At 49.2% G+C, this 71,551-nt stretch overlaps 1 long non-coding RNA gene across 1 annotated transcript; it reads right to left on the minus strand.

Annotated features, from left to right (window-relative positions):
* Nucleotides 1-36,462: 36,462 nt before the first annotated feature.
* On the minus strand, nt 36,463-54,475 carry LOC137445845 (uncharacterized). The gene is made up of 3 exons (XR_010988501.1): nt 54,443-54,475; nt 39,292-39,436; nt 36,463-37,197 (listed from the first exon to the last, which is right to left on the minus strand). It is a non-coding gene; the product is annotated as an uncharacterized lncRNA (long non-coding RNA).
* Nucleotides 54,476-71,551: the final 17,076 nt, after the last annotated feature.

The following is a 71,551-nucleotide window of genomic DNA, read 5'->3' on the forward strand; positions in this document are numbered from 1 at the left end:
GGTGTTTAAAAGCCGAGTAGGTGTGGTTTTTGGGGCCGTGACTTAGTAGTGGGCTTGGCAGAATAGGGTTCAGGGTGCTCAGGGCCTCATCAAACCTGACCTTGACCAACTCCAATGAGAGGACATGGGGGTTAATGACTGGACTCAATGATCTTGAAGGTCTTTTCCAACTTAAATGACTCTATGACAAGTGTGAAAACTGGACCTCCCTCCCCATCCCATCCCTGGTTTTGAGGTGGCACAACCAAAACTTGAGGGAAGGGAAGCCCCATGGAGAGCTTCGCCTCATGCACTGCTGTCAGCTGCCTTCTGCTGCTCTAGGCTTTGATGCACAGTTTGGGAGGCAGCTTAGCAAATCTCCACAGCAACCCCATGTGTACCATAAAATTGTGAATTATCTTGTTTAGGAGAGGTTCATTAGGAAGATTAATGAGGTATTATTGTTCTCTCATTCCATGTCCTGATGCAGAGGGGGCACAGGCATTTTCCCAGCTGTGTGCAGCAGCAATTGGTCCTCTCCAGGGTCCCCAGCATCCTGTGCTGTGATCAGTCACACTGCTCATCTCTGGAAGTGTGATTTGTCAGCTTAATTAGCCCTCAAGGAAGCACTTCTTTTAAAAGAAGACAACAGTTTTGTTTTTCCCTAGCAGGACATCATGTCGTTAGCAGTGGCAATTTGTTTAAAATAAAAGAGCTTTTAAGATGAGCTTTATCTGAACCCCTAACAGTCATTTAGGGCTTTCCCCCACCCCTGAAACCACCTGCTTATCTGTCCCCTGTGAGCTGCTAGCCCCATTAGGATAAGATTAATGCACTGATTCATAGCTTCATAAGATGGGTTGGGTTGGAAAGGACCTTAAAGATCATCCAGTTTCAACCCCCTGCCATGAGCAGGACACCTCCCACTAGCCCAGCTTGCTCAAGCCCTCATCCAGCCTGGTTTTGAACACCTCCAGGGAAGGAGCATCCACAACCTCACAGTATCACAGTATCACAGTATAACTTAGGTTGGAAGAGACCTCGAGGATCATCGAGTCCAACTTATCAACACAGACCCCATGACTAGTCCATGGCACCAAGTGCCACGTCCAATCCCCTCTTGAACACCTCCAGGGATGGTGACTCCACCACCTCCCTGGGCAACCTGTTCCAAAGACGAATGACTCGCTCGGTGAAGAACTTCCTCCTCACCTCCAGTCTAAACCTCTCCTGGCACAGCTTGAGACTGTGTCCCCTTGTTCTGGTGCTGGTTGCCTGGGAGAAGAGACCAACCCCTTCCCGGCCACAACCACCCCTCAGGTAGTTGTAGAGGGCAATGAGGTCTCCCCTGAGCCTCCTCTTCTCCAGGCTAAACAATCCCAGCTCCCTCAGCCTCTCTTCATAGGGCTTGTGCTCAAGGCCTCTCCCCAGCCTTGTTGCCCTTCTCTGGACATTTTCAAGTGTCTCAATGTCCTTCTTAAACTGAGGGGCCCAGAACTGGACACAGGACTCAAGGTGCAGCCTAACCAATGCAGAGTACAGGGGCACAATGACTTCCCTGCTCCTGCTGGCCACACTATTCCTAATGCAGGCCAGGATGCCATTGGCCCTCTTGACCTCTTGGCCACCTCCCTGGGCAACCCATTCCAGTGTCTCCCTACCCTCAGTGTCAAGAATTTTTTCCTAATCTCCAGTCTAAACATCCCCTCTTCCGTGCTTGTCACACATGGATCTGACTGCAGAAGCCAGTTCAGGCTAGGAACAGCATCTGAGGGGTTAGATGGATTTAAGATGTGGGAGCATCACAAAGCAGAGCTGTAGCCCTGCTCCCAGCCCAGGTATGAGAGTAGCAGTAGCAAAACCACCCCAGAGCAAGGGGCCTTGGGGCCATGAGGAGAACCTTCATCCACCCAGTTACAGGCCACCAGGACACAGCGCTGCAGCCTGCCTTTAACCAAGGGTCTGGCCCTTGGCATGCTTAGATTTGGGGTTTGCCTTTCTTTTGCTCAGTCACAGGCATGATGTCACCAACATGGCTCCTGCTCTGCCCACAGTGTGCAACTGCAGGGCCATGGGCTGCCAATTAATTGCCGTTTCAGGCACCCTTCGTTATCTCCACGCTATTAATTACTTTAACGACGCAGTCATTCAGATTGAAAATATGATACTAGTAAAGTTTAATTAGAAAAATCAATAACTCATTAACAGGTTATTGCTACTCATACCTGTATCCAGCTCCTGTGCTGGAGGAGCAGTTGTGCTGCAGCTCAGAATCCATAAATCTTCTTGCCAGGAGTGGTTTGTCGGTAGGACAATGGTGGAAGGAGAGTGATGGAGTCACCCCTTGGTTTCTTTAGACTCTAGAACACAAGCTGGATTGATTCTTTTCCTCCTGCAAGGCACTGCTGAGTGTCCCAGATCATATTTAGTCTTTCTTTTATTCAAAGAGCAAATAGCATCTAGGTGTTGGCGGAGTTGATGTGAACTCTGTCTTCACACAGTGCTTTGGAAGGGATAAGCCACCACGTTTTAATGAATGGCCACAGTTTTGGAGCATAGGCCAGGAGTATCATCAGCCAAGGAGCACAGCCTGGTTTGAGGGAGAGAGCAGCCTCTCTTACAGAACCCCAGCATGGTGGGGTTGGAAGGGACATCTGCAGATCATCCAGTCCAATCTCCCTGCTAAAGCAGGGCACCCACAGTGGCTTGCTCAGCATCACAGTGGCCAGGTGGGGCTGGAAGCTCTCCAGAGAAGGAGACTCTACAACCTTTCTGGGCAGCCTGCTCCAGGTCTGCAGCACGTTCACACCAAGCAAGTTTTTCCTTCTGTTCAGATGCAACCTCCTGGGTTCCAGTTTGTGCCCATTGCCCCTTGTCCTGTCCCTGGGCACCACCGACAAGAGTCTGGCACCAGCCTCTTGATCCCCACAGGTCCATTAGTTCTCGCTGAGCATTGAGCAGATCCCCTCAGGGGCTGCTCTTCTCCAGGCCAAACAGCTCTCGGCCTTTGCTCCTCACAGAGATGCTCCAGGCCCCTCAGCATCCCTGAAGCCTCCACTGGATTCTCCCTAGTAGTTCCCTGTCTCTCTTGAACTGGAGAGCCTACAACTTGACCTAGTACTGCAGCTGTGCCCTCACTGGGGCAGAGTAGAGGGGGAAGAGAAGTCCTGGAATAAATCAGGGTTGCAGATTTCTGCTAGAAAATTTTGTGGAAGAAACAGAGCAAAGAACATTTTCTGGGACTAGTTGGCAGAGACTGAAAATACCAAGAAATTCCACTTTTCTTCAAGTGGAAACAACTTGAGGGTGCCCAGCAGACTGCACAGGTTCAGCATCCTTGCTGTAACTCTTACTTCAAATCTGCCATTCCCCAACTTCATCAAAGAGAGATTTAATCTCCTGCATCATCACTTACTCCAGCTGATGGTACATGCAGAGAGCTGGAGCTCAGGGAAAGAGACAGTAGCACATAGAGTGCTTGTCATTAGAATAGAATAGAATAGAATAGAATAGAATAGAATAGAATAGAATAGAATAGAATAGAATAGAATAGAATAGAATAGAATAGACCAAGTTGGAAGAGACCTTCAAGATCATCACGTCCAACCCATCATCCAACACCACCTAATCAACTAAGCCATGCAACCAAGCACCCTATCAAGTCTCTTCCTAAACACCTCCAATGATGGTGACTCCACCACCTCCCTGGGCAGCCCATTCCAATGGGCAATCACTCTCTCTATGAAGAATTTCTTCCTAACATCCAGTCTAAACTTCCCCTGGGGCAGCTTGAGACTGTGTCCTCTTGTTCTGGTGTTGGTTGCCTGGGAGAAGAGACCAGTCCCTGCCTGGCTACAACCTCCCTTCAGGTAGTTGTAGAGAGCAAGAAGGTCTCCCCTGAGCCACCTCTTCTCCAGGCTAATCAACCACAACTCCTTATAACTGAGGAGGGGAGAGGATGAACCTGGAGAAATATCAGCTGCACAGATTCCAAAGTCCTGCTGTCCCACCTCCCAGCACCCTGAGCACAGACATCCATCTCCTCAGCCCCATGTAGCTGTTAATGCAAACATCTGCAAATGTTCTGGGACAGCCACAGCCCTTGACTTCAGGATTTCAAGCATCCCAGCCACTCTGTTTGCAATTCCTCATTCCTGAGCCCCACAGAATAATAAATCTCACCCTGGCTGCATTTTCTCCAGATACTCATAATATTCCCCCAATTAATGCCTGAATGCTGGCAGGTGAGCTGCTTCCCTTCCCCCCTGGGACTGGCACACTCCATTCCTGCCAGCAGCTGTGTGTAAGCAGGAGAGCAGAACACAAATTCGCTTTATTTCTGCTCCACGCATGGCTGAGTATTTTCAACTCATTTTTATGCAGAGGTTTTTTTTGTGTTAAATAAAGCTCTTCCCTCCCAGCCTGTGCCTTACACTGGGCTTTTTTTCAACATCATTTCAATTAGGCTGGAATGTCTCTGAGGCCGTGGTGAGTGATGCCAGCCTGCGCGGCGGACATCTGCTCTCGCAGGGAGGACCAGGCAGGGAGAGGAAGCATCCAGCTTCCTGCATCATGCCAGGTCATGCACAAGGGTGTTTCAAAGCATCAGGGCATCATTTGCACAAATGAGGATCCTTGGGAGTTTAGAGCCTGATCTAAGGGACAGCTAACTGATTATCAAAGCAGAACAGCCTTGCTGGAAAATTCCTGGTGGTGACGCTGACAGCGGCCACCCAGCTGGGTTTGGTTCAGAGGCCAGCAGAGCCTCAGGGAGGTTGTGCCTTCAGGGAGATGCTGTGCTGGTCTACTGAACACAGAGTTAGGTCATATTTGCACTGAATGCACGTGGATTTCTCTGTGTGAAACTCTTGGGCAGCCTTGGACCCTGCAGATTTCCACACTTGTGCTCAGTGTCACCTTTTAAGCTCCCATGCCAAGCTCTGGTCCTACTCACAGATTCATACAATGGGTTGGGTTGGGAGGGGACCTTAAAGATCATCCAGTTCCAACTCCCTCTCATGAGCAGGGACACTCTCCACTAAACTAGGTTGCTCAAGGTCCCTCCCAACCTGATCTTGAACACATCCAAGTAGGGGATATCCACAGCCTCCCTGGGCAACCTGTTCCAGTGTCTCACCACCCTCACTGTCAAGCATTTCTTTCTAATCTCCAGTCTAAATCTCCTCTCTTCCAGCTCAAAGCCATTGTCCCTTGTCCCAGCACTACAAACCCTTGTAAAAAGTCTCTCTCCAGCTTTCTTCTGGGCCCCTTTGAGGTGCTCCATATCAAAGTGCACACAGGTAACTTCCATTAACACAAAATCAGTAAAATATTTTGTGAGCTTGATCCAAGGTTGAGGAAAATGGGAGGATATCTTTCCATTCCCTCTGGTGGACATGACAGAGTTTTTTGGGCTGCAGAGGACCTCCAGAAGACTCAAGTCCAACCTTCTGCTCAAGGGTAAATGCTGATTTCTGGCCAGGTTGCTTAAGGCAGTTAGTTCTTGAATGCCACTGCTGCCTGGGCCAGTGTTCAGCTATTCTTGTAGCCAAAATCTGATGATCTAGAACCTCACCTCCCTCACTCCATGGCTGTCAGCTCACCTTCTCCCTCTGCATCCAAGCAGAAAGCTTGGTCCCATTAACTTTGACCTCTTCCCAGTTCCTGGAAGGCTGCTGTTGGATCCCCCTGAAGGGATCCTGGCTCAAACAAGCCCAGTTCCCTCAGCCTGTCCTGGCAGAAGCTCCAGTCTCTGGGAACATTGGCATGTGCACAGCTAATTACAGTCCTGATTTGCCTCCCTGCAAAGCAGCCACTGCTCAGCCAACTCCATCCCACAGCTTTGCAGCTCAGGGCAGTGCAGCATGGGAGCATGGGGTGGGGGGTGTCTTGCCTTTCAGCGAGACACCACCAGGGTCCCACAGTGGTGATGCACAAACTGAGGAGGTTTCAGAGAGGTGTTCCAAAATGACAGCTTCTGGGCTCCTTCACGCTCTGAATGGGACAGGGTCAGATGCTCAGTTGGTGTAAGCTGTCACAGCACCATTTAGTCTCCTACAGCATTTCATTTCTCCAGCTAAGGATTAGCCCAACAGCTTCTCATAGGAGGCCAGCCAGCATTTCAAATCACAGCCTTGTTATTTTGGCAGCTTATCTCCTTGAACAGAAACCAATTATTGCTGGAACGCAGTCACTTTCTCTTCAGCTTCATTCTAAAGCCTGAGCAACCCCTTCTTCTCCCACTGCTGCTCCTTGACTGCTTGGGGAACACCAGGGTGGAAGATCAGGAGGGATCACGTTGGCAAAGATAAAGCGGTGGGCATTAGCAGGCGGAAATCCCTACATAAATACCTAGGGGCACACAAGTCACCTGCTTACAGGCACTAAACAAGAAAATCCCCCATTCCACAACAGCATTGCTTCAAGTTTCCCTTCTCCTAAAAATCCCCCAGGGCCAGACTTCTGGAAGCTCAGAGCTTCAAAGAGGTGGCAAAGACGGAAAGGAAGGAGCAGTTCATGCTGGCAGAGTGATTCATCAGATCCCCCTGAACCACAGAGACAGCCACAGGTGAGGAATGGTCAAATAAACCAGGTTCCAAATGGTTCAATAGCCTGGTTCTCACTCATGCTCAAGGTACTCCTAAGTTTCTTCCCTGAACTCTTAGGCAAGAGCTGTGGGATCACAGCAGAGAAACAAAATCAAAGCCAAAGGAAAGTTTGAGAGGTTATAAATCTTGTCCTGCCCTCATCCTTCATTTTCATATTTGGAGAAAGGAAGAGGTCTAAAAGAATGTCTGCAAAAGCTTCAGCTAATGGCTTTGTCCACCTGGCAGCTTTGAATATATTAATGTCTTTTTTTTCTCTCTCTGTCTGTGAAGTCCAAGGACTCCTATCCAGAGTGAGAGAATGCCAGAATGGAAGCTCAGCCCAGCTCAGCTGGCTCAGCTGCACATCCTTTTCCTTTTCCTTCCCAAGAAATACAATGTTTTATCTGGGACTTTTTGTTTTCAACTCAGAGTTGAAGCAAAGGCACAGAATGTTGGGGTGTGTTTTTATGAACCCATCCAGCATGGGAAGTGAGTAAAAGCCACACTGTGCATAAACACCAGGAACTTAGAACTTTGGGAATGTTTCAGCAGCTCCTCTATGAAAGAAAGTCCAGAAAACTGGTTCCTCTTTGTCTTTTGTCCCTTGTTTTGGAATGGAATGGAATGGAATGGAATGGAATGGAATGGAATGGAATGGAATGGAATGGAATGGAATAAAATGGAATAAAAATGGAATAAAATGGAATAGAATAGAATAGAATTACATTAACCAGGTTGGAAAACACCTTTGAGAACATCGAGTCCAACCTATCATCCATCTTAGACGTCTTTTCCAACCTTAATGATTCTGTGATGGTGATGCTGGGAGATGAAAGATCTGTACAGGGTGGCTGTAGAATAGAATAGAATAGACCAGGTTGGAAGAGACCTTAGAGATCATTGCGTCCAACCCATCATCCAACACCATCTAATCAACTAAACCATGGCACCAAGCACCCCATCCAGTCTCCTTCTAAACACCTCCAGTGATGGCGACTCCACTACCTCCCTGGGCAGCACATTCTAATGGCAAATCTCTCTTTCTGTGAAGAACTTCCTCCTAACATCCAGCCTAAACTTCCCCTGGTGCAGCTTGAGACTGTGTCCTCTTGTTCTGGTACTGGCTGCCTGGGAGAAGAGACCAACCCCCACCTGGCTACAACCTCTCTTCAGGTAGTTGTAGAGAGCAAGAAGGTCTCCCCTGAGCCTCCTCCTCTCCAGGCTAAGCAACCCCAGCTCCCTCAGCCTCTCCTGATAGGCCTGCGCTCCAAGCCCCTCCCCAGCTTTGTTGCCCTTCTCTGGACACCTTCCAGCAACTCAACATCTTTCCTAAACTGAGGGGCCCAGAACTGGACACAGGACTCAAGGTGTAGCCTAACCAGTGCTGAGTACAGGGGCAGAATGACCTCCCTGCTCCTGCTGGCCACGCTGTTCCTGATCCAGGCCAGGATACCATTGACCTTCTTGGCCAATATTCTTGGCCTTGTTCCTCCTTCTTGCCTCTTCTCTCCCACTTCTGGGGTGAAATTGGTTCTGAGCACTTCAGGAAGACCAAGCTCTCTCTGCCCCTTTGGAGGCCAAATGAGCAGGTCACTGCTGAGACGCTGGGATGTGCCAGTCATGAGCCTGGGGAGATGTTCTTCCTGGAGAATTTGGGGTTACAGCAAGCTGCCTGAATAAAGGAGAAAGCCTGATATGATCTCTCCTGCTCAATTAAAAAAGAAATGACAGATTTGCTTCTCAAGCCCTTCTCTTCTCTACAAGCCTTGGTAGATATGACAGAAAAGAAAAATATCCCTGAAAAATACTAAACTTGTGCAGTTTGAAGTGGAAATGTCCTCATGAACTCTGGACCAGGCTGGTTTGATGCCCAAATGCTTTGATGTGTGTTCGCATCAGGGTAGTTCTGCAGTTTGAAATCAGTTCTACACAGCTCTCTTTTCTTCCACTTCCTCTATGTACAGTTGCACATCTCCCTGCTTTGAAGCAGGGGACAAGGACTGTCTGCTTTTGGAAGAAACCAGCAAGAGAAATGAAGGTTTAGGAATCAATTACCAACCCCTTTCTGTTAATAAGGGGAGGACAAGGACTGCCTGAGATGAAAAAATGCTGGAACAGGTTGCATAGAGATATGATTGAGGCCCCATTCCTGGAGATATCCAAGGTCAAATTTGTTGGGGCCCTGAGTAAAACCTGATCTGGCTGGAGGTGTCCCTGCTCGCTGCAGGGTTGTTGGCCAAAGTGACTTTTGAGGGTCCCTTCTGACCTGGTGCATTCTGTAATTCTGTGATCACAGAAGAAAGCAGCAAGAGAAATGGAGGTTCAGGTATCAATTACCAACCCCTTTCTTTGAATAAGGGGAGGACAAGGACTGCCTGAGATGAAAAAATGCTGGAACAGGTTGCACAGAGATATATGCACAGAGGCCCCATTCCTGGAGACACCCAAGGTCAAATTTGTTGGGGCCCTGAGTAAAACCTGATTTGGCTGGAGATGACAAGGTGACTTTAAAGGGTGCCTTCTGACCTGATGCATTCTGTAATTCTGTGATCACAGAAGAAAGCAGCGAGAGAAATGGAGGTTTAGACACCAATCACCAGCCCCCTCCTTTGAAGGAGAGGGCAGGGATGAGCTGATAGTGGAAGAAACCGGCAAGAGAAATGAAGGTTTCAGATACCAATTACCCAACACTGCATGAGGAACTTCCCAAGGGATAGGATAATTCAGCTGTGAGACAGGAGCACCTGCACAGAGCTAGGACAGCGAGCAGAACATAAGGCTGCTGGTTTTAAACTGCTTTACAAGGACCAATACATGGTGCCAGCAAGCGAAACACCCGAGAGGTCTGATGGATAATGCCCTGTGCTCATTCATCCTGCGGTGCTGCTGCACTGAGCCATGGAGATGAGAGCAAGGGCAGAGCCACCAGCTGAACAGGTTAGCTCACCATCCTGCTTTGTGCTGCAACATAATTCAACAGAAAGTTCACCCTCCCCCAAAAAAAAACCCCAAAGAAATAAATAACTCATCCTGTCAGCCCTGTTGCTCTGAACACCATTAGTTCAGTCACTTACCCAGCAGGGAAAGGCTCTCCTGCTTGCTCTCAAATAGCTTTGGGGGGTGGGGGTGGGGAAATAGGGGGAAAAAAAATACTCTGTGAATCACCTGAAAACTAATGCAGGTTTTTTTTTTCCACCAGAGGTAAAACAAGTCCCTGTCTACATGAAATACAACAAACTGCACAGCCAAGCCTTCCCTGTGCCATGCAAAGCCTCTGTAACTGCTCCACACCCTCCCCAGCTGAATGAATGCATGAATGATTCACGCCTTACCTCGGTGATTTGGAATGAAAACCCATCAATTGTGTGCTAAGTGTGAACTTGAGAGAAAACAACATCCCCTCAACCACAACCCATTCAAAGGAAACCGGAGAGAACATAGCCCAGCAAATGACTAAACACAGCTGACATCAAAAAGAGGGACCTGGGGGTGCTGATTGACAGCCGCCTAAACATAAGCCAGCAGTGTGCCCAGGTGGCCAAGAAGGCCAATGGCATCCTGGCCTGTATCAGGAACAGTGTGGCCAGCAGGAGCAGGGAGGTCATTGTGCCCCTGTGCTCAGCACTGGTTAGGCCACACCTTGAGTCCTGTGTCCAGTTTTGGGCCCCTCAATTTAGGAAAGATGTTGAGTTGCTGGAAGGTGTCCAGAGAAGGGCAACAAAGCTGGGGAGGGGTTTGGAGCACAAACCCTATGAGGAGAGAGGCTGAGGGAGTTGGGGTTGCTTAGCCTGGAGAAGAGGAGGCTCAGAGGAGACCTTCTTGCCCTCTACAACTACCTGAATTCTGTGATTCTGTAGCCAGGTGGGGGTTGGTTTCTTCTCCCAGGCAACCAGCACCAGAACAAGAGGACACAGTCTCAACCTGCACCAGGGGAAGTTTAGGCTGGATGTTAGGAAGAAGTTCTTCAAAGAAGAATGAGTGATTGGCCATTGGAATGTGCTGTCCAGGGAGGTGGTGGAGGCACCATCCCGGGAGGTGTTCAAGAGGGGATTGGACGTGGCACTTGGTGCCATGGTTTAGTCATGAGGTCTGTGGTGACAGGTTGGACTCGATGATCTTTGAGGTCTCTTCCAACCTTGGTGATACTGTGGCACTGTGAAAATAAAACAATATCTGCTTAAAAAAATCTATTTTACTTGTTGGGATGGAGTCCATAACTCTGAGTGGCCCATGGCACAACAAGATCAACATCAACGTTTATCTCAGCTAGATGTATGAAATCGAGGGAGGTTCCTGATGATGAAACACCCAATTCACTTCTTCTTTCCAATATTGCTTTAAAATTTCACAGGCAAAAAAGAGGGAGAATCATGAGCTGAAACAGCTGGTTTTTTTCAGCAGCCAGACATCTCCACACCCAAGGTGGTGGGATTTGATTTTCCCTGTGCAAGCACTTTCCTGGTGAGCACCAAGGGAGCTGTATATAGGGTGGGGGTGAGCAGAAAGATCAGGACAAAAGAATTTTCTACCCACGTGGAAATCCAAGATTTTTCCAGTATCTGAAGGGGGCCTACAAGAAGGCTGGGGAGGGACTTCTTAGGGTATCAGGTAGTGATAGGACTAGGGGGAATGGAATGAAGCTGGAGGTGGGGAGATTCAGACTGGACGTGAGGAGGAAGTTCTTCACCATGAGAGTGGTGAAGCCCTGGAATGGGTTGTCCAGGGAGGTGGTTGAGGCCCCGTCCCTGGAGGTGTTTAAGCCCAGGCTGGATGAGGCTCTGGCCAGCCTGATCTAGTGTGGGGTGTCCCTGCCCATGGCAGGGGGGTTGGAACTAGATGATCCTTGTGGTCCCTTCCAACCCTGACTGATTCTATGATTTTCCCCTGTGCTCAAAACCCACCAGTTCTAGCACACTCTGCATCAACTCTACAAAGGCATAAGCCAAGGCTCTGCTGCTGGGCTGAAGGGGTTAAAAAGCTGGCTGGAGGGACCCACCCCCAGCAGTGCTTGGCACCCACCCCAAGAGGGGTGAAGGGTGCAGGACCCCCATGCCCACGGTGGCTGCTGCTCTATGGGATGTTCCATTTCATTCTCATCAGGCACTGCAGGCTCCTGAGCCTCAGCTAATTATACAAGATTTATCTGTAGGGAAACACGAGGATTAGGCAGGCAGGAAAGCAGCTCAAATTTATTTGGAGGTTTTGTTTAATAAAAAGGTGTAAACCCCAGGATTTGTACAGAAACAAATCACTTCTGAAAGATGTATCTGAAGGTAGGCAGGGGGAGGAGAGCAGCATTCAGCTGTTTTTTTTCCCTTCTCCCAGTCTTTCATGCTTGCTGTCAAGGGGGGGGAAAATCATAATAGAAGGGATCTGACCTAGTGATGCAGCAAGGAGTTGGTGCTCATGGGAGATAGAAAACTGCTGCTCCTCCCTTGGCACCTGAGAGCCACATATGAGGGTGATGGTGGATGAGAAGCTGGAAATGAGTCAGCAATGGACACTTGCAGACCAGAAACCCAATGGCATCCTGGACAACGTCAAAAGCACCATGGCCAACAGATGGAGAGAGGTGATTCTGCCCCTCTGCTCTGCTGAGAGCTCAGCTGGAGTCCTCTGTCCAGATCTGGAGTTCTCAACTCAAGGAGAACAAACTGCTGGAACAGGTCCAGAGGATGCCATGAAGATGATCAGAGGGCTGGAGCACCTTCTCTGTGGGGACAGGCTGAGAGACTTGGGCTTGTTCAGCCTGGAAAAGAGAAGACTCCAGAGGCCTTAGAGCTGCATTTCAATAGCTGAAGGGAACCTGCAGGAAGGCTGGGGAGGGACAATTTAGAAGGTCCTCTGGTGGTGGGAGGAGGGGCAATGGTTTGAAACTGGGGCAGGGTAGGTTTAGGTTGGACATCTTCACAGTAAGGGTGGTGAAATACTGGAACAGGTTGCCCAGGGGATGTGGCTGAGGCCCAATCCCTGGAGGCATTCAAGATCAGACTCAATGTGGCTCTGGGCAGACTGCTCTAGTGGGAGGCATCCCTGCTGAGTGCAGGGGGAGGTTGGACAAGATGACCTTTGAGAGCCCCCTCCAACCCAATGCAATGTGTGAAAATCCTAAAGTGGATTCTTTTCCCTATCTGTGTTGTGCACCAGATCTTAGCTCCTGAGGAGCTCAGTCCCCACAGGGCAAGATCAAACCCCTGCTATCCAAACCTCAAAATGATAAATCCTCCCCCCCCCCAAAAAAAACCCTAAGGTAGGCAGTGTTCAATTGCAGTCAGTATCAAAGCTCTCCCCAGTGTCACCAGCAGTAGGGCCAGCCTGAGGCAGGATGGGGACACACACAGATGACACCATATGGACGGGGAAAGGTCAGCACAGCTCCCACTGCGTGAGCTGACAAACTAAACCCATTCACGCCGTGAGGGACCTGAAGCCTCCTGCTTTACACAGCGCTTGTGCAAAGGTTCCTTTGTATTTCCACCTGCTAGGAGCTGTGTGAGCAGCTCTTTCACTCCTGCTGGACAGGGTCACGTCTCCCCAGAGATGAGAACAGCGCAGGGCTGGCTTTACACCTCGGGTGAGAAACCCCTGCTATGAACATCGCCGAAACAAAGCTTTTCATCCTGACCTTTACTCTTACTCCTTTATTCTGGCAAAGAGAGCTTTCAGTCTTATTTCTTTAGAGAAAAAAACTTCTTCCCAACCCACATCAACTCTCCCCCCAGTTCCTTAGTTACATTAATTAGCTATCACACATTGATCCTAATCTGAGGTGCACACAGAAAGAACTCGGCAGCCTTTCACTGCTTGTGTTTAGAGCTCCTCTGTGTGAGTGCTGTCATAAATCAACCTCAAGACTCTGCAGGTTAAACCCCCTGCCCCAGAATTTAATTTATTACCAACTTTCTCATCAGATTTACATCTGATTACTGAGCAGATAACACCATTTGTGTCGCCCTTTCATCCCCAGGAGCACGCTGCTCCTCCCAAAGGATTTCAGCCACGGCAGCCTGCTCTTGTTCAGCATCCCGGGCAATCCCAGAATCATGGGATGGTGGGGGCTGGAAGAGACCTCTGCAGATCATACATTCCAACCCCCCTGCTAAAGCAGGGGCACACACAGCAGCTGGCTCAGGATCACAATGTCTAGGTGGGTTTGGAAGCTCTCCAGAGAAGAAGATTCCACAGCCTCCCTGGGTAGCCTGCTCCAGGGCTCCAGCACCCTCACACCAAAGAGGTTTCTCCTCCTGCTCAGACAGAACCTCCTGGGTTCCAGTTTGTGTCCAGTGCCCTTTGGCTTGTCACTGGGAACCACTGAGAAGAATCTGGCCCCATCCTCTTCCCCTCACCCTTTAGCTCTTGCTGAGCATTGAGCAGATCTCCTCTCAGGCTGCTCTTCTCCAGCTATTGATCAGCATGACAAGCAAAGTCTTCTTGAAAAGCTCTGCCACAGGATGACACAGAAGGGATAAAAGAGATGGATAATGGGACAAGTACAAACCAAAAAAAGTCCTTGGTTCCCTCTCCCTTCTTGACCACCATTTAACACTCCAGTGAACTGAAACTGGAAATGCCACCACTAGCAGTGCTGCTAACAGAAGAGTTTGGTACTGATTTTGTAGTCTGCTGTTCATAAGCAGTGGCTTTCCTGTATTATAAATTGCCTTACAAATCCATTTCTGGGAGGAAGGGCTTATTTTTCTTCTCCTTTAGACGGCAAGCTCTGAGGAGCAAGGACTGCCTGAGTCTTCCTTCTGTGTAGTGCTTGGTAGAGGGAGCAGAATCGAGAGAAATGGATTTGTAAAAGGTAAAAATAACTCTTGCACAGACAGCCTTAAAAACGACTGGAAAAAATAACCTTTTGTACAGACAACCCTAAAAAAGAGAGCTGACCAGATGTGTCCCTTTCCTCCTGGGACAAGCCCCCTCTGTGCTCCAGGTCCCAGGTGGAGAAGATGCCCTTGGGATGTGCTCTCGGTTGTGAAAACCAACATCAAAGTCGCGCGGAAATTTCAAGGCAACCCAAAAGATTCCAGGTGTCATCTCTCTGCAGTGCACTGCACAGCAACACAAAAGATCACTCAGCAGCAGCCATCCTGCAGGACACAAAACCTCAGGCAGCTTTTTGAGCTCTCAGGTCTCCTGCAGTTTTAGGAGTTTGTGTCTGAAAGCTTCTCCTGGAGGTGAGTTGGGGAAAGCGTTGTCAGCAGGGAATTTAATTCCCTAATTGAATCAACTTTCTTACAAAGCCAGATTTTACAGAACCCCAGCCTGGTGAGCACGGGAAGGGACCTCTGCAGATCATCCAGACCAACCTCCCTGCTAAAGCACAGCACCCACAGCAGCTTGCTCGGCAACACAATGGCCAGGTGGGGCTGGAAGCTCCCCAGAGAAGGAGACTTCACAACCTCTCTGGGCAGCCTGCTCCAGGGCTCCAGCACCCTCACACCAAAGTGGTTTCTCCTCCTGTTCAGATGGAACCTCCTGGCTTCCAGTTTGTGCCTGTTGTCTCTTGTCCTTGTCCTGGGCGTCACTGACTAGAATCTGGCCCCTTCCTTTTGCCCCCTATCTTTTAGCTCTTGCTGAGCACTGAGCAGATCCCCTCTGGGGCTGCTCTTCTCCAGGCTCAACAGCCTCAAGGCTCTCAGCCTTTCCTCCTCACAGAGCTGCTCCAGGCCCCTCAGCATCTCTGAAGCCTCCACTGGACTCTCTCCAGTACTTCTGTCTCTCTTGAACTGAGGAGCACACAACTGAATCCAGGATTGCAGCTGTGGCCTCAATGAGGTAAAGTAGAGGGAGAGGAGAACCTCCCTTAACCTGCTGGCCACACTGTTCTTGATGCAGTCCCAAGCAGCTCCAAGCCAGCCCTTCCTGCTTCTCACATGGCAATAAATACCCTTACCCAAGTACATGACCAAATCACTTTCTTTTGGGTGAATTTTAATCCCATTCCACAGGCTGAAGACATTGCAGAGGGAAAGGTTTCTTTCTTCTTGGGCTTCCCATTTTTTGCTGCCAAGAGGGACATATCAGTAGTAAAGAAGGTGAGAGGGAAGCAGAAGGAGCATCAAACGCTCCCTTAAGAGCTCTAATCAGAACACTGAGCACCAGCAGCAGGAGAACAAGTGCAGAGCAGAGCATTCCCCAACAGATGGTGGGAGGCAGAGATGGCACCAGGGCAGCTCTGTGCCAAGCTCTGTGTGGTACAGCCAAGGGACAAGGGTGAGATTCACCCCTTCACTGTCACCATGGGCCACAGATAGCTAAGAGGGACAGAATGAGCAGATGCCACAGAAAAATGTCTACATAGCATGCAGGGGGTGTTTAGGAGGTTCAACCTGAGCTGCTCAGCATGAACCGCACTTGAAAGATGTCCAAGCCACTGGAGATGCCATCAGCACCAGGGAGAGGAGAGGTAAGAGAGACATCTCTCATCATCTGACACTCCAGCGAGGCTCAGAGCACAGCTTATTGACTTGAGTGAACAGAGAGATGATGGTTTGGGGTCAGAAGATGTGTGGTTTAAATAATGAAATAAAGGCAGAGAGAACAGCGAGAGCTGGAGCTGGCTGAGGCACTGCAGACTTGAGCAGAGGCAGCTGCACACTTGGAATGCTCCAACTTCCAGCGCTGCGCTGGCATTTCTCAGCTGCTGGTAAAAATAGCACAGCTGCTGTGGGTGCCAGGGGTGTTAGAGCCTGGGAGGAAGCACCAGTGTCAGACAGGTATCAAAAATAAAAGCCCCTGCTGGGAGTGAGGACTGGAAAACCACCAGGAGAGGGACCAGGTGTCAACAGCGATAAGAGCCTGTGAAAAGCTCTGGGCAAGCAGGGCTGGAGCTGCACCTTCTGCACCAGCTTCCACAGAAGAGTGGCAGCAGCTGCTGGGGCATGTCCAGCCTCACAACATGGTACCACAGGCTCTGCAGAACGATGACAGAGTCCACAGCTTGCTCCAGACCACCCAAGGACTCTGCTAGGTTGTTCAACACAAGGTCTTGGCTTTGGGTTAAAAGACCAGAAACCCAATGCCGATTTCTGACAGCACAATGTAGTTGAGAGCAGCCTGAGAGGGGAATCTTCTCAGTGCTCAGCAAGAGATAGAGGGTGGGGAGCAAGAGCATGGGGCCAGATTCTCCTTGGTGGTGCCCAGTGACAGGACAAGTAGCTAGGGACACAAACTGGAACCCAGGAGCTACCACCTGACCAAAAGGAGAAACTTCTTTGGTGTGAGAGTGCTGGAGCCCTGGAACAGGCTGCCCAGAGAAGTTGTGGAGTCTCCTGCTCTGGAGAGATTTCAAACCCACCTGGACATTGTGACCCTGGGCAAGCTGCATGAGTGCCCCTGCTTGAGCAAGGGGTTGGACTGGTTTTCAAAGGTCCTTTCCAATCCCCACCATGCTGGGACACTGTGAACGTAAACATTTCCATCCCAAGTCTGCCAGCACCTCAGTCCTGAAACAAACACTGTTCACACCACCAGACAGCCAAGGGACACAGACCTGGGGGAAGACCTCAGACTATAGAGTTTTATACATTCGTGATGGAGAAGGTACAAAGCAAATCAATCCCTCCCTCAGCGTCTGTGTGACAGCAGCTGATGGTGCATGGGTCAAGCCTTTAATCAAAGAGCCTAGAAGCTACTGCAAATTCTTGAGCAGTGTGTACCATTGAGAGACAGCTCCAAACAGAGAAAATCATGCTGCTGAGCTGAAAAACAAGGCCTAAGTGTATGTTACTCTTGACTTGAGCATCAGCAGAAGGAAAGTAAACAAGGATAGGAAATGGTAGGAGAGGAGAGGAGAGGAGAGGAGAGGAGAGGAGAGGAGAGGAGAGGAGAGGAGAGGAGAGGAGAGGAGAGGAGAGGAGAGGAGAGGAGAGGAGAGGAGAGGAGAGGAGAGGAGAGGAGAGGAGAGGAGAGGAGAGGAGAGGAGAGGAGAGGAGAGGAGAGGAGAGGAGAGGAGAGGAGAGGAGAGGAGAGGAGAGGAGAGGAGAGGAGAGGAGAGGAGAGGAGAGGAGAGGAGAGGAGAGGAGAGGAGAGGAGAGGAGAGGAGAGGAGAGGAGAGGAGAGGAGAGGAGAGGAGAGGAGAGGAGAGGAGAAGGTCTTGAATCATGCAAAGGGTCCTGCTGAATTAGAGTCCTCACAGGAATGATGGTGCCTTCAGTCCACTTCCAGAGACCCTATCAATAGCATTGTTAACCTGCTGCTCGTGGCTTGATGCCCCACATCTCACAAAATCCTGTAGCACACCCTCAACCACAGCCCCTTCTGTCATGCCAGGAATTCGCCTCGTTACACCCATGCCACTTTTTCACTCCAGTGGGCTCTGAAAGCAAACCAGGCAGATACATCAGGACTCAAATCATTACCTGCCCTGAGAGGATAAGGCAAGGAGAGCAGAGCTACCTGAGCACAGACAACTGCTCCAGGGGGATTTTGGTGGCTTCTGGAGCGACAGGCAGGCCCAGAGCTCACGTGCCATTTTCTGTCACTGCAAATAGCCAAGGGACCACCTGAGGTAGGAGCTCAAAGTACCCAAAAATGAGTGTGTCAGATGAAGTGTGCTGAACCATTTTCCAGAAACACAGCAGAACCCTGGGAAGTTGTGAGCTCACCACCTGAGGCTGATGATGTCGCTACTAAATCTCATGTGTGAGAACATAGCAGCAAGTAAGGTCTGACACGAGGCATGGTGAAGGTCACAGGAAGAGACAAGGGGATGCCATCACCTCCCTGCTCAAGCATGCACTTGTGGCTGGATTGTTTTGGGAAGCAGCTTTGAGCTGAAGGGCAGAAGAAGGGCCACAAGGATGATCAGAGGGCTGGAGCACCTCTCCTATGAGGACAGACTGAAGGAGTTGGGGCTGTTCAGTCTGCAGAAGAGAAGGCTCCGAGGAGACCTAATTGTGGCCTTCCAGTATCTGAAGGGGGCCTACAGGAAGGCTGGGGAGGGACTGCTCAGGATCTCAGGTAGTGATAGGACTAGGGGGAATGGAATGAAGCTGGAGGTGGAGAGATTCAGGCTGGATGTGAGGAGGAAGTTCTTCCCCATGAGAGTGGTGAAGCCCTGGAATGGGTTGTCCAGGGAGGTGGTTGAGGCCCCGTCCCTGGAGGTGTTTAAGCCCAGGCTAGATGAGGCTCTGTCCAGCCTGATCTAGTGTGGGGTGTCCCTGCCCATGGCAGGGGGGTTGGAACTAGATGATCCTTGTGGTCCCTTCCAACCCTGACTGATGCTATGATACTATGATACTCTCAACTGCCTTAGGGAGATGCCTTCCCTGTTCTGAGGGCAGGTGCCTGAATCCCTGTTGTCTCCAGGCCTTTGGTAAGACAAGGCTTTCTACGAGGGGCTCCTTTGCCAGCCAGCCTGAGCCCCTCCTGCTCCTCCAAACACTTGTTACTTCTTTCCTACTACCACGAGCCTATTGTCACTGCAGCAGGATTCAATTAGCCTTCTCCCTCCCCACAGCCTAATTCTCTCCTCTGCTAATACTCCAGCCTGGAACAGCAGATGCCTTCCTATCAAAACTTTCAGAGCCGAGTGCTGACATTTGGAGATAAACAGCAAAGCACCAGGCAGGCAGCTAATTCTCATCTCCTCCTGCTCAGAATTTCGATTACCATTTGCTTTTAAGATGTCTATCCACAGCCCTAGCAGGGAGATGTGCCAGACACGCAGCCCAGCTAATAAAAAGCCCCCATCACACTTTGCATGTCAAACAACAGCGCAGAGAGGTTCAGAGACTCCACAGCACCTGCAAAATCCCATTAACTGCACCACTGCTTGAAGACCCAATTTGAAGCTGCAGGAGAAGCTTGTTCTCCAAACTGATGATAGCAAAATAGAATACAACCCTCCCTCTGGGGATGGAGTTTTGATTTATTTAAGCTCCCTGACCCCTGGGGCTAAAATGCAGTAAATTTGCTGGCAGGGGCAATGAGTAGGTGAGACCAGGGACCCCACATGCTCTGACAGTGCAGTACCTTCCCTTTGCCCCATGCTCCCTTCATGAGCAGTAAGTAATTAATCTAGAATAGAATAGAATAGAATAGAATAGAATAGAATAGAATAGAATAGAATAGACCAGATCAGGTTGGAAAAGATCTTTGAGATCATCAAGTCCAACCTATCATCCAACTCTAATCAACTAATCTAATCTAATCTAATCTAATCTAATCTAATCTAATCTAATCTAATCTAATCTAATCTAATCAACTAAACCATGGCACCAAGCACCCCATCCAGTCTCTTCCTAAACACCTCCAGTGATGGTGACTCCACCACCTCCCTGGGCAGCACATTCCAGTGGCCAATCTCTCTTTCCATGAAGAACTTCTTATCACAGAATGGTTTGGGTTGGAAGAGGCCTTAAAGATCATCCAGATCCAACAGCTGCCATGGGCAGGGACACCTTCCACTAGACCAGGTTGCTCAAGGCCTCATCCAGCCTAGCCTTGAACACCTCCAGGGAGGGGACAACCTCCCTGGGCAACCTGTTCCAGTATCTCACCACCTTCACTGTCAAGGATTTCTTCCTAATCTCCAGTCTAAATCTCCCCTCTTCCAGCTCAAAGGCATTGCCCCTTGTCCTGTCACTGCAAGCCCTTGCAAAAAGTCCTTCCCCAGCTCTCCTGTAGCCTTCTTCAGGTACTGGAAGGCTGCTCTAAGATCTTCCCAGAGCCTTTTCTTCTCCAGACTGAGCAACCCCAGCTCCCTCAGCCTGTCCTGGATTCTGTGTGGATCTTCCAACATTGTATACACCCAAGATGCTTCACTGCCCAAGCAGAGTCAGGTACCCTTAAAAAGATACATCCAGAGACAGCCAGGGGAGTGCATGATGGAAATGAGAATAAATTGGAATTTGGTGTCTAAAGAGCTGATCTAGACACTTTGACCCATCTGAACAGTGGAAGAAAGGCTTCATCTGTGCCTTATAGTTTACCCTCCCAGCTAAATCCATTCCAAACTGCTGTTTTCCTCTTGGCACTTGTACCCTTCATGCACTAGCAGCTGATTATCGTAGCCACTTACTCCCTGTTTATCCAATTGAAACATTTTGTTCTTTTAATCTTTCCTTCTAAGTTCTTCAAGCTCCTTAATCATCCTTGTTGTGGTCCCTGCAATACCCAGCATTTGGGTGCTCTTGATAACAGCCCTTGAGTGTTAATAGAGTCACACCAAGAACCAATCTGCCTGAGTTAAAAGCGATTTTGAGACACCAAGACCCTGCAATCCCTCTTCAAAAGACACCACTCAGGTTGCTGCACTCAGTTCTCCATATCTAAATGCTGGGATGGCAGGGGAAATCGTGATTTGATGATCTCAGAATTAAAAGCTGGATTATTCCCCCCACTTCTTGCCAGCATGACACACTACAGACCTGAGCCAAGCCACCTTTCTTCCACCACCTTCAGATTTCTTTGCCCTCCACCTGCCCCTTGGTTTCCTGACCCAGCTGCAGCCTTCCAGGTCTTAGCTTCTCCCGGTGCATGCAGCTCCTGACAGATAAACACCCCCCTTGGTGGAGTCCTTTTTTTCTGGAGACATTCAAAACCTGCCTGGATGTGTATGTCTGTGACTTTCTTTAGGTGAACCAACCCTGGCAGTGGGGTTGGACTTGATCTCCAGAGCTCCCTTCCAACCCCTACCATTCTGTGATTCAGTGAAAGGTCATCCCAGCAAGGAAATGGGTTTGCAGATTTCACTGGGTTGGAAGGGACCCTCAAAGTCATCTTGTCCAACACCCCTGATCTGCAGCCACCAGGGACACATCCAGCTAGGTTAGGCTGAGGGAACCAGGGGTGTTCAGTCCAGAGAAGAGGAAGCTAAGGGAAGACCTCAACCTCAGGAGGCTGGAGTGGGGTGGGGTTTGGCCTCTTCTCTCAAACAAATGATAGGACAAAAAGAAATGGCCTTAAGTAGTACCAGGGGAGGTTTAGATTGGAGATTAGAAGAAACTTCTCCACTGAAAGGATTCCCAAAGACTAAACCAGGCTGCCCAGGGAGGTGGTGGAATCTCCATCTATGGATATGTTTCCAAGAGGCAGAGATGTGGTGCTGAGGGACATGGTTTAGCAGCAGCCTTGGTAGAGTGAGACAATGTTGGACTCCATGATCTTAAAGGCCTTTTCCAACCAAAGCAATTCTATCCAGCTACAAATTTTTGTCCCAGCTTCATGATGCATTTTAAGCTGCTCTAGCTCAAACTATTTCAGTTGGAGGGAAATGAACCTGCATTTCCAAAATGGCATAATTACTGATTATTGATAGGTGACCACTGCTCATTAACTGCTTTGTGGAGCAATTGATGTTTTCATGTCAGACAAAGCAGCAGTTCATGCAGCAAATCAAGAGTTCAGGCTGAGCTAAAGGCAGACAAAAAGCAAATTAACACAACATAATTGGATTCTAGTCCAAATGACCTTTAAAAAAAAAAAGAGGAGAGAAAAATTGCTTCAGAAGTCAGCCCCAGTCCTAGCCCAGCACACCCTCATTCATTGGAGCTTGCCACAGTCCCTGCCCTTGTGTCAGGCCTCCACGACCTAGGTTGCTGAGATGAAGTCACTGTGCTGATGACCAAATTTGGGGGGCTTTAGTGCTCTTTGTACACTCCAAGTCTCAGCAATCCTGGCACCACACAGCCCAGCCTGGTGATGCTAGCACCATCCCAGCCCTAGGGAGCTCACTGGGTGGAAAAACATCTCCTGCTGCGCAGGACACCAGCACCTCCCCATCAGGCTTGGGCTTTCCCAAAGTTCAGTGTAGCTCCAGATCCAGGGAAGTTACAGGGGCTCCAAGCCCAGAAATGTTTAAGGCCAGGTTGGATAATGCCTTGAGCAACGTGGACTAGCAGGATGTGTCCCTGCCTACAGAAAGGAGGTTGGAACTAGATGATCTTTAAGGTCCCTTCCAATCCAAACCCTTCTGTGCATCTATGATTGCCTGCTTGCTGGGACCCCAGCAACTCCCCATCTCCTGGGGAGCACCAGCCACTCCCAGAGCAGACCCAAGCTCCCTGGGGCAGCACAGACTGCAGGAGGTCTGATCTCAGCTGACACCACTTATGGGTGACCCAGGAAGGGAGGCTTTCCGAGCCCACCACCTCTTTTTGCTCCTCAGGGGTTGCACAGCACCTGCTGCACTACATTTTGGAGGTCACAGAATCACAGAATCACCAAGGCTGGAAGAGACCTCAAAGATCAAACAAATCCAAGTGCCAGGTGCTGCATTTTGTCCTCAACAACCCCATGCTACAGGCTGGGGTCGGAGTGGCTGGAGAGCTGCCAAACAGAAAGGGACCTGGGTGTGCTGATTGACTACTGCCTAAACATGAGCCAGCAGTGTGCCCAGGTGGCTAAGAAGGCCAATGGCATCCTGGCCTGCATCAAGCATAGTGTGGCCAGCAGGAGCAGGGAAGTCATTGTGCCCCTGTACTCAGCACTGGTTAGGGCACATCTTGAGTCCTGTGTTCCGTTCTGGGCCCCTCAGTTTAAGAAGGACATCAAGACACTTGAATAAGTCCAGAGAAGGGCAAAGAGGCTGGGGAGAGGCCTCGAGCACAGCCCTGTGAGGAGAGGCTGAGTGAGCTGGGGTTGCTTAGCCTGGAGAGGAGGAGTCTCAGGGGAGACCTTCTTGCTCTCTACAACTACCTGAAGGGAGGTTGTAGCCAGGAGGGGGTTGGTCTCTTCTCCCAGGCAACCAGCATCAGAACAAGGGGACACAGTCTCAAGCTGTACCAGGGGAAGTTTAGGCTCGAGGTGAGGAGAAAGTTCTTCACAGAGAGAGTTGTTAGTCATTGGAATGTGCTGCCCAGGGAGGTGGTGGAGTCACCATCCCTGGAGGTGTTCAAGAGGGGATTGGACGTGGCACTTGGTGCCATGGTTTAGTCATGAGGTCTGTGGTGACAGGTTGGACTTGCTGATCTTTGAGGTCTCTTCCAACCTTGGTGATTCTGTGATCATTGAGTCCAACCTGTCACCCCAGACCTCATGACTAAAGCATGGCACCAAGTGCCACGTCCAATCCTCTCTTGAACAGCCCTCCCCAACCCAAGGAGGAACCAGCGCAGGTTTGTGTTATGGCTCCAAACACCCCTTTCACCTTGTGCTCAGCTGGAAGCCCACAAGGATTTATCTTATACATTTCTACATTTTATTTTGTTGCCATTTTACTAATAATAATATAAAAAAAGAAGTAGAACTAGCTGCTGCTCAGAAAGGACAGACAGGGGGGAAAAAATCTGGCTGCGAGATGGCTCCAGCTAGCATCAGTGACGGGGGCGAAGGAGAAGGGTAGAAAATGCATTTTCATGTACTACAGATATTGTTCTTCAGAGACAAATGATAGCAGCAAACACAAGCTCCCTGCCAAGATATAAATATCAAGCTGCTGATACAACCCCGGGAGCTGGTTCAGCGCTTTGGAAGCCAAGCCAGAGGAGGGTGCAGAATTACAGATGTTGCCTTCGATGTCACCCACTGCAAAGGTGCTGAGGGCCCCATTTATCTTCCAGGAATAGCAATGTCATGGCTGGGGAAAAAAAATGTTCCATCCTGACATTGAGCTGTTCAACTTGTACCAGCTTGTTTCTTCTCGAGGTAATATCAGACCCTACTCGGAAACAGATGAAATTACAGACATTTTTCAAGCCTAAAGAAGTAAAAGCAACAAACATTTGCTGCTAACACTGCTTTAGCTTTGCCTCAGCTGCTTTTCTTTCCTTTATTATTTTTCTTGTTAGGATTGACCTGCTGGAAAGCAGCTCTGCAGAGAAGGATCTGGGAGTGCTGGTGGACATCGAGTTCACCGCAAGATAGCAAAGTGCCCTCCGTGGCCAAGAAGGGCAATAGCCTCCTGGCATGCAGGAAGAGTGTGAGCAGCAAGTCAAGGGAGGTTCTCCTCTCCCTCTGCTATGCCCCAGTGAGGACAGTTCTGGAGTACTGGAGCCATTCTGGGCTCCCCAGTTCAAGAGAGACAGGGAACAGTGGAGGCTATGAAGATGCTGAGGGGCCTGGAGCATATCTGTGAGGATTGCTATTGAGCCTGGAGAAGAGCAGCCTGAAAGGTGATATGATCAATGCTCAGCAGGAGCTAAAGGACCTGCATGGGGCAAGAGGCTGGGGCCAGACTCTTGACAGTGGTGCCCAGAGACACAAGGGGCAGTGGACACAAACTGGAAGCCAGGAGGTTCCATCTGAACAGGAGGAGAAATATCTTTGGTGTGAGGGTACTGGAGCCCTGGAGCAGGCTGCCCAGAGAGGTTGTGGAGTCTCCTGCTCTGGAGAGCTTCCAAACCCACCTGGCCTCTGTGATCCTGGGCAAGCAACTGTAGGTGCTCCTGCTTTAGCAGGGGGTTGAACTGGAGGATCTCTGGAGGTCCCTTCCAACCCCCACCATGCTGGGATTCTCTGTGATCTTTTGATGTTGACAAAAATATTTGCTACCTATCCTCATAGCCCCCTGCCAGAGCAACCATTGCCCTGCAGACACACCTTTTCCCAGGTAGGATATATAAGAATTCCCAGTGGGACAGAATTTGGATGCAGTCCAGGATATTATGAATCATATCAACCAAACATGCCAGACACAAAGTGGAAAAAGAAATACTTAGTAGAGAAGCTACTCTCTGCCAGTGGGAGGTAAAAGGATAGTTGGCAGCTGAGATGCAGCCTTTACTGGAAGAGCAGAGTCTGTAGTGCTCCTCCAGGCTCAGATGTTTAAATGCTTTGATTTTCACAGCCATAAAAAAAAACCTCAGCAGGCAAAAGATGTGTAAGAGAATCCATTAGGCAGAGAAATCAGGGAGTGTTAGAGTGGTAGGAACCATGCAAAACAACTGGAGAGGAGGCAAGACCTTTTAGCTTAAACTGTGTGTGAGTCTGGAGGGGAACAACTCAAGCCACACAAAGAGCTTTGCCATGCAGCTTCTCAGGGCATGTAGGAAATGGAGCATCTGAATCACACAGCACCAGCCCAGCCTCTGCTCACCCTCAGCAGGGGCAGTCTGGGAGGGGACAGAGAGGGCTTGGTAGTGGTGGGTGTTAAAAAAAAAGAGCTTTAAGTACCTTCAGGACAGTCAGACACCAGTTTCCTGTGGGCTTCAGACACCTGATTCTGTCTGCACACTGTACACAGCCCCATGGACACAGGAGGCGAGCGAAGCACCAAGTCTCTCCCTTTGCTGTAAGAGTCAAGCTGAGGTCAGTCCTCTCCTCACCAAGACCTGAGCAGATCTGGGATGAGAACACACTTGCATGTGGATGGGAGGAAGTCTGTGCTGAGTACTGTCAGCAGAGACAAATCCTGTCTTGTGCTAGGTCAGGAAACCAGCAGCTGGGGTCTTCAGGAGTTGTCAACTCCTAAAACAAGCTGATGGCAAACCAGCTGCAAACTACCTGACTGTCACCTTCAGGATCTGGCTGGGTGAGCTTCACACTGAAGCAGCATTGCCACAGCTAACAATTTCATGTTCTAGCAGTGTCATCCTATCCATTATTTTATAGTGAAACCCAGCTCGTTTCAGAACATGGCCAAGTGCAGGGCATTGAGGCTGGAGCAAATGTGTGCACCAGAGGGAGTTTCATTCATCTGGAATGAAGCTGGAGTTTGATAGAATAGAATAGAATTAGCCAGGTTGGAAAAGACCTTAGAGATCATTGAGTCTAACCTATCACCCAACACCATGTAATCAACTAAACCATGGCACCAAACACCTCCTCCAGTCTCTTCTTAAACACCTCCAGTGATGGTGATTCCACCACCTCCCTGGGCAGCACATTCTAATGGCAAATCTTTTTGTGAAGAACTTCTTAACATCCAGCCTAAACCTCCCCTGGTGCAGCTTGAGACTGTGTCCTCTTGTTCTGGTGCTGGTTGCCTGGGACAAGAGACCAACCCCTACTTGGCTACAATCTCCCTTCAGGTAGTTGTAGAGGGCAATAAGGTCTCCTCTGAGCCTCCTCTTCTCCAGGCTAAACAACCCCAGCTCCAAGATACCAAACTCAAGTACAGCAATACCTGTCCTCCAGCCTGTGCCTGTGCAGACCATTTCCTTCACAAGATTCTCAGGACTTCCCACTCTGACCTGGTTTATCCCATCCCCAGGGCTGCTTCCAGCCACCACTGTGGCCGTGCAAGGAGCAGTTTAGGTGCCTGCAGTGACCACTTTCCTCCAGCACACATCAAAGCCCATCTCCTCCCAACCCACCCGTGGAAGTGATCAGCAGATCTTGCATGTACTTGTTCCCTTGTCAAGAGGCCACGCAGAGCTTCACAAAGCACCCTGGGCTTCAGGCCACTGAGGCTGGTCCTAGCTCCCTGCCACCTGACGAGCTGAGTTCAGCTCTGCTCAGAGTGGCATTATAATTTTTAATTTGCTCTGTTTATTTAATGAAACTCATTGAGACTAATCCTCATTTTCTAGCAAGTGTAAAAAGAAAAAAAAAAAAAAAAAAGCAGAAAAAAGCAAAAGCTCCATTTAATTAAAATTAATGACTTTCACGCCTCTAGAAGATTTCCAGGCTCAGAGGAGCAGATTTAACACTCTGTGCCAGATGTGAGGAGCAAAGCAATGCTTGCTTAGCAGGGGGATCTCTGGAAGACCAGCATTTGTGTGTGTCAATAAGTTCAAACTGCTGCTTGAAGGGGAAAATATAAGCTGGGGGTGGGGGGGAAATCATAGAATCACACACAGAATCACCAAGGTTGGAAGAGACCTCAAAGATCATCGAGTCCAACCTGTCACCACAGACCTCATGACTAAACCATGGTACCAAGTGCCACGTCCAATCCCCTCTTGAACACCTCCAGGGATGGGGACTCCACCACCTCCCTGAGCAGCACATTCCAATGGCTAACAACTCTCTCAGTGAAGAACTTTCTCCTCACCTCCAGCCTAAACTTCCCCTGGTACAGCTTGAGACTGTGTCCTCTTGTTCTGGTGCTGGTTGCCTGGGAGAAGAGACCAGCCCCCACTTGGCTACAACCTCCCTTCAGGTAGTTGTGTACTAAACCTGGATACTTTCTGCAGTCATAAAAATGTTTTCATAGTTTCATAGAATCATAGAATGATGGAGTTGGAAAGAACCTCTGGAGATCAGACAGACCAAAACCCCTTGCTCAAGCAGGGACACCCACAGCAGCTTGCCCAGGACCACAATGTCCAGGTGGGTTTGGAATCTCTTCAGAGAAAGAGACTCCATAACCTCTCTGGGCAGCCTACTCCAGGGCTCCTGCACCCTCACACCAAAGAAGTTTCTCCTCTTGTTCAGATGGTAACTTCTGGGTTCCAGTTTGTGTCCATTGCCCCTTCTCCTGTCCCTGTGTATCACTAACAAGAATCCAGCAGCTTCTTGACACCCACCCTTCAGACACTTATAGACAGCTTCTCAGGCTTCTCTTCTCCAGGCTCAACAGCCCCATGTCTCTCAGCCTTTCTTGGTAGATGTTCCAGTCCCTTCAGCATCCCAGTAGCTTCCATTGAATTCTACCCAGTAGAACTTTTTCCCTCCTGTAACCCAGAACTGGACACAATACTCCAGAAGGGGCAGCATAGAGGGGGACTTCTATTCCTTCCAGTAAATTCAGTGCAATAATATTCACAGAATCACAGATTGCATTGGGTTGGAAGGGACCTTCAAAAGTCATCTTGTCCAACCCACATGCACTCAGCAGGGACGCCTCCAACTAGAGCAGGATGCCCAGGGCCACATCAAGTCTGGTCTTGAATATCTCCAGGGATGAGGCCTCAACTACATCCCTGGGCAACTTGTTCCAGAGGTGATTCCTTGTGCCTCCAACACCTTCCCAAAGCTGCACAATGACACAGCAAAGCATGTCCCTCATCAGCAACACTGACATCAAGTTTGATCTAGAATGTCTCCAGGGACAGGGTCTCAACCACATCCCTGGGAAACCTGTTCCAGTGTCTCACCACCCCCACTGTGGAAAACTTCCTCCTGATGTCCAACCTAAATCTACCCTGCTCCAGTTTCAAATTGTTGCCCCTCTTCCTGTCACCACCACAGTCCCTCCCCAGCCTTCCTGTAGGTCCCCTTGAGGTACTGGGAGGCTGCTTTAAGGTCTCCCCAGAGCCTTCTCTTCTCCAGGCTGAAGAGACCAAAGTCTCTCATCCTGTCTCCATAGGGGAGGTTCTCCAGCCTTCTGATCATCTTCACAGCATCCTCTGGGCCAGCTCCAGCAGGTGCATGTCCTTCATGCACTGGGGATCAAATAGCTGGACACAACACTCCAGGTGAGGTCTTGTCAGAGCAGGTGACCTCCATCCTTCTAAGCACACCACCTTGTTGCAGCAGAAGCCCAGGCAGATGTATGTCTGTGTACACAAGTGACTGCTGCTGCTTGGCTGGGTGTCCTGATTTACAGCTGTGGATTTTACCAAATAACCCATTTCTGCTGGAGGCAGATGTCTGTGTTTTAAACCGACTGTGCGGCACAGGGAGATGATGAAACCCTTGATTTCAACTGCTCTGGCAAAGCAGAACGTGACAAATTGCTGTGTGGGAGTTGAATGTTCTTAATTTTCCAATTAGTGCTTTCAAAAAAATGGAGAAGAAAGAAAAAACAAAACAGAACAACAAAAGGAGCTTGCGACAAAAAGCTCAGCAAATTGAAGGACCTTCTTACCTCATCCTCAGAGCAAAAGCTGAACCCCCTTCCCTCCTGCTCCACAAGCTCTCTTCTTTCTGAGGACGAGCCCACAGAGTGGTGGTGAATGGTGCCACATCCAGCTGGTGGCCAGTCACTAGTGGTGTGCCCCAAGGATCAGTGCTGGGCCCTGTGCTCTTTAACATCTTTATTGATGATCTGGATGAGGGCATTGAGTCCATCATCAGTTAATTTGCTGATGACACCAAGCTGGGGGCAGGAGTTGATCTGCTGGAGGGTAGAGAGGCTCTGCAGAGGGACCTCGACAGGCTGGAGAGATGGGCAGGGGCCAACGGCATGAGATTGAACACATCCAAGTGCCGGGTTCTGCACATTGGCCACAACAACCCCATGCAGTGCTACAGGCTGGGGTCAGAGTGGCTGGAGAGCAGCCAGGCAGAGAGGGACCTGGGGGTGCTGGTTGATGGTAGGCTGAACACGAGCCTGCAGTGTGCCCAGGCATCCAAGAGGGCCAATGGCATCCTGGCCTGGATCAGGAACAGTGTGGCCAGCAGGAGCAGGGAGGTCATTCTCCTCCTGTACACTGCACTGGTTAGGCCACACCTTGAGTCCTGTGTCCACTTCTGGGCCCCTCAGTTTAGGAAAGATGTTGAGTTGCTGGAACGAGTCCAGAGAAGGGCAACAAAGCTGGGGAGGGGTTTGGAACACAGCCCTGTGAGGAGAGGCTGAGGGAGCTGGGGCTGCTTAACCTGGAGGAGAGGAGGCTCAGGGGAGACCTTATTGCTCTCTACAACTACCTGAAGAGAGGTTGTAGACAGGTTGGTCTCTTCTCCCAGGCAGCCAGTACCAGAACAAGAAGACACAGTCTCAAGCTGTGCCAGGGGAGATTTAGGACGTTAGGAAGAAGTTCTTCATAGAGCGATTGGCCATTGGGATGTGCTGCCCAGGGAGGTGGTGGAGTCACCATCACTGGAGGTGTTTAGGAAGAGACTGGATGGGGTGCTTGGTGCCATGGTTTAGTTGATTAGATGGTGTTGGATGATGGGTTGGACGCAATGATCTCTAAGGTCTCTTCCAACCTGGTCTATTCTATTCTATTCTACAGCCACCCTGTACAGATCTTTCATCTCCCAGCATCACCATCACAGAATCATTAAGGCTGGAAAAGATATCTAAGATGGAGTCCAACCTTCTACCCAACACCCCCATGACCACTAGACCACGGCCCACATCTACTCATCTCTTGAACACCTCCAGAGATGGCGACTCCACCACCTCCCTGGGCAGCCTCTTCCTGTCTTTGAGAACTCTTTCAGTGAAAAAGTTTCTCCTAGTTTCCAACCTAACCCTCCCCTGGTGCAACTTGAGGCCATTTCCCCTTGTTCTATTGCTTGTTACCAAGGAGAAGAGACAAAATCCTCCTCCTTCTTGCAACAGCACGTGACCTTCCAAAGTCTATTTACAGCCCTCTGTGATAGGACTCCAGTGAGCCATCCCCTGCTGCAGATAGTTGGCATCCACACTTCATCTGAGCTCCCATAGCGACCTCATAACTTGTCTCCATCACCAGGCTGGGCAGTGTGTGAAATTAATGTTAACCTCAAGCTGTGCAACACTTCCCACCAAACCTCCCTGCTGAGAGCAAGGAGCAGCCCCACGAAACTCAGTCTTGTTATCTGCTGACTCCTCAGCCCTTCCCAGCTGGAGAAGGATGCTCATAACCCAAGACCCAGATGGTCTTTCCCATGTTGAGCTGCTGCCCCAAAAAGCATCAAAACTATAAAGCACAAGGCAAGAAGCACAGGAGAAGTTTCCAAAGGGACAATCACAGCTCCCCTTGGAAAGAAGCAGCTGAAAAACAACCACCTCCCCTTGCTCAGTCCTTGGGCAAGCAAAAGGCAGAGGTCAGCAGGAGTTTATTGAGAGGATTTATGGGTGGCAGCAGACAAATGCAGCACAGAGCACCCAGAGCTGGCTGCAGCTCATCTCTGCTGCAGCTCAACAACCACAATGATGGATAATGAAATTAAGCAGCAATTAGAACTGGGCTAACCTCTAAAGGTTACAGGAGATCCTTAAAGCTATCCAGATACACTCGGTGGCACCTTCTGATTAATGAAGCATTGGGCTGAGGTCCCCTCTCACCAATTACTCAAGTAAATCCTCCCAGCCTGCCATTTGCATCCTCAACAAGCCCTACACATCCCTGTAGCTTGTGTGCAAGGATAAAAAAAAACCACCAATGGAGTCTTGCTTCCTTGAGGAGAAACAATCAAGTTTTAACTGTATTTTGTATGGAAATGTTGAACTGTTAGCACAGGATCACAGAGTGGGAGAGGCTGGAAGGGACCTCCAGAGATCACAGAATTATAGAACTGAAAGAGACCTCTAAGATCATCCAGTCCAGCCTTCAACCTAAGACCACCATGGCCGTTAAACCATGTCCCCAAGTGCCCACATCCATTTCTTGGACACCTCCCAGGAGATAATTTAGTCCATCCTCCCAGCTTAGCATGACTTAGAGGAGACTCAGGAGTGACCTTATTGCTCTCTACAACTACCTTAAGGGAGGTTGTAGACAGGCAGAGGTTGGTCTCTTCTCCCAGGCAGCCAGCACCAGAACAAGAGGACACATTCTCAGGCTGCACCAGGGGAGGTTCAGGCTGGAGATTAGGAGGAAGTTTTACACAGAGAGAGTGATTGCCCATTGGAATGGGCTGCCTGGGGAGGTGGTGGAGTCACCATCACTGGAGGTGTTCAGGAGGAGACTTGATGGGGTGCTTGGTGCCATGGGTTAGTTGATTAGGTGGTGTTGGATGATAGGTTGGACGCAATGATCTCTAAGGTCTCTTCCAACCTGGTCTATTCTATTCTATTCTATTCTATTCTATTCTATTCTATTCTATTCTATTCTATTCTATTCTATTCTATTCTATTCTATTCTATTCTATTCTATTTTCTATTCTATTCTATTCTATTCTATTCTATTCTTAAAACTTCATCCCCTACATTTCAAAAGTCTTCCCCTCCCCTCCCCCCCCCCCTCCCCCCCCCCCCCCCCTTCTTCTTAAGCCAGGAACTTCATAGGGACATTTTTCCCCTTCAAAACACCATTTACACATTTCTCAAACCCATTTTTCCCTCATCCAGTTCCTTGTAGCCAGCAACCTCAAGTGTTTCTTAGCAGGCTGGATCAATCAGAAGGACCTTGAGTACCTGGGACTGCACAGATCCCTCAGCCCCACATTCGAGAAAAGTTCCTGAGGCTCTCCACTGAAATCTATGCCAATTAGCCACCACCACTAATCACTTTTGGAGGCATTTAAGATAGCAGCCGTGAATCAGAGTCTCCTCATCTCGTTTCCAGAGCTTTATGAGCTACCAGAGGCTCTCAGGAACATCTGCAGGGAGCACTGAGAGACAACGGCCTCCCCAGAAAGCTCTCTAATGGATCTGGGAAGCAGGAGTCTCTCAAAAGCATGCTCCTAAATGGAGCTAAAAATAATTTTCTAGTATCTAAATGACTCTTTAAAATAGAAATATAAATGTTTAAAGGAAACAAACCTCCAACAGCAAGGCTTGCCTCTGTCCAATGGTATCAAAACCTCCTCCATCTCCACTACGAGCTGCAGAAAGCTCCTTTAGCCCTCCTAGACTCTTTATAAACCTTCCTGGCAGTGTCCTGCTCCCTCCTGCCCTCCTCAGGCCATACCTAATGCCAGGTGCCTTCAAGGACCATTCATAGAATCATCAAAAGATTTGGGTTGGAAGGGACCTTAAAGATCATCTAGTCCTTGTAATATTGCTCATCTGAACTCTGTGTGTGTGTGTGTTGATGCTGCTCATCTTTCCCTTTTCATGTGAAATCAAATGTTCTAGGAGGGCTGCAGCTCTGAGCAGGATTTGGCCCTCAGCTATCAGTTGCTTTTGAAAATGCTGATGAATGATTCAATACAAGAACCCCCCTAATTAGCTGAACTGTCTGATAGGCCTGCAGATGGGTCACGGCAATCCCAAGCACAAACCCAGGCTGGGTGAGGAGTGGCTCAAGGGCAGTCTGGAGGAGAAGGACTTGGTGGGGCCAGCTGATGATAAACTCACCATGAACCAGCAATGGTCACTGGCAGCCCAGAAGACAGCTGTGTGCTGGGCTGCATCAAAAGCAGTGAGAGCAGCAGGACAAGGAGGGGATTCTGCCCCTCTGCTCTGCTCTGCTGAGACCTCACCTGGAGCACTGCATCCAGCTCTGGGGTCATAGGCACAAGAGGACAGGGGCAGAATGGCCTCCCTGCTCCTGCTGGCCACACTGTTCCTGATTCAGGCCAGGATGCCATTGGCCCTCCTGGCTGCCTGGACACACTGCAGGCTCATGTTCAGCCTACCATCAACCAGTACCCCCCAGGTCCCTCTCTGCCTGGCTGCTCTCCAGCCCCTTTGACCCCAGCCTGTAGCACTGCATGGGGTTGCTGTGGCCAATGTGCAGAACCCAGCACTTGGATGTGTTCAATCTCATGCCCTTGGACTCTGCCCATCTCTCCAGCCTGTCGAGGTCCCTCTGCAGAGCCTCTCTACCCTCCAGCAGATCAACTCTTGCCCCCAGCTTGGTGTCGTCAGCAAATTTACTGATGATGGACTCAATGCCCTCATCCAGATCATCGATGGTCTTGAAGGTCTCTTCCAACCTGGTCTTGTCTATTCTTCTCCTATTCTCCTCTCCTCTCCTCTCCTCTCCTCTCCTCTCCTCTCCTCTCCTCTCCTCTCCTCTCCTCTCCTCTCCTCTCCTCTCCTCTCCTCTCCTCTCCTCTCCTCTCCTCTCCTCTCCTCTCCTCTCCTCTCCTCTCCTCTCCTCTCCTCTCCTCTCCTCTCCTCTCCTCTCTCCTCTCCTCTCCTCTCCTCTCCTCTCCTCTCCTCTCCTCTCCTCTCCTCTCCTCTCCTCTCCTCTCCTCTCCTCTCCTCTCCTCTCCTCTCCTCTCCTCTCCTCTCCTCTCCTCTCCTCTCCTCTCCTCGGAACGGCTGGAGTGGGTCCAGAGGAGGGCCACGAAGATGTTCAGAGAGCTGAAGCACCTGCCCTATGGGGGCAGGCTGAGAGAATGGGGTTGTTCAGCCTGGAAAAGAGAAGGCTCTGGGTAGATCTTAGAGTAGCTTTCCAGTACCTGAAGGAGAGCTGGGGAGGGACTTTTTACTAGGGTTTGCAGTGACAGGACAATGGGCAATGGCTTTGAGCTGGAAGAGGGGTGATTTGGACTGGAGATTAGGAAGAAATTCTTTCCAGTGAGGGTGGTGAGACACTGGAACAGGTTGCCCAGGGAGGTTGTGGATGCCCCCTCCCTGGGGGTGTTCAAGGCCAGATTGGATGAGGCCTTGAGAAACCTAGTTTAGTGGAAGGTGTACCCTATGGGAAGGGGGTTGGACCTGGATGATCTTTAAGTTCCCTTCCAACCCAAACCATTCCATGAATCTACAACTAAGATCTTTGTGAATGGGTTCCTTAAAGGCAGAAGCGAAAAAATCCCCGTAAAATTCAATTGAAATAATTTAGCCTAATCTGCTGTTAAACAATTAAGGCTTTGCTAAATCAGGGGTAGAATTTGCATCAAAATGAGGCTAACCCATGTGCAATATTGGGCCATTTCAGAATTAGCAGTAATTGAATTGAATGTGTTTAAATGGTTTGTTATCAGGGTGATTGTTGTGGATTTCTGCAGCGTGGGGAAGGCAATCAGAGCCAGCACCACACACACCCTGCACAAATCAATTACACCATAAAACTGAACTTAATGAACAGGAATTTCCATCTCTCTCTGTGTTATGTGAGGGGGCTTTATTTGCATGTTAATATCAACATGTGCAGCTAATTCCAGAAAGCAACCTGCATGCATAATTCTGCCCCATTTTGGCAGCCTGTGCTGCTCAAGGGTGGGGACTCCACGGTTGCTTGCCAGATGTGAAGGCAACACAGGTCCCACCTGCTGGATGCAGGTCCAGAAGAGGGCACAAAGATGATCAGAGGATTGGAGCACCTTTGCTATGGGGACAGGCTGGGAGAGTTTGGGCTATTCAGCTTGGAAAAGAGAGGGGTTTGGTGAGACCTTAGAGCTGCATTTCAATACCTGAAGGAGGAACAACAGGAAGGCTGAGGAGGGAATGTTTAGAAGGGGCTGTGGTGATAGGATGAGGGGCAATGGTTTGAAATTGAAGCAGGGGAGATTTAGATTTGACATTAGGAGGAAGTGCTGCACAATGAGAGTGGTAAAATACTGAAACAGATAGCCCAGTGATGTGGTTGAGGCCCCATCCCTGGAGACATTCAAGATCAGCCTTGATGTGGCCCTGGGCAGCCTGGACTAGTTGGAGGTGTCCCTGCTGGCTGCAAGGGGGTTGGACAAGAGGACCTTTGAGGGTCCCTTCCAGCCTGATGCATGTTGTGAATCACTGAAATATGCAATGAACTGAACTTTGAGATTCAGTTTCTAGCCAAAATTCACCAGCACTGGCTGCTGTGTCTACAGCAGACCACTTTGTTATTTACTGTTTGATTTCCATTAAATCACCACCTTTGGCACTTTCAAGGCTGAGTGCTCAGCAGTTGGGTAATTTTGTGGGGTTTTGCATGGAAAGCACACAGTCATTTCTTTACCCAAACAGTGCATTCCTTCCCTCCCAAACTCAGGCACACAAACTCAGTGTCCCTGCCCATGGCAGAGGGGGTTGGAACTAGATGACCTTCAAGGCCCTTTCCAACCCAAACCATTCTATGAATCTATGAATCTTCTCTCTCTGATGCCAGGTGCCTTTTTTCTCTTCCCCTCTGGCTGGTGAGCCAAACCACCTCATTCTGCTGTTGCTTTGGTACAGTTGTTGCTAATAAGAGCAGGAAAAGAAAGAGTAATTATACTGTATCTGAATTTTAATCAAGGTTTTTCTAGGAGCTTAATCCTCATAATAGGGACCAACTGGAGCTGTCCATGGTCTCTGTGATTCCAAATTCTTTCATGCTGCTTGAAGGACACTCCGTAAGTGGCTGTGTTTCCTGAAGAGCTCAAAACCACTTCAGACACTTACAGGCACAGAGGAGATGATTTGAAAACACAGCTCCAGTCTTAGTCACAGAAGACTTCAGTATTTAACCCATAAATCCCTTTTGCAGTGTCTTCATGAAGCAGACACGCCAAAGTTCCCCTGCTCCATGGCTCATGGAGCATTCACCATCTCAAGAAACAAGCAGTGAGGACATAATGTCTGGGAGATGTCCCTTGATTGAGACACCGTCATGGATTTAGCTCAGCTGTTGGCTGAGTTAAAACCAGGACAGACACCAAAGGAAAACCTGGCAGCAGAGCATCTTGTTTGATGTATCCTAAAGCAGTCTGAGGAGTAGCACCCTTGAGCTGAGACACTAAGCCTCTGATCAGTTCCCACCAAGGAGCTGCTGTGTAGGCTGTCCATCCATGCTGGTAGTAATGGAAGCAAAAGGGAGAGGGCTCGTCTGTTTCTGAACGGGGAAAGGAAGCTCTTTGCCAAAACTCATCTGAGGTTTTCAGCCAAACCAATGGAGAGGAAATGCAGAAGGACCAGATCTGTCTTCTCCTAGCTGACTCCATCCATCCCAGCATTCCCAGCTGTGTGTTGCTTGGTGACAGGAGGCCAGCTAGACAAAGGTGTCACATTCTTGATAGCTAGAAAATTTTAGTCACAACATTCTGGACATTCTTGCAAAGTAGTTTGCTGAACATAAAGAGTGAAACACCTCAGCTTTCCCCAGGCTCTGCAGCAAGGATCTCTTTCTGAGGGAAATTTTATCCCAGTTGTGTCCCAGCCTCTGTGACCACTGGGACACTCAACTCAGACCTAGCCCTTGGAGGAAAATAGGGGACAGGATGTACACAATCAGAGGATATTAGCAGTTGAGGAGGTATCTGTCCTGCAGGCCCCTTCCATGATGGTGGACTGGAATGACCTCTGTCCTGGTGGGTGGTGAAGAGTGCAGATAAACCTCTTGGACATTGGCTGTGAATGTAGAAACACAGAATCATTAAGGCTGAAAAAGGCCTTTAAGTTCATCAAATCCAAACATAACCCAGCTACCATGGTCACTATATCCTGAAGCTCCACACCTACACATTTCTTGAACACCTCCAGGGATGGGGACTCCACTACCTCCCTGGGCAGCCTGTTTCAGTGTTTCTTGCAGGAAAGAAATTGTTGCTAATGACTAGTCTAAACAATGGGAGATGAGATATAAAGACATGGAACTGGAGGATAGCCAGGCATGGAGGTGATATGACAAGCATCAATAGCAGGGAGGGAAGATCTTGCCAGGAGGGGGTTGGCCTCTTCTCTCAGGCAACCAGCACCAAAACAAGAGGACACAGTCCCAAACTGCACCGGGGAAGTTTAGGCTGGAGGTGAGAAGAAAGTTCTTCACAGAGAGAGTTGTTAGCCATTGGAATGGGCTGCCCAGGGAGGTGGTGGAGTCACCATCCCTGGAGGTGTTCAAGAGGGGACGTGGCACTTGGTGCTATGGTTTAGTAGTCATGAGGTGTTGAGTGACAAGTTGGACTTCATGATCTTTGAGGTCTTTTCCAACCTCATTGATTCTATGATTCTATGATATCCAGGCATGGAGGTGATATGACAAGCATCAACACCACGGAGGGAAGCTCTTCACTTGGATGGCACCCATCCTCTGCTCCGTCTTGTTCTCCCATTCTCAGCTGTGCTGGGGCTGATCCACCCCAGGCTTGCATTCAGATGAAGCAGCAGAGAGCTGCAGAGCTGGCGCCAGCCACCAGCAAGGATCAAAAGGCCCCAGGAAGCGGTTGGGTGTTACTCAACAGCCCATCAATGCAGCGGGGATGCAGAGTAGGCGCTGGGGAAACGTGCCTGCAATCGAACGTGAAAGGAGATTGGGGTCAGGCCGAAATGAAGGGCCAGACGTGTTTGATTCTCTCTGCTAGTTAAGAAAATTACACGTTACACAATGGGAGAACTCAGCACCAAACAATAAAAAAGAGGGAATAATTACAGTTATTTTGGAACAATGAGGAAGCCAGGAAAAGAAAGCTCTTTTTTTTTCCCCCCTCCTCTCCATTTTAAGCACCAAGTCCAGTTGTGTTCAGCCTGGGTTAACTTCAAACACTTATTTTCCATATCCAAGAAGCTTTCAGACTGGAAACAAAGCAAAAGAAAAACAGCAAAGGCACAACCATTTCCATTTCTGTGTGCAAAACACCCATCACAAGCAGCCAGAGCAGGATTTAACCACTCTCGTTGAGAAGAACTTCCTCCTGATGTCCAACATTGATTTAATCTGGGAGAGAGGAGATTTAGACTGGAGATTAGGAAGAAATTCTTGACAGTGAGGGTGGGGAGACAGTGGAACAGTTTGCCCAAGAAGGTTGTGGATGTGCCCCTCCCTGGAGGTGTTCAAGACCAGGTTAGATGAGGTCTTGAGCAGCCTGGTCTAGTGGAAGGTGTCTGTGGTGGTTCGAGGCTTAACTGGGACTTAAGAGCTCAGATGGGGGCAAGGCTGAGAATCCCTCCCCTGCTCCCCCAATAGGGAGGGAAAAAGAAAGGGAAGGAGTAAATCCACCAAGAAATAATTTGGAGTTGGCTTGGAAGTAGAGAGGTAAAGAATTTTCTTTAAACATATATATATATGTGTGTGTGTAACAATAACAGGTAGGGTTCACAAAGGGTAAGGAACAAGGATGGATGGGAGAAAAAATAAGAATACAAAACCAGTCTCTTTGAAGAGGTGTGGAGGCAGCAGGGAGAAGGATCAGGCCTGACCACGTGGCAGAGAAGCAGGGAGCCACCGGCAGTCCTTGTCCAAGCAAAGGCAGGGGCCAAGAGACCTAATGGCTGCAGTATCCTCCTTATTATAGCCTTGCTGGGCAGGGAGGGGGAGTGGAACAGAATGATTTAGTTTCCCAGGGGGAAAAGCCCCTGCAGTGAGGGCAATGCTCCCACAAGCCCTCCCCTGACTCCTTCCAGGATGGGAGTTAACCCATGACAGTGTCCCTGACTATAGCAGGGGGTTGGGATTGGTTGATCTTTAAAGGTCCCTTCTAACCCAAACTACTCTAGTTTCTGCCCTACCCTTGATGTCTTTGGTGTCTTCTCCAAGCCTGCTTCAGCAGCTCCTCCGTCAGCCTCTTCAAACGAGCGGTTTGCGAGCCGCTCTGCTCTCGTCGCACTTGTGCTGCAGAGCCCAGGCTCTTCTGAAATGGATCTTTCTCCTCTCCTAAAAATAAATGCAGGCAATATCAGCTGCTGTCCCGGGTAACAAGAATTAATAACTTGTTTCTTCAGAGTCAAGTGCATCCTGTAGACAGGAGGGGAAATAACCATAACCTGCCTCTGATTACAGCAGGAGATAATGGGGCCGTTCCGGGGCCCTCCTCATGTGTCACTGTCTCTTCTTGCCATTAGCTATTTACTCCCCACCCTTTGGATCATACCTCAGATTTCATTATCACAACCAATAACTCTCTTCTCTTCCAGCTCAGAGTATGCTGCTCTCTGCTCCCCCTTCCCCCACACCCTCCCCCCCCCAAAAAAAAAGCCCCAAAAAATCTGCTGGCATTGTATTTCTCATAATAAGTTTTAATTGAATTTCAGCTCTCTGCCTTTTATACTGCATCCTAGGCTTTATTGGGTTTAATTACAAATCCATAGCTATTTGTTATGTGGCTCTGGTTTGATATTTTGCACTGACAATTACATTTTTATTCAAAGGAGAGGGGGAAAAAAATGTATTAGAAAACAAAAAAATAGCAGCAAGAGAGGGGCTCGTTGTAAGAGCTGATTAATTGAATTCTGGCTTTCTGTGTGTTCATGATGAATGATTACATGCCAAAAAGGGACTGGAATATTAGATCAGAGTACACTTAGTCATTTTAATTGGTTTGCACAAAGTGCAAGCTGCTGGAACAACAGCTCAGCTGTGAAAACACGACGGCAGCGGGGGCACCGACGGCAGCGGGGACACCCACGGCACTGCCTCCCAAACCCTCTCCCTGATGCTTTAACTTCTGTCTGTGCAGAGGATGGAGAGATGGGGAAGCTTCAGTGCTCTCACTTAAAGAAAGCAAGGACAGAACATAGAATCAGAGAATCATAGAATGGTTTGTGTTGGAAGGGACCTCCAAAGAGGAAGTTTTACACAGAGAGAGTGATTGGCCATTGGAATGGGCTGCCCGGGGAGGTGGTGGAGTCACCATCACTGGAGGTGTTCAGGAGGAGACTTGATAGGGTGCTTGGTTGCATGGTTTAGTTGATTAGGCGGTGTTGGATGATAGGTTGGACACGATGATCTTGAAGGTCTCTTCCAACCTGGTCTATTCTACTCCTATTCTATTCTATTCTATTCTATTCTATTCTATTCTATTCTATTCTATTCTATTCTACTCTACTCTACTCTACTCTACTCTACTCTACTCTACTCTACTCTACTCTACTCTACTCTACTCTAGTCCAACCCTCCTGCAGTCAGCAGGGACATACTCCACTAGATCAGGTTGCTCAGAGCTTTGTTGAGCCTGACCTCAGTATCAAGCTGCGCCAGGGGAGGTTCAGACTCGAGGTGAGGAGGAAGTTCTTCACCGAGCGAGTCATTCGTCATTGGAACGGGTTGCCCAGGGAGGTGGTTGAGTCATCGACCCTGGAGGCGTTCAAGGGGAGATTGGACGTGGCACTTGGTGCCATGGTCTAGTCATGGGGTCTGTGTTGATAGGTTGGACTCGATGATCCCCGAGGTCCTTTCCAACCTAAGTTATACTGTGATACTGTGATCTCCAGGGCTGGGGCCTCAACTACTTCCTTGGTTAATCTGTTTTAGTGTTCCACCACCCTCATGGTACAGAACTTGTTCCTGACATCCAAACTAAATCTGTCCTTTTCTAATTTCAAACCATTGCCTCTCATCCAAGGTGTTCCCTGGGCAGCCTGTTCCAACGCCTGACCATAGAATCACTAGAAAGAGCTGGAGCCTGCTGCAGAAGAATCTCAATGTGCATTGAGAGTCAGAGCAGTCTGACAGCAACCCCATCCATGCAGCCACAGAGGCTTGGCATCACTCTGGGTTTTGGTAAAAATAACTGCTCTGAAGCGATGCTCTGGAAGTGCAGCTCAGCACCATCCCCCAGCACAGCCTAATGTGACAGGGCACTGAGAAACACAACCTGACAAACTGGTGGCCACGGCCAGTCTTGCTGCAGAAAGCAAATTTTGCTCTATGCTCTCCTCACCAAGCACCATGAAATGTGGTGTGCCAAGCGTTCGAAGGACGTGGTCACCCTGGGTGTGTTGTGTCACATCAGATCCATCTGACAGCAGGCGAGCACAGACCTCATACATGGGCACGCCAGAGAGGAGCTCTCAACCCAGACTGAGGGTGGGGGAAAAAAAACCCCAAAGTCCTACTTTCAGAGGGTGGAGTATGGCAGTGACAGAAACGTCAGTAATTTATCAACACACACTGAATCAATACAGAAAAAATAAGGCGTTGGGGGGGGAGGGAGATGAAAAAAAAAAGAGGAGAAAGGAGAAGAGGGAGGAAGAAGAGGGAGGAAGGCAAAGAGGGAGGAAGGCGAAGAGGGAGGAAGGCGAAGAGGGAGAAAGAAGAGAGAAAAAGGTGAAGAGGGAGAAAGGAGAGGAGGGAGGAAGGTAAAGAGGGAGGAAGGAGAGGAGGGAGAAAGGAGAAGAGGGAGAAAGGAGAGGAGGGAGAAAGGAGGAGAAGGGGAAGGAGAAGGGGAAGGGGAAGGGGAAGGGGAAGGGGAAGGGGAAGGGGAAGGGGAAGGGGAAGGGGAAGGGGAAGGGGAAGGGGAAGGGGAAGGGGAAGGGGAAGGGGAAGGAGAAGGAGAAGGAGAAGGAGAAGGAGAAGGAGAAGGAGAAGGAGAAGGAGAAGGAGAAGGAGAAGGAGGGGAAAGGGATAAAGAAAAAAGGAAAATAAATTCGAAGGAAAAAAGGGGGAAAGAAAAAGTACCCTCCTCAGCCAGCCAGTTTATTCAATCAGGCCTTCATCCCAATTCAGCAGTCCTCATTCTTTTGACCTGGGCTTATTGACCACAGCTATGCCTGCAGCCTTCTGGTTTACACAAGGCAGTGGACATGCAATGACATTTTAGGGGGAAACCCCCAGACTTCATTACTCTCAGCATTACAAAGCAATGGAGAAAGAGTAGAAGCCATCAAAATAAATCCAACCCTTTTTCTCTGGGAAGAGGAGCACCAAAACCTGGACAGAGAGATTCTACCACCTGGCAGTTTGAGAAGCCTGGCAAGTGTGGATTTTGAGAGGTGCTTTACAGCTTGCCAAACAACTCTGGAAGGAGAATTTGGTGTCACAAGCACTGACCTAGATTGCAGCAAACCCATGATGTGACAAGTAAACTGTACACTCCTATTAAGCTAAGCCCTTGGGACTGTTTGATTGCCCTGACACTCTGCTGGGACCGCAGCAGCGCGAAGCCTTCATGGAGAGTCCTCCTGATCCCCAGTGACAGGAGTGGGGGGAGCTGGGCTCCTGCTATTAAACAGCCAGCAACATTATGGATGGGCACCAAATGCCCACCTCCTTTGGCAATAATCCTGCTCTTCAAACTCAGACTTAGACAATCCCACACCCTGACAAACAGCACTGGGCAGCTGGGCACTTTTTGTTTGATTTTGTGGCATGTCTACAGCACCTTCCCAAGTGATTTGTTCACCTAAACCAAAACCTTCCCACAGCCTAAGGCGCCAGAGACTGCAAGCACAAGTGCTGCTGGGTCCTTCATAGCATCATCAAGGTTGGAAAAGCCCTTTCAGGTCATCAAGCCCAACTGTAACCCAACTACCATGACTACTAAAGTATATGCAGGTCCCACAAAGACCTTTCAGCCAAGGCTTCAGCTTTCAGCAGAGAACAGACTCCTGCATGCTTGGTGTGTGCTGGAAGCATGGAGGAAGCAGTGTGTTGGGTTTCAGTAGAATCATAGAGTTGTTTGGGTTGGAAAAAACCTCCAAGATCATTGACTCCAACCATCAACCCAATACCACCATGGGCACTAAACCATGTCCCCAGGTTTCTTCAGCACCTCCAGGGACAGTGATTCCACCACCTCCCTGGGCAGACTAAAGAAAACCGATTGTTCATGCTCAGAAGTAACTGAAGGAAACCTGGAGCCAACCCATGGGAGCTCAGGAGGGACTTCTGCATCTCAAGAGGACAGAATGAAGAGCACCTCTTCTGAGACAAGCTGCATTGTCCTGCTCTTGTTGGAGCAGGGTATTGGCAGTGGCAGGACAAACAAAAGATTACAACGTGAAAGAGGGACAAAAGGAAAACAAAGGCTGGACTTGGGCAAGGAGAGATGCTGACAAGCAGATAGAAAACAGGACAGTTTGAGGTCACAGGCTAATTTATATTCAGAGGCAGCTTCCAGTTTCAGCCTCAGGATCAACTGTTATTTTTCCCCACCTATTATCTTCTGGAACGTCCTTGAGCCAAGAGGAAGCGACCGTGGCTCCTGGCTGTCCTTGGGTGACCTGCTCTGAGGACTGAGGGGCTACAGCCCTACAGCCATGCATTGAGGGGGTACTTTGACACCACCCCTTCAGCACATCACAGAGGAGTCCTGCCTGCTCCCAGAGATTCACCACAGATTGCATTGGTTGAAAGGGATCCTCAAAGGCCCTCTTGTCCAACCCCCCCTGCACACAGCAGGGACATCTTCAACTATATCAGGCTGCCCAGGGCCACATCAAGTCTGGTCTTGAATGTCTCCAGGGATGAGGCCTCAACTACATCCCTGGGCAACTTGTTCCAGAGGTGACTCCTTGTGCCTCCAACAGCTTCCCAAAGCTGCACAATGACACAGCAAAGCATGTCCCTCATCAGCAACACTGAGGACACTGAGCAAAATGCATCCCTGGAAGAAAAAAACAAACCAACCTTGTGTTTGAAGTGAACATCACAAAATGGATGTGCTCAGCGGAGTTTTCAAGAGTTTCCAAGCAAGCACAACACTCAAGTGCTTGAAACAGTTTTCTGTGTCCTACTGGCATCAGGAACAGCTCGATCAGATGAGCTTCTCACAAGGAAAAGTCTGGAGTGGAAGGGTCAGGTTTTAAGGAAGAGTTGAAGCTGATGGCAGCTGTGAATAAAGCTAGGGAAGAAGTCACCATCACTGGAATCCTCATTGTACCCCATCCACTCTTCCTAGGCACCTTCACCCCTGGAGAGGTGTAGAAGGAGGACATCCCAGCACCCTGACAGCCTGGCACTGCCTGGGGTAGAGTGAGCCGTGTACAGTGCCCACAGCTACCAGCATGTTGCAGCCTCAGATGCTAAAACTCTGCCATATGGGGGGAAATGTCTGTCTTTTAATCTCTTCTGCATTGCTTTTTTTTTAACTCACTGATTATTTTTAGTCCTTTTACCTTCTTGGTTTCTATATAGAGGTTTAAAAGATGCCAAGACACTACCATACATTTGGAGAGCAGCTGAACTGCACAGAAGTTCCTCGCACAAGGAACTCATACAGGAGCCTCATACAAGATGCATGGAGAAATGTAGATGGTTTAGGGGAGGAACTGGATTGTTCAGAATGGGGAAAAGGGAAAAAACTAAAAATATCCCCAAAATTCAGGAATATAAACTAAGCATAACCTGAAATGTATCCCAAAACTAAAGGTGAGGTCCATAACACAACTGTAGGGGAAAAAAGAAGCCTCCGATAAGAAAGAACCTAAACCTCCCCTAGTGCAACTTGGGGCCATTCCCTCTTGTCCTGTAACTTTTTTCATGGGAGAAGAGACAAATCCCCACCTCACTCCAAATTTCATTCAGGGAGTTGTAGAGAGCAATGAGGTCTCCCCTCAGCCTTCCTCTTCCCTCAGCTGCTCCTCACCAGCCCTCTTCTCCAGACCCTTCACCAGCTTTGTTGCCCTTCTCTGGACATGCTCCATCCCTGAGGGGGCCAAAACCAAGATTCAAGATGTGGCCTCACCAGTGCTGAGTACAGGGGGGCAATCCCTGCTCTACATTCCAATAGCAAAACAAAGCATACAGCACTGAAAAATCAACCAAGAAGGAGACTTGAGCAGGTGGAGGTGGTTAAACAGCTCAGGAGAACTACCCCTTGTATTTGATGTACCTAGCTGCACCCAGGAAAGCAGATCCTCAGCTTTGAGTGGAGCACTTCAGAGAAAACTGTCAGAGCTGGACCCAAGGGCTGATCCCAGGGTTTTTCCCTGCAGCACCACCTCACTCAGAGCAGAATATGCCCCATGTTCTCAGAATCTGAAATCTGAGAGTTAGCCTCAGCTGTTATCTCAGGGAATTTTCAGCTCCTTACTATTCCTGCTGCTTACAAAGGGATTGTTTTGGAGGTATGCAAAACAAAACAAAGCAAACAAGCAAAAAGCCCCCCCACAAAACACCCAGCCCAAGCCCCGTTTAATCTTCCCAGAGCACTGAAATGTTTAGTTTGGGAGAAAACTAATTGCTACTTGGATAGCCCTGTGAATCTTGGCCCTTGCAAAATCACAATTTCAAATTACTTGACTGCTTCATCTGAAAGCAGAATCTCTCTTTCTTTTCAGGGAGGTTTTCAGGGGGTTTCTTTAACGAAGCAAACTTCTAAACTCAAGGAGACTTAAAGCTCCTGGCAAATCTTTCATGGAAAAACAGGAGCCTCCAAAATAATGATCTGCCTTCAGAGTGTGACTGTCCACAGGTGGCTCTTTCTTTGCTCTGATTTTGCTGCTACAGAAACACAAACCCATTGATGTCCCTGAGCAGACCCACACAGCAGCTGCTTTGGCCTCACTGCCTGCATGAGGCTGCTGGCAAGAGGGAAAGATCACAGACTGCCTCAGGTTGGAAGGGACCCTCTAAGGTCCTCTTGTTCAACCCCCTTGCAGTCAGCAGGGACACCTCCAACTCAATCAGGCTGCCCAGGGCCAAATCAAGTCTCATCTTGAATGTCTCCAGGGATGAGACATCCCCTGGGCATCTTGCTATAGTGTCTCACCATCCTCACTGTGAAGAGCCTTCCTCCTGATATCCAACCTAAATCTACCTAGCTCCAGTTTCAAACCATTACCCTTGGTCCTATCACCACAGCCCTTTCTAAACAGTCCCTCCTGAGCCTTCTTCTAGGTCCTCTTTCAGATCTTGAAATAGAGCTCTAAGGTCTCCCTGGTGCCTTCTCTTCTCCAGGCTGAACAGCCCCAACTGCATCGGGGAGGTGCTCCAGCCCTCTGATAATCGTCACAGCTTCCTCTGGACCTGTTCCAGCACAGCCATGTCCTTCTGGATGCAGGGAGCTGTTGTCAAGGCAGACACACCAGGATATTTAAGTGACACATTCCATAGGCTTTGGTTTTGTTTTCTCAGGAACAGCTTTTCCCTCTGCCCACCAGAACAGCAGCTCAAAGTTTGCCTTTCTGGGATGTGAAGTTCCAGGCTAGAGGCAGCTTTGTGCAGCTGGTAAAGCTGCTCTTGCCTCCAGCCATTGTGAGGCTGAGTTAAAAGAGCTGGTCCAGCGCTGACCACATGAACGTAGAGATGGAAAACATCCTCCAGACACCCCTGCCCTCAGATGATCCACAGCATGACAGAAGCAGAAACAAGGGCAGAGCAGGACAGGGATGGTGCTGCACACTACAAAAAGAGGTTCTCAGGCACCAGAGCAGGCTGCCCAGGGAGGTGGTGGAGTCACCATCCCTGGAGGTGTTTAACAGCCATGTGGATGTGGTGCTGAGGGACGTGGTTTAGTGGCAATGGTTTAACAGCAGTTGTGGGATTGTGAGCTCTAGGCAAGCAGTTTGATTTGATGATCTCAAAGGTCTCTTCCAGCCTCCACAGGTCTATGATTAGGAGCAAGAGGCTGCCAGGCTGGGAGGAGAGTGCTGAAGAACAGCTTTTACCTTGTGTTCCTCCGGCAGACACACAACCTGCAGTAATGAGCTGCAGCAGGAGGCAAATTGGAAGAGAGAGCCCACAGATTACAAATGTAAAACTGTGGTGCCTGCTCCTAACAGCTGCAGAGAGCAACCCTGCCAGAGATAAACGATGCTGATGGGGGGAAGCTGAAGAGAATGAACCGAAGGAGATAAATTTCTGTGCTCTGATTGCTGGCACGGGGTTGACCAGCTAGGAGAAAAGCAACAACGCTCTCAGAAGTCCTACCTGCTGTCGGTGGCTATTAACACCCAGCAGTACTTCCTGGTAGTTCTACAGCACTGGAGTGATATTTATTCCTTCTGCAGGAATTAACAAAATACCAACAGCACCTGTGAGGAATCTTACCCCAGGCTGCCCCTGACAGGGCCCTCCCGTGGTTCAACCCATGATTTATCTGGGAGCTCCAAGCGCAATCATTAGACCACCACAGGACACAGAAGACTTTCCAAGGGCTAATCATCATTGCAAAACCTTCCCAGTGGGGGCACAGAAAGTGATTTATCATCGTTTGCTCCTGTAATTTTGATGCATTGAGCAATATTCCAATTGTTCAGCAGTTCCTCAAACCTTCCTGGGTAACATGAAGAGAGATGAGAGGCCCCATCCCTGGAGATAGGCAAGGTGAGGCTCAGCAGGGCTCTGGGCAACCTGATCTGCTTGAGGATGCCCCTGTTTACAGCAAAGGAGGTTGGACTAGATGCCCTTTGGAGGTTCCTTCCATCCCATACCATTCTATGATTCTGTGAAGCTCTGAGATGCAGGAGATGGGCTGCAAGACCACTCTTGGAGCACTCTGCTTGCACACTTAGGTGTGTATCCATGAGATCGTCATCCAAGGAGTCAGGGAAGTGGCAAGGTGGAAAAGGACCTGGGGATGCTGGCTGGCAACCATCTGAATATGAGCCAGGGTGTGCCCAGGTGGTCAAGGAGGCCACCAGCATCCAGGCCTGGATTAGTGGTGGAGTGACCAGCAGGAGCAGTGAAATGATCTTACCCCTGTGCTGGGCACTGGGGAGGCCACAGCTCAAATCCTGTGTTCAGTTTTGGGCCTCTCACTCCAAGAAAGACATTGAGGGGCTGGAGCAGGTCCAGAGAAGGATGAGGAAGGTGGTGAAGGGTCTGGAGAATAGAGCTGCTGAGGGAACTGGGGTGGTTTAATCTGGAGAAATGGAGGCGGAGGGGAGACCTCATTGCTCCTGAAAGGAGGTCACAGTGAGGAGGGGGTTGGTCTCTTCTCCCTAGCATCAGGTGATAGAACGAGATGAAATGGCCTGAAACTGTACCAGGGTTTAGGTCAGAGATTAGGAACAAGTTCTTTGCTGCAAGGGTTTTCAGGGATTGGCAGAGGCTGCCCAGGGAGGTGCTGGAGTCACCATCACTGGAGGTGTTCAAGGAACTTTCAGACATGGCACTTGGGGGAATGGTTTAATGGCAATGGTGGTGTTGGGTTGATGTTGAAGCTGATGATCTGAGAAGTCTTTTCCAACCCAAATGATTCTATGAACATGACTGTATAAAGAACATGGCTAAGTCACTAGACTAACACCAGGGGCCTCAGCATCTGATGGACAAATTGTCTCTGTCCTGAGTGCAGAGTGGCCAGGAACTTCAGGAAGAGCTGCTGAAGTCAAACCCAAGCTGTTTATTTGCACCCTGTTTCCAGCCAGTGTTGGCAGGCAGGAGGTCCAGGCAAATACCATCAAACTCACCCAGAACCCCAAAACATGCCAGAGATTCCTGATTCTCCTGTGGTTTGGGGACTAATGCAGCACTAGGCTGGGTTTCTGAAAAAAACAACATCTTTCTTAGGGAACCACTTCTCAGATGCATTTCATTTTGGCCCAGCACAGCAGAATTATTCCTGTCCCCTGGAATCTGGGGTATTTTGTCTTGAAAACCAAAACCAGCCCCTTCTGATGGGAGAAGCCCCAGGTTTGGGGTTCAGGAGCTGGGACTGGCCCTTGCTAACTCTGTGAGGAAGGAAATGAGGTACCTCATTTTCAGGTGCTTTTGAAAACCCTACCACAATTTCTTGGCATCCCTGATAAGAGGCACTTGGAAAGCCAGACAGTGTTTGTGTTTTGGAGAAGAACAGTGATAGTGAACAATAGACTCTGTCTTCAGATCAAGAATGCGAGGAAAGGTAGATAAAGATGCTAACAGGCATTGCAGCTGTCAGTTTGCTTCCCATCTTTATCTTCCTCTTCAGGCACTAAATCATTTTCTACTTTTCCTCTTTCCTAAGGGTGTCAGCATTCCTGCACTAGCCCCTTTCTGGTTCTTCTCTTTCCCCCCTTCTCAGCCAGTGAGATTGCCTGGGAGTGTTTTGAGGGAAGCAAGAAAACATAAAAGGAAGCACATGGTGCTCTGGTTAGAAAGGCAATGCTGGTATCATCACTGCTGAGCCCCCAGAAGATGCATCTCAGATGCAGATTGGTTTCATGAAAGCAGATGGGGAAATAACAGTCATTTTTCTAAGGAAATAAGGTGAAAAAAGCAATGTCTGGGAGTAAGCAGCCACCACTGGCAGGGCTGGCAGTTCAGCAGTTAGGGACCTCTGTTCCCTACCATTTTTTTCCCCCTCCACTCCAGACTCTGATCTTATGTTGAAAGTTGGACTCAATGATCTTAGAGGGATTTTCCAACCCAAACAATTCTATGATTCTATGACACAAGTGGCTACTATTGCTGGGAATTCCAGTCTTGTCCAACTGCTAGCACAGCTCCTCATGGGCACAGCCTCAGATTCAAGGCTGGGAAATCTTGGAATCATAGTATCAGTCAGGGTTGGAAGGCACCACAAGGATCATCTAGTGCCAACCCCCCTGCCATGGGCAGGGACACCCCACACTAGATCAGCCTGGACAGAGCCTAATCCAGCCTGATCTTAAACACCTCAAGGGATGGGACCTCAACCACCTCCCTGGACAACACATTCCAGGGCTTCACCACTCTCATGGGGAAGAACTTCCTCCTCACATCCAGCCTGAATCTCTCCACCTCCAGCTTCATTCCATTCCCCCTAGTCCTATCACTACCTGATATCCTGAGAAGTCCCTCCCCAGCCTTCCTGTAGGCCCCCTTCAGATACTGGAAGGCCACAATTAGGTCACCTCAGAGCCTTCTCTTCTCCAGACTGAACAGCCCCAACTCCTTCAGTCTGCCCTCATAGGAGAGGTGCTCCAGCCCTCTGATCATCCTTGTGGCCCTTCTCTGGACACCTTCCAGCACCTCCACATCCCTCTTGTAATAGGGGCTCCAGAACTGGACACAGTACTCCAGGTGGGGTCTCACCAGGGCTGAGTAGAGGGGGAGGATCACCTCCCTTGACCTGCTAGCCACACTTCTCCTGATGCAGCCCAGGATCTGATTGGCCTTCTGGGCTGCAAGTGCAGCCTCCTTCTGTCAGGCAAGGCAGTGCAGAAGCAAGGTTTTCATGAAAAGAAACAACTGATATTTAGGTATTTGACAAATCCATTAAGCAACTTGAAAGGTCACCCCGCTAAGTGTTTGCGAAGAGAACGCAGGGAGAGAACCCAGCTACACCCTCCTGGCACAGCATAGCAATGAGGAGAAGCTTCAACAGGAGCAGTCTTTCATTTCAAAAGAGCAAACAGAAAGATTTGTGCTTCTCTTATCTCTAATCCCTACTTCTCTCTCTCCAGAGGTTTGCTCCAATTAGTTATTTCGTATTAGGCATGGTTTGTGCTGCTTTCCTCAGCCCTGTGTCAGAGGAGATCAAACACAAATTGTGCAGCTCCTGCACCTAAGCCAGGGCAGCTGCTAGGGAAAACCAGGAGTTGGGGTTTGTTTTCCCAAATAGCATCATGGAATCAATAAGGTTGGAAAAGACCTCAGAGATCATCAAGTCCAACCTGTCACCCAACACCTCATGACTAACTATGCCACAGCTTCAAGTGCCACGTCCAATCCCCTCTTGAACACCTCCAGGGATGGTGACTCCACCACCTCCCTGGGCAGCACATTCTAATGGCCAACACTCTTTCTGTAAAGAACTTTGTCCTCACCTCGAGCCTAAACTTCCCCTGGTGCAGCTTGAGCCTGTGTCCTCTTGTTCTGGTGCTGGCTGCACACGAGATCTATTCACAGAATCAGAGAGTGGCAGGGCTTGGAAGGGACCTCTGGAGATCATCAAGTCCAACCCTGCTGCCAAGTCAGGGTCACCTAGAGAAGGTCACACAGAAACACATCCAGGTGGGTTTAGAATGTCTCCAGAGATAGAGACTCCACCACCTCTCTGGGCAGCCTGCTCCAATGCTCTGTCACCCCTGAAGAAATTCCTCCTCATGTTTAGATGGAACTTCTGATGTTCAAGTTTGTGCCTGATGCCCCTTCTCACTGGGCACCACTGAATAAAGCCTGGTCCCTCTTGAAGTGGGGAGCCCAAAACTGGATGCAATATTTCAGGTGAGGTATCACAAGGGCAGAGTAGAGCCCCATGAATAACTTGTTATCCACCAGGACTCCCAGGTCCTTCTCCACAAGGCTGCTCTCTGCACTTCAGTGCTGTGATTTTACTAAACAAACCAAAAAATACAGCAAAGAGCACCCTCAACTTACACCTGTCTGAGGGGGAGAGAGGGTGAAGGTCAGGTGCCAGTGAGACTAATCTTAACATCCAGCACTTCTGAGCTTTGCAGGTTGGAGTTCATGATATTTGTTGTGCTTCTATCTCCGAGGGTCTACCACTACATCCCAAAACCTGGGGACTTTGCAGTTAGCTGGAGTTGTTTCAAATGAGTCTTTGCTTCTTTCTGGCAAGAAATGGCCACAAGGATTAAACAAAAGCCATCCTGATAAAGAGCCTGAAGATACTTCAGGCCTGAAGCAAAGACGAAGCTCACGCTGCAGAGTCTGAAGCCAGCCTGGTGGGAAGTTGAACTTCACTGAATTTTCACTGCAATCTTCCTTCACACAGTTCATGCAAACTTAGCTAAGGGCACAGGAAACAGCACCAAACCAGCAAGGCTGATGAAACAGTTTTATTTCAAGATATAAAAGCAAACCAAATCTGGAAAGAGAGACATAAAGACTTGCTCTGATGTGTCTCCTCCCACTACCCACCCTTCTTCTCTCTTCTTCTTCAGCTTTTTCCTCTCTGAAGTGTTAAACACACCACCCTTTGTGGCTACAATTCCTGGACTTTTCACTTTGGTCCTCTATTTCTAAGCAGTTTGGGGCACAGGCTGAAGAAGAAGCAGCAGCATCCTCTAAGGACATGTGAAAGCACCACCTGAAGTTAAGACCTTCAGTGAACTATTGTGCTCATAGGACTCTCTGAATCTGACTTTCGGCAGTGCTGGAACCTTGCTTTCTCAATCCATGTCCCTGTCAGAGCTCTGCTTTGGCCTTCAGGTAGAATCATAGAATCACAGAATCAGTCAGGGTTGGAAGGGACCACAAGGATCATCTAGTTCCAGCCCCCCTGCCATGGGCAGGGACACCCCACACTAGATCAGGCTGGCCAGAGCCTCATCCAGCCTGCTCTTAAACACCTCCAGGGACGGGGCCTCAACCACCTCTCTGGACAACCCATTCCAGGGCTTCACCACTCTCATGGTGAAGAACCTCCTCCTCACATCCAGCCTGAATCTCCCACCTCCAGCTTCATTCCATTCCCCCTAGTCCTATCACTACCTGAGATCCTGAGAAGTCCCTCCCCAGCCTTCTTGTAAGCCCCCTTCAGATACTGGAAGGCCACAATAAGGTCACCTGGGAGCCTTCTCTTCTCCAGACTGAACAGCCCCAACTCTTTCAGTCTGTCCTCATAGGAGAGATCAATTCAATAATGCCACAGCTGCTGGAAAAATGGGAGGCCTTTAGTTTTCATAAATAAAAACATCTGTCTGAAGGTTTGAGGGAAACAAACACAAAACACTGTGAGTGTGAAGGAGAATTTACCTCTCTTATCCCAAAAAGCTTCAATAAATAACATCTGGTATTATTCTCTGCATGGCTTATGCAATAAAGCTGAGTGAGGATACAGAATTGTAAGGAGAAGTCCTCTGAAGATGCAAAACTGCTTGGGAAATAAAAATGAATCATGATTTACAACATCTCCCTAAAGTCAGAATTACCATTCCAGCTTTTAAAAGGTGAATTTGAAGAACTCATCCAATTTCCCCTGCCAAGGCAATGTCAGGAGAAGGCCAGGGACAAGTCTTCTTAGTGGGAAATCATCTTGCCCCTACAGCACAGCTCCACTTTAGAGTTAAAAAGGGTAATTCTGAGCCATGTGTGGGGCAGAATAAACTCCAACTCCTACTGCTGTTAAATCTTGTCTGTGTGGTGTCTGTCTGGTTAAACAGATTAGGCTGAGAACAAGAGAGCAGCACCCTCTGGGTGTGTTAACCCCAGACTTCATTGCCTTTGGAGATAGTTGGACCATAAAAGGATTGTCCCCAGGCATTTCTCTCACCTCCCAGCAATGAGCACACTTGAGTGGTTTCCACAGCAGATTCCCTCACTGGGACATTTGTTGCTCTTCCCAGCTGATCCCAGCTGTGAGAACCCCATTTCCCCAGAGCTCAACCCAGTAGCTTCAATAACATCATAGAATCACATAATTGTTTGGGTTGGAAAAGACCTTCAAGATCATCCAGTCCAACCATCAACCCAACACTACCATGGCCACTCAACCATGTCCCCAAGTGCCATGTCCACAGGTTTATTTGACACCTCCAGGGATGGAGACTCTGCCACCTCCCTGGGCAGCCTCTTCCAATGCCTGACCACTTTGGCAGCAAAGAAATTGTTGCTAGTCCAGTCAGGCAGGTATAAAAGGATGGCAAACTCAACAACCTCATCATGTCTGTGCCTCAAAGAATAGAGCAGATCTACCACCACCTTTACCAGCCCCTGGCACTTCAGCAGATTTGAGCTGCAACGTGGACTGAGAGAGGTTTAAAGTGGTGAGGACACAGGTCTGATCAAACACAGAGCTCTGAAAGGTGGTTGTAGCCAGGAAGGGGGTGGTCTCTTCTCTCTAGCAACCTGCACCAGAACAAGGAGACACAGTCTCAAGCTGCGCCAGGGGAAGTTTAGGCTCGAGGTGAGGAGAAAGTTCTTCACTGAGTGAGTCATTAGCCATTGGAATGGGCTGCCCAGGGAGGTGGTGGAGTCACCATCCCTGGAGGTGTTCAAGAGGGGATTGGACATGGCACTTGGTGCCATGGTCTAGTCATGGGGTCTGTGGTGACAGGTTGGACTTGATGATCTTTGAGGTCTCTTCCAACCTTGGTGATACTGTGAGTCCCCCACATCACCATCACTCACCTTGGGAGCACATCAGAAAAGGCTGAAATCAAATCCCTCACAGGCATCTTGTTCCAAAATGTCTGGCCTCATTTTGTAACCCTGTGGAAAAGCTCAGCCCAGGTGCTCAATAATCATCTCCAAGGGGCTGTTTAGGGCAGTGCAATCAGGATATCAGCCATTTCTCTGTGAAGAAAATTCAGGGTGTGAGAAAAAAACAATCTGTAATCACCAGGTTAAGAATGGGCATTCAGCAGTGTAAATGCTCAGATGATTCAAGGAACCAGTGGGGTTTGGGTTTTTTCCTGATTTGAAGTTACAGGTTCTTGATTTAAATACCTTTGGCAGAGTCTGGGCAGCCAGATGAGTTGGAAAGAGAAGCCAAGAGGACATTTGCTGGCTATCCAACCATCCAGGGGAAATAAAGGTGTTCCTAGATTGACTTTCCACATGAAGATTTCTCACAGTTCATTCCACAGCAAGGAGGCAGCAGGGATAGGTTAAGTTCCTGCTGCCAGCTGTGTTGTCTTTCATCTTGGCCATAGGAATAAAGGTCTCCACTTTATGGAGTCTTCTCCATTAGCTGGGAAATGAGGTGACCAAAAGATAATGCTGGCTGACCTTGAACCCCTCTAGGGAATCTCAGCCAGATCCTTCACTCACCCTCCTCCTCCTCCCCCCTTCTTGCCTCTGCCTTAATCCTTATTCACACTCCTGGATCCTTACTCACACCCACATGTGTCCTTACACCCATCTGTGTCCTTGTTCACCCCATCCTCACCACTGGTGCAATTATTTGTACCCCAGGTCCTGGATCCAAGAATCAATGATGACCAAACCATGGCTGTGAGGAGGCTGGCTGTGCTTTGTATTGCCACGTGCTGGACCTCCAAGTTTCTTACCAATGAGTGGCTGCAACAGTTTCATCAGCTCAACACCAAAAGTAGCTTGCACCCACAGGGCATCCAGATGGACCTTGCCCAGCTGACTATTCTCATAATTGCCTTTATTAAATGCCTGCACTTAAGCACTAAACAAAATGAGGACTGGAGGAAGGCATCTTACTCCCAGAGAGGTTGTGGAGGCATCTCCTATAGAGACCTTCAAGACCCATCTGGATGTGTTCCTGTGTGACCTGCCCTAGGTGACCCTGCTTTGGTAGGGCAGCTGGATTCTGAGATCTCCAGAGGTCCCTTCCAGCCCCTACCATTCTATGATTCTGTGATCTCTGAGCAGAGTCCTACAGTGCAGGATGGTATATACCAGATCTCCAGCCCATCCATCTTGTGTTGCCATGGCAACGTGGACACCTTAAAGAAGCCATTACCCACTCCTGTGCAGCAAAGCTGCCCTCGATTCTGCTGTAGAAACATCATAAATGGCTTCCTCAGTGAACCCAGGGATGTTCAGCTTGTGGCTGGAATATCAATTCTGCTGATAATCAAACAACTGACAACCATGCCCCCTGCTTTGATCTTTCTCGGGCATTAAATGTCAGGAAAAGGTTAAGTTCTTCACCAGTTTGGGACAGATTCCCCTATTCCCCTGGTGTGCTCCTGGCAGCCTGCACAGAGGCAGCAGTTCCTGAGTGACATGTTTCTGCAAACACCAGAGCTGCACCCTCTGCAGTGTGACACAGACCCAGAGCAAGCTCTTCTCCTGGGAAACCTTCCCATGTTTATTTTACTCCTCCAAGGAAAAAATGTAAATGTCTCCTTTTTTTACCCCCCTACAACTTCTGTCTTGGCTTCTCTGTGCTTTGCAAAGCAGCTTGGTACCAAGCTGTGGTCCCAGCTCATCTGGGAAGGATCCAGCATCTCCACTATGTGCAATCTCCAACTGCTCTGGATGACATGGAACTCTTGGAGGGTATAGAGGAAGCCACAAAGAGGATCAGAAGGCTGGAGAGCCTGCCCTGTGGGAAGAGGCTGAGGTAGTTGGGGCTGTTCAGCCTGGAGAAGAGAAGACTCCACATGGAGACCTCAGAGCAGCCTTTCAGTACCCAAAGGGGCTACAGGAGAGCTGGGGAGGGACTTTTTACAAGGCTTGTAGCGACAGGATGAGGAGCAATGGTGTTGAGCTGGAAGAGAGCAAATTTAAACTGGGGATTAGGAAGAATTTCTTCCCAGTGAGGGTGGTGAGGCACTGGAACAGGTTGCCCAAGGAGACTGTGGATGTCCCCTCCCTGGAGGTGTTCAGGGCCAGCTTAGATGAGACCTTGAGCAATCTGCTCCTGTGGAAGGTGTCCCTGCCCATGGCAGTAGGTTGGAACTAGATGATCTTTAAGGTCTCTTCCAACCCAAGCCATTCTATGATACTCTGGTAACTTGGGGAGAAACAGACCCCAGAGCAAGGACCTTGGAAGAGCTGAAGCCCCCCCATGGCAGAGAAAAAAACTTTCTGGTTTGGAAAGCACCTGGTGCTGCCAGCCTATGCTCTGAGCACAAGGCAATCCCCTTACTCCTCCTTCTCCTCCTCCTTGTCCTTGGCACCAATTTCAACTGCAAATGCAGAACTGGAATCCCAGAGCAGAGCAATGCAGGGAGAAGCTGGGCTGGTGGGAACTCATGAAATCCACTAGCCACCCACTTTGTGTCATCACCACTCCTTCCTTCCCTATGCCTCTGCTGTAGAAGCAAAATGTCTTTCCCTCAACACTCCAGACAGCCTTGTAGGAGCCTCACTGAGATGGGGAACTACACCACCATAGCTCAACCTTCTACAGCCAGCCAGGGCTTATCTCCAAAACTTTTTTTGGACCAGACTTCTCCCTGGACACCAGCCCCACCAGAGTGACCATCATTCATCCAGTGTGGGCTGGTGGCTGGAGCTGGGCAGCTGCCCCAGCCCCACTTTGGCAGTCACTCTTCCTCTGCTGCAGGGAAAGCCTCTCTCCTGCTGCAGTATCCCATAACCTACCAGGACTGTCTGAGGCTGGCCACTCACATGTCCTGCAATTAACAACTAATGGGCTCTCTGCAATGATTTATTGCCTTGGATTTGGTGTCAGCTCTGAAAAGACACTTTAAATTACTGCAGGTCTCCAAAGCATCCCCTGACAGAGCACCTCTGAGACCTGTGCAGACAAACTTTCCTGCTCAGGCACAAGCCTGGATGGAGACTTGTTTCTTCAGATACCAAGGGAGCAATTAGAACACCAAAGGTGCACCCCAAATCAGCACGGTTGGAACTGGAAACAGCACACATGGGCAGTGACAGTGCTGCCCTACACAAACCCAAACTCAGCTCTGAGCAACTGCTCTGGAGGCAGCACTGTCTTGCAGCTCATACAAGAGAGCAGAAAAGGATCCAGATTTGGGCTTGACTGGCAGCCAGCCCAGCTGGGGAAAAAACCCAGGGGAGAGGTAGACTGGAGATTAGGAAGAAGAAGGAAGAAATTCTTCACAGTGAGGGTGGTGAGACACTGGAACAGATTGCCCAGGGAAGTCATGGATGCCCCCTCCCTGGAGGTGTTCAGGGCCACCAGGCTGGATGGGACCTTGAGCAACCTGGGCTAGTGGAAGGTGCCCCTGCCCATGGCAGGGGGTTTGGAACTGGATGATCTTTAAGGTCCCTTCTACCCCAAACCATTCTGTGAATCCATGAACAAAATGTTCCAAACTGTGGTGTTCAGAGGTCACAAGGCCTTTCAGTCGCTTTCTATCTGAGCAGGGGGAGAAGAGAAAACCCAAAACGAGACCTGCTTGTCAGTGAGAACAGCAGACACAGATCAACAAAGATCTTCACCTTAGGATCAAGCCCTGTGGCATCACCCACACAGCCACCAGTTACAGACCATGGTGAGCCAAAGCACCCAAGTGACTACTAACAAGCAACTCTGCCTGCTCTAGAAGACAATAGGAAAGCTCAAAATCCAGGCCAGATTTCCCCCATTTGGTGCCCAGGTTCATACAGCTCCTTCTACCCAGGCTGGCCACTGCTAACCCCAAACCAAATCCTTTTAGAGAAACATGTATGTAGCCTCACATTGTATCATAGTATCACAAAGGTTGGAAAGGACCTCAAGGACCATCAAGTCCAACCTATCAACACAGACCCCATGACTAGACCATGGCACCAAGTGCCACATCCAATCTCCTCTTGAACACCTCCAGGGATGGTGACTCCACCACCTCCCTGGGCAGCACATTCCAATGACGAATGACTCGCTCGGTGAAGAACTTTCTCCTCACCTCGAGTCTAAACCTCCCCTGGCGCAGCTTGAGACTGTGTCCCCTTGTTCTGGTGCTGGTTACCTGGGAGAAGAGACCAACCCCTTCCTGGCCACAACCACCCCTCAGGTAATTGTAGAGAGTAATGAGGTCACCCCTGAGTCGCCTCTTCTCCAGGCTAAACAATCCCAGCTCCCTCAGCCTCTCCTCACAGGGCTTGTGCTCAAGGCCTCTCCCCAGCCTTGTTGCCCTTCTCTGGACACGTTCAAGTGTCTCGATGTCCTTCTTAAACTGAGGGGCCCAGAACTGGACACAGGACTCAAGGTGCAGCCTAGCCAATGCAGAGTACAGGGGCACAATGACTTCTCTGCTTCTGCTGGCCACACTATTCCTAATGCAGGCCAGGATGCCATTGGCCCTCTTGGCCACCTGGGCACACTGGTGGCTCATATTCAGGTGGCTGTCGATGAGCAGCCCCAGGTCCCTCTCTGTTTGGCAGCTCTCCAGCCACTCTGACCCCAGCCTGTAGCTCTGCATGGGATTGCTGTGGCCAAAGTGCAGCACTCGGCACTTGGACTTGTTGAATGCCATCCCGTTGGACTCTGCCCATCTGTCCAGTCTATCGAGGTCCCTCTGCAGAGCCTTTCTACCCTCTAACTGACTAACATCTGCTCCTAACTTGGTGTCATCTGCAAACTTGCTGATGACTGACTCGACCCCCTCATCCAGATCATCGATGAAGATGTTGAAGAGGATGATCCAGCACTGATCCCTGGGGGACACCACTGGTGACTGGCTGCCAGCTGGATGTGGCACCATTCACCACCACTCTCTGGGCTCAGCCCTCCAGCCAGTTCCTAACCCAGCACAGAGTGTAGTGGTCCAAGCCTCGAGCTGACAGCTTAGCCAGCAGTTTGCTGCGGGGGACGGTGTCAAAGGCCTTGCTGAAGTCCAGGTAGACCACATCCACAGGCCTCCCCATGTCCACCAGGCGGGTCACCTGATCATAGAAGGAGATCAGGTTGGAGAGGCAGGACCTGCCCTTCCTAAATCCATGTTGGCTGGACCTGAGCCCTTGGCCATCCTTCAGGTGTGCAGTTATTGCCGCCAGGATGATCTGCTCCATCACTTTCCCTGGCACTGAGGTCAGGCTGACTGGCCTGGAGTTTCCAGGTTCCAGGTTGTCACCAGCTCTTCATCAACCATCATTTTTGGTTTGTTTTTTTTCCCAAGCAAATCTACAAAAGCTCGTGGTTTTGATCCAACAAGAGCAAGAAAACTTTCTGAGATCTCCAGGACAGATGAGAAATGGGAGAGCTACAACCCACAGCTTCTGAGCCACTGCTGCTTCTCACTCTCTTGAAGCGTGACAAGAAACAGCTCCCAGTGCTGGGTTCTGAGCTTTGGCAGCATTTGTGTGGCTGAGCTGAATAACACATGACAAACTGTGCAGAGGCACCACATGGAAATGATGAATGAATATGAAGTGGAAGGGAACAACTAAAAGACCACAGCCTTGAAAGGAAAGCTGAGCTGAAAGGGGGCATGAGGCATCTCAGATGACACCACCAACCTCCCTCCAGAAGGAGTTTTAATATCTTGTCTGAAGTCACAGTTGTAATCCAGACCAAAACCCACCCCATGCAGACAAAAAAAAAGCTGAAATCCCCAAGAATTTGCTGGTTTTTTTTTTTTCTCTCTCTCCTATGACATGGAATCCCACACTGATTTGGGTTGGAAAGGACTTAAACATCATTTAGCTCCAAGCCCCCTTTGCCATGAGGGGCACCTCATACTAAACTAGCTTGCTCAAGGCCCCATCTAACCTAGTTTTGGGTTGGAGCCTCCACAACTGCAAGGGGCAATCACCTGTGCTGGTTGCAGTTGCTGGAAAAGAGGAGGCTCAGGGGTGACCTCATTGCTCTCTGCAACTACCTGAAGGGTGGTTGTAGCCAGGAAGGAGTTGGTCTCTTCTCCCAGGCAACCAGCACCAGAACAAGGGGACACAGTCTCAAGCTGTGCCAGGGGAAGTTGAGGATCGAGGTGAGGAGAAAGGTCTTCACAGAGAGAGTCATTCATCAGTGGAATGTGCTGCCCGGGGAGGTGGTGGAGTCACCATCCTTGGAGGTGTTCAAGAGGGCATTGGACGTGGCACTTGGTGCCATGGTCTAGTCATGAGGTCTGTGGTGACAGGTTGGACTTGATGATCCTCGAGGTCTCTTCCAACCTTGGTGATACTGTGATACAGTCATGGTGAACAGAGCAGAAACTTTCCATTAATATAAGCAACAAGCAGAGTGTAGCAAAGAACAACTCAAGAGATGTTAAGGGTCATCTATTGGTACTGCAAAAGAAGATGTGAAGTATTGGATGGACTCTTTGAGGGAGGTCCTCCCTCAGAGCAACACACTGGTGTCATAATATTGAATGTTCAATGAGCAAGATTCAGTGGAGCCCCTGAACCCTTCCAGGGTGCTGTTCCATGGCTTTAACAGAATCCCAGCACAGTAGGGATTGGAAGGGACCTCTGAAGATCATCCAGCCCAAACCCATTGCTCAAGCAGGGGCACCTACAGCAGCTTGCCTAGGATCACAGTGCCCAACTGGAATTGGAATCTCTCCAGGGAAGCAGGCTCTCCCAGCTCTCTGGGCAGCCTGATCCAGAGCTCCACAACCCTCACACCAAAGAAGCTCCTCCTCATCTTCAGATGGAACCTTTAGAACTGGCCACACAGTTCAATAAAAAGTTCAAAGCATCACTGAGGCCTCACCATGGTTTGGAGATGCAGTTAACTCCCAACAGCCTCCTCTGGTAGCTGCTCAGCTCAGACCTGCCGTAAGGAATCACCTTCATTCGCAGCCGGTTCCCTTCCCAGAGCTCATCCTCTGTTCTGTCACTGCCAGTTCAAAGCAGAACAGAAATTAGGAGCTTTCTCTTCAGAGGATGAGGCTGCTGTGAAACTCAAGCAGATGTTGAATCACAAGGAACTTACCTTCAGAAGTCTTGGAGCAGAAGGAAACAAGAGAATGATTTATTGATGCTCTGCAACAAGGGAAGTTGTTCCTCTCCTTTCTCTCCACGCTATGCAATCTGTCTTGACACCTGACCAGTGGAAAGTCCATTAAGAGGTGCTTCATTATTGATACTCTGAATTGATTTAAGATTAAATGAATTATACATGCTCAGCCTAAAACTCCTGCAGACTCCCACCAGCAGCTCTCCTGGACAGCCCTCCTGCAATGCCTGCTCTGCAGAGCCCATTCCCCACCACTGCCCCTAGCAGCCAGCCCCTGGCTGCAGACCTGTAAATAAGCAGCTCGTTCAATGCTCCAAACACCTTCAGGTTGTATTTTTAATACAGAGAGGCAACTGCACACCAGGTTTTGTTCAATGCTTGGCAATAATTTGGGCCATTAGACACAATCCATGGAACAGCTGCTCGTGGTTTTGATGTTCCAGACATTTTTCCCAGTGGTTGGGGTTTGTTTGCATGGGCATTTTTCTTCTACTCTGAGCCCATTACTTATCCCCAGCTGAGATGAATAGCAGCATTTTGTCACACCACACGTCCCCAGCAGCCTGGGGGAACACTCCCTGATTTGTTGGTTTTTCTCTTCTCTCCCATAAAATGCTTCATTGGTTCCGATGATGTAAAAGAGCCATCAGAAGCCAAATTTGCAGTTAAGACATTCACACACTCACCATGTTCCAGGAGGAAGCCTCAGTGTTGATTCCAGTTAGGTTTTGTGACCCAAGATTTGCTTGGATTCCTGCTCAAGTCAAAGGAAAGACCCCAAAGGACTTAGCTGGCCCAGGACCTAGTGAGCAATTTCCAGCAAACTCCTTAAGAGAAGTAAGTACATTTTTAGGCTCGAGACTTTTTCAATAGCAAATTGGATTTTCAAGTGAAAGAAAGACTCTGCAGAAAGGATGGCAGTGTGAAAATGGAGCTTTTAGTCCCAGAAATGCTGCTGTGGAAGTTACTCTTGGGCAGCACAGTCGGAGTGCCTGATAGCAGCACTGGTGCCTCCACCTCAGACTCCCCAGCCCTGTCCCCCAGCAGGTAAGGTTTGCAGACTGGCTCTCTAGCTCAGACTGCAGAGGAGGAATTGTAGCCTCTTTTTGGACAGTGTGCACGTTTTCCTTAGCTGTGCCTCTGCTTCCTGGGTCAGGCCCTCACACCCAGCTGTAGCGAGCAGCTGTGTGCTGGAGCCCACGCCTGAGGAACACAACCAGTGCTGAGCTGAGTTTCATCTTCTTACAAGTAGGTCCAGCTGGGCTTGAGCAGGGTGCATTTTCCAACTCCCTGTGCAAACAGCAATCCATTTTTGGATCATAGAATCATAGAATGTTAGGGGTGAAAGGTAATTCTGAAGATCATCGAGTCCAAAGCCCCTGCCAGGGCAGGACCACCTAGGGCAGCTCACACAGGAATGCATCCAGAGACTCCACAAACTCTCTGGCCAGTGTGCTCCAAGGCTCGAGCACCTTCCCAAACTTCCTCCTGCTGTCCAACCTGAACCTACCCTATTCCAGTTTCATTCTGTTTAATATTTTGCACTGTACTAGCTCCGTTATTTCTTTAGAGAGAGAAGCTTCTGGGAAATGATGGTAACGATGAACTGCCCAAACTGGAGCTCTTTGCACTGCCAGTAGAATAACTTTCTGATTACTTCTGACAGTCAGGTGGTTGAACAACTTCACCCAACACATTTCCAGACCAGCCTGTGGCAGAACCAATGTTTTTGCTCAGCAGTGAGTGTCCTTTGCCCTCTTCACCATGCCCTGCCACGTGTGTTGGGATGGTTTCTGTCCCCAGCCCTGCTTGGGGTCACCCTCACCCCACCACATCCTTGCAGAGCTCCCCTGTGCTAAGAGCAGATTTCCTCAGCGTTACCTGCTGCAGGCTGTTAATCAAGAACTTCCATTTCAGCAGACACTCTGGTGAAATAAATGGACAAATAAATTCCTTCTATCAATGGAAAGTGATTCATAAGCACACTGTGTTTGTAGCCACAGTAATGCAAGAAGATGAAATTCAGCTTTTGCCAAGCATTTTTTTCCCTGCTAGCATTACGAGGCAGGCCCATCAGTGGCTCCTTCCTGCACCGAGAGCATAAATACACAACAACCCCAAACAATCACTTTCCAGGGTTATTGGGATTTTAGCTACTTTTTTTTTAAATCCCCATCTTTGAAATGATAAAAATCACATTTCATCTTATCCTTCATTTTGAAATGTGTTCAAGGGAGCAGTTTCATTTCTCTCTGTTTTCCACAGTCCATCACGGAAACGCCATCAGGGCAGCGGCCAAGTTTCGGCCTGGATTTCACACAGGCTGACTTTTAATCTCCATTGAAATGCTGAGCTATTTCTCTGCACCTCAAATCACCTCCTTCTCTGTTTGTTCTCTACTTAATATTGAAGATTTCCAGAGCAAGAAATATTACTTGTAGGATTTCTGCAGCATCCAAAACCTCAGCCTCTAATCTCCACACTCCCACAACATAAATAGTCCCTTTCCAAGCATGTTGTGTTGAACATTCCAATGAAAAGAAGGTTTCAATAATGCAAAGACAACTAGGCTGATAAACACCCAACTCCTGGAGGAGGACAAACCCTGCTTCTAGCCTAAGGGATGCATTTAGGCATCATAGCTCCCTTTGACAGCTGAAAGATACTGGAATCTATTATTCATCAATCAAGTTGTCATCACCTCAAAGATTAGCTGGTGGCCCAAGAGACAGCCAATAGGAGTTTATCCATTTGTCATGAATAAATAATTTTTAAAAATACTGAACTAAAGTCAGAGAAGGGGAGAGCATGGCAGGGAGACAAAAGGGGCAAAGAACAAGAGGGCAAACGCCATCATCACAGAATACAGAATTAACCGGATTGGAAAAGACCTTTGAGATCATCGAGTCCAACCTATCATCCAACACCATCTAATCAACTAAACCATAGCACCAAATGCCTCATCCAGTGTCTTTTAAATACCTCCAGTAATGGTGACTCCACCACCTCCCTGGGCAGCCCATTCCAATGGCAAATCACTCTCTCTATGAAGAACTTCTTCCTCACCTCCAGCCTAAACCTCCCCTGGCACAGTTTGAGACTGTGTTCTCTTGTTCTGGTGCTGGCTGCCTGGGAGAAGAGACCAACCCCCACCCGGCTACAACCTCCCTTCAGGTAGTTGTAGACAGCAATAAGGTCTCCCCTGAGCCTCCTCTTCCCCAGGCTAAACACCACCAGCTCCCTCAGGTGCTCCTCATAGGGCTTGTGCTCCAAACCCCTCACCAGCTTGGTGCCCTTCTCTGGACACATTTGAGCAACTCAACCTCTTTCTTTCAACCTCTTTTGAGTTTCAACTCAACTACAAGATGCTATGTCCCATGAGAACAACTTCACACACAGTACCATGCCATGGTCTCACAAGGAGAACTCAATAAGCACAGTCTAAAGAACATTAACATCATATTGAGTCTGAGCTGTGTTGAAAATCACCAGCCAAGGAGTGGTTATGAGCATGCCCTGTGAAGATGAGAGGAGATCCATGGGGTGCTTGTGCTCAGGAGATGGAGAAGAGAAGACACAGAGGTAATTTGCAGATGACAAAGCTGGGGAGCAGTTGCAAAAGGTCTGGAGAACTCAAACTCAGAAATCAAACTGCTCTTGATGATGGTAGGAGCACATTGAAATCAGTAAGATGAGGTGCAGTGAAGGTGGTTACAAAGAGCTGTGCTTGCAAAGGAGGAACCAACCACACAGAAATGGAGAGCACCTGCAAAGCAGCAGGACAGTGGGGAAGGCTCCTTCAATGCCTCTGTTAACAAAGTCTCATCACAGGATAAAGACTAGGAGTTGGCTTCTAGAATAGAATAGAATAAACCAGGTTGGAAGAGACCTTCAAGATCATCGTGTCTAACCCATCAACCAATCCAACCCACCTAAACAACTAAACCATGGCACCAAGCACCCCATCAAGTCTCCTCCTGAACACCTCCAATGATGGCGACTCCACCACCTCCCCAGGCAGCCCATTCCAATGGGCAATCACTCTCTCTGTATAGAACTTCTTCCTAACATCCAACCTAAACCTCCCCTGGAGCCTGAAACTGTGTCCTCTTGTTCTGGTACTGGCTGCCTGGGATTCTAGAGGCCAGCTGCTGCAATAGGTCTGGAAATCAGCCCCTGGTTGGCTGTCACCAAGATAAAGTATCTTCATGACTGGGAATGTTGCACAGTACTGACTGTGCCCAAAGACATTTCCCCATGCTCAACACTGGTTTCTGTTTACAAGAGAGGGGAGAACTGGAGAACCAGCAATTTGGTATGGCTCAAATTGAACCACTGCCTGTGACCCAAGGGCTCTCTCATGCACCCTCACATGTTGTCCTTGGTGGTGAGGCACTGAAATGAGTTGCCCAGGGTAGCTGTAGAGGCTCCAAGCCTAGCTGTGTTCAAAGGCAGGTTGGATGCCTTGAGCAGCCTGGTCTAGTGGAAGGTGCTCCTGCCCATGACCTGGGGGTTGAAACCAGATGGTCTTTAAGGTTTTGTCCAACCTAAACCATTTGAGGATTCTGTGTTTCCCACGGATCAAACCAAAGTGGTTGTTGACATTTCTTTACCCTGAAACAACCTGAGGTGCTCTCATTTAATAGTGAAACAGAGGAAAAACCAGGGTACAAACCAAAACAACCCCCAAACCCACCATTAAAGGCGTGTATTTGTAACAAATAGGTAACAGAAATGGATCATTCACCCTGAGTGTGCCATTACCAAAGCACAGGCAGCCATCTCTCAACCCTTAACGCAGCTGAAATTGTCTTACCTGTCCTCTCCATTTTTCTTGGTGACAAGTGAGTGGTGCAGATGCCCCCCGGCCCTGGGATAAATGCACTTCCCATCCAGATGAGGTGAGGTGACACAGAGCTAACAAACGTACCCACGGAGAGAAAATAGACATGCTAATCTATAAAGATTGAGAGGAAGGCAGAAGCCATCAATCTGCCAGGAGCTATCAGCTTGTTTTTCTCCCTGTGCTCCCACGGAGATGTCTTTTTAAACCAGCTGTCCTGCTCAGGAGATTAGGCTGGAACTGCAACTGGAACACCATCTCCCCTTAAAAATTGGGGATTTACCAACAAGGCATCCATCTTCCAAGGGTGACAAGGAAATGGTTTGGGGACACGGTTTGAAGGCCATGGTGGTGGTAAGGTTGATGGTTGGAGTCAGTCTTGGAGAGCTTTTCCAACCAAAACAATACTATGATTCTATGAAACGAGGCTGGTGAGAGGCCTTGAGCACAGCCCTTTGAGGAGAGGCTGAGGGAGCTGGGGTTGCTTAGCCTGGAGAAGAGGAGGCTCAGGGGAGACCTCATTGCTGTCTACAACTACCTGAAGGGTGGTTGTAGCCAGGAAGGGGTTGGTCTCTTCTCCCAGGCAACCAGCACCAGAACAAGGGGACACAGTCTCAAGCTGCGCCAGGGGAAGTTTAGGCTCAAGGTGAGAAGAAAGTTCTTCACTGAGAGAGTGATTGGCCATTGGAATGTGCTGCCCAGGGAGGTGGTGGAGTCACCATCCCTGGAGGTGTTCAAGAGGGGATTGGACGTGGCACTTGGCGCCATGGTTTAGTCATGAGGTCTGTGGTGACAGGTTGGACTCGATGATCTTTGAGGTCTCTTCCAACCTTGGTGATCCTGTGAAATGGTCTTCTCTTGGAAACTTCTATTTCCCCAGTTAGAAAAGCTCTTACAGTGTGGGTAAGAGTAGGAATAAAGGGGGGAAGGAGACAAAAATAGCTTCCCATCATTGCTTCCAAAATAAATAAGTGTGGTTTCAGAAAAGCTGTGCCAGATGGATTTGCAAACACTTTGGTCTGGGTTTTGTTGTTATTTGAGTGCTTCACCACCAGTACATTCTGAGCACAGAATTAATTACACACATTTGAGGTGGGCCAGGACATCCACTCCGGGGTTCCTAGGAGTCAGAAGGTATGGCTGCACCTTACACAGTCTCTGCAGATGGGGCCCTGGTGCTCCAGCAGCCTGGCTCTGTGCTGGGGTATTTGTTCTACCTTAGCTCATAGCAGAAAGTGCCATCTTCAGTCACAAAAAATTCCTCACAACATCCCAAAATTCCTATGAAAACTCTCATCCAAGCACTGGGCCAACCTGCAGCCAGCTTATACTGCAAGATCTGAAGAGATCAAAGACTGGAATTCGATAGCCTGAGGCAGCAGAAGGCACAGAACCATCTCTACATCAGCTCAGTGAATGCTGATGCTGCCAAAAAAATGAGGGAGAAAAGCAGGAAAATTCCCCTGCATCCCTCTGGGGGTCCTCTAAGGTACCCATAAATTGAATGGCTACAGCAGAACAGACAGGGGCTTTGACTCTCAGGATCTGCTACCTTGTTCTCCACCTCTCTTAGCACACAGAGAGTTTGGATGGCACTGCTCACTGCCTGTTTTCCAAACACAGGTTTGCCCCCCAGCAATGCCAGAGTCCTTTACAGGATCAGATATTCCACTGGTAACAGTGAGCTGATAACTGGGTCCTGAATCATTCTGTTATCCCACCACACAGAAAGTTTGCCCAAGAGCAGCTCTTGTTGGGCTCCCACTTAGGAAACACATTGTCCTGGGCTAGTAAAGCGACACAAAAAGGGCACAAAAGAGAGGAGCAGGGGTTGGGGCTTTTGCTGGACAGCATCAACAGCAGCAGAACTTACTGGTGATCAGCACAAACTGATGGCTTAGAGGACCCCAGTTATAAATCCACTTTGTAGTAGAGCACAGTTCCTGCCAGGGCGGCTAGCCTGGCTGGCATGCTGCCCCAGCTCCAGCTGCTTCTCAGAGAGCAGGACCTTCCACCTGGTTCTTTCCTCTTCATTCACCACAAAAGGTCCCTTTTAACTTGAAGAAACTGGAAATGAGCAGAGAGTGGACAAATCTTCACACATCTCAGTAGCAAAGATCAGTCAGATCTGCAATTTCCTCTGCAATCCCAGCCTTGGGGAGCAAGCAGCAATGATCTGTGATGAAGTGGCTTCCTTGGTGAAGACAAGCTCTGGTGGCAGTGACACACAGCTGCTGTGCAGACAGGCACCTTAAGGGGGATCTCAGAGTAGATGGTGTGGGAAAAAAAATTGTGAAAATGGGATCAAAGTCTTGCTTGGGGAAACCTCAAGTGCAGTGTTGTTGTGCTGAGGGAGCTTTGCTGAGAAGAAGCCTCTGGAGAAGCAGCTGCTGTAAGAAGGGAAGCCATAGTTAGTTACTGACATAGTTCAGAATATGAAAGTTGTTTGGGTGGCTCCTGGGATTCCAGAAGTGCTTTTCCATACTGGACACTTCAGGGTGGTCCCAGCAACTCCAGCATTCAATTTAGCAGTCATTAGGATGCTTGTATATACTTGGACCATTTGGCTGTAGATCCATCCTATTAAGCAGCAAGCTGGATGGAGCAGCAAGCAACCTTTTCAGCAGCTGATACGAAGATGAAGCAGTGAGGAACAGAATGAAGCTACCAGAGATTTCCCTGTCTGTGAGCTGTGAACATGCAGCAGGTGGACTCTTCCCTCCAGCAGGTCTCTTTCATTCCTGGTTTCAGCAGGTACCTTGTTGCAGCAAGGCTGGCTTTGATGCTCCTCCAGCTCCTACCTACAGGAGCTGTGGATGTGTTTCACTGCTTCACTTTCAACTCCTGAGCTGTGCTCACCTTCAGCTGATGAACCTCTTGCTGGAGCCCTTACAGCAGTCTGTAAAGGGACTCCAGCTTTTGGCCACAGCAGTGTTCGAACTTTCTGACAGCAGTAGATGTGTTTGAAGTCTGCCACAGCCTTTTCCTCAATGCCATTCTCACCACCAACACCTAGCCAGGTTAACAAGCACAGCCCTGTCCCTTTGAAGGCTTTTTTCCTGCAGGGAATCTAATCTATTGAACATGTCAGGTACTTGAAGGGTTCTTCCATGTGCAGCCTCAGCTCATTGCTAGTAAAATCCAATTTACTCTGCTAGTTGGTTCCCCATGTTGTAGCAGTACTGGATTGAGGACACAGCTCCTCACCATGATTTTTAGCAGGAAATAGTCATCATTAAAGCCTGCCAGGCTTCCAGCTGCCCCATGTCAGATGGAATTAAACACACATCATAAGGAAGAGCAGCAATGAACACAGGCAAGCAAAGCCTGCGATACCCCCGTGACGATGCTCCTTTCTCTGGAACACAGGAGGCTCTTCCAAGCTCCCCTCCATGCAGCAAACTTCTCCCACCACCTTTCTGGCAAGCGGAGAGCAAGTGACTCGACCTCCACAGGGCAGATGCTGCCTTGCAGGAACAGCGTTGAGCTTCAGAAACCCAGCTCTGCTCCCGTATCTCCTGCCTTTCCAAGGAGAATTACTTATTCACAGGCTTTCAGTCTGTGCCTCAGACAAGTGGTTTAGAAAGGCACAAACTGGGGGCTGTTTGTCCTGAGGAGCATGAGCACCCTTCACCTCCTCTGGGGAGCCACCAGTCACTAGGAGTTCACGCCTCCCAAGGCTTCTCGAGCGCGAAACCCTTCCTAACACGAAGCTACAAGCAGCCTCTGAAATGCAAATAGCCCAGCAGCCCACATAAGATGATTTATGCCATGCCAGCTTTTTTTTTTTTTTCCCATGCAAATAAATTAAAAGAACAAAATGTAATTTATGGGGAACCACATTGTGTAATAAAATAAAGGAGTGACATTATGTCTGCAAAAACCGTGGCGCTGGCAGTGAGGTTTAACCTTCCCAAACATGGAGGGGGGGGAAAAAAAGCCTTTGATTTATTTAGTTGGATTTTGTACACAAATCATTCTATGGCTTCAGGCATGCCAAGAGAAGACACTCACTTTCATTTCTTTCTGGTGGTTTCATTTCAAGGGAAGGCAGAAGAAAAAATCTGATTCTCAGTTCATGTTTCAAGCAGCAAAGGAGAGTTAAGAGCCTCCTGGAGCAGCGTCCAACATCCACCCAGATCCCTGTGTGAGGCCAGGGATGTGCTGTTCACACACCTGATTTCCCACACTGTTGTTAGAAATGACCTGTCCCTGTTGTTAGCTCAGCACTTCCCAAAATGAAGCCTCAGAGCAGGAAGCAAGTTTTGGAGATACAAGAGCTGAAAGAGGCACCCACAGGTATATAGAATCACAGAATCATTAAAATCATGGAATCACAGAATCAATAAGGTTAGAAAAGACCTCATCAAGTCCAACCTTGTCACCCAACTCCTCATGACCACTAAACCATGGCTCCAAGTGTCACGTCCAATCCCCTCTTGAACACCTCCAGGGATGGTGACTCCACCACCTCCCTGGGCAGCACATTCCAATGGCCAACAACTCTCTCAGTGAAGAACTTTCTCCTCACCTTGAGCCTAAATTTCCCCTGGCACAGCTTGAGACTTTGTCCTCTTGTTCTGGTGCTGGTTGCCTGGGAGAAGAGACCAACCCCCACCTGGCTACAACTGGGTAGCTGTAGACAGCAATAAGGTCTCCCCTGAGCTTTCTCTTCTCCAGGAAAGGAGAAAAGCCTTTAAAATCATGGAGTCCAACCATAACCCACCTACCATGACTGCTAAACTATAGCCTGAAGAAGACAACAGCAGCAGCAGAAACTGATGTAATATTCAGGTCGACCAGCTGTGATTTCCTAATGCACTGTTAGGAATCACAAAGAAGAAAATGGATTTTCCTGTAGTGGCTGCAGGAGAGTGGGAGGACTGGGAGCAAAGAGGGGGGTGTGCAGACCACCTACTCCAGCCACTGCAAACCAGGGCACAGTCAGAGCTGGAGCTCCTCCAGAGAGCTTCCCATGCCTGGTGTAACTGCACCTGCCTTTGTCTCACCTTGTGGTTAACATTAACATCTGGAGTTTTGTTCTGCTCTATTAAACTTTATCAAATGGAGAGGAAAAATCCATTCTGATAATGCCAAT

This window comes from Melanerpes formicivorus, unplaced genomic scaffold, assembly GCF_026170545.1.
Source record: "Melanerpes formicivorus ecotype bairdi unplaced genomic scaffold, bMelFor1.0.p_v2 SCAF_2, whole genome shotgun sequence".
NCBI lineage: Eukaryota > Metazoa > Chordata > Aves > Piciformes > Picidae > Melanerpes > Melanerpes formicivorus.